This window comes from Tasmannia lanceolata, unplaced genomic scaffold (genome assembly GCF_043159265.1).
Source record: "Tasmannia lanceolata isolate RefF3 unplaced genomic scaffold, GAP_Taslan_0.1 ptg000016l, whole genome shotgun sequence".
Taxonomy (NCBI): domain Eukaryota; kingdom Viridiplantae; phylum Streptophyta; class Magnoliopsida; order Canellales; family Winteraceae; genus Tasmannia; species Tasmannia lanceolata.
This window is the reverse complement of record NW_027518693.1, coordinates 8,762,801-8,813,793: the sequence shown is the minus strand read 5'-3', so window position 1 is coordinate 8,813,793 and position 50,993 is coordinate 8,762,801. Positions and strand designations below refer to the sequence as shown.

The window sequence follows — 50,993 nt, the reverse complement described above, 5'->3', positions numbered from 1 at the left end:
ACACACTCGGATTGAGGGTTGTCATCCAACAGAGAGACTCATGTCACTCAAAAAAAGCTTTCAAATAGATGCATTGGGGTATCACCTCACCGCCTTGGAAGAGATTTTTCAGATGGACTGGCAGTGCTATCCCCGTTCAGTGGAATTGGAGGGGCAGAAATAGCCCTATACAAGCTTGGCCTTAGCCTCAAATGAGTTGTTTCAGCTGAAACTGTAGTTTTAAAACTCCCCTGCGTCATCATGGACTCCCCCGAGTTGACTCCCTTTTCCCTCGGCAGCATTCCACGGTTTTCCCCACAGAGTTAATAAAAACCCCTTTGACACTTCCTAGTTATTACCACGTGAACCGAGTACTCAGCCGCGTCAACCGGGTTATTGGCTGCATCAGTGTCGCTTTCTTGGCTGCATCTGTGCCGAGTCGACAAGGATTTTTCTTGGCCGCATTTTGACCCGCATCCATGTTTTTAAACACTGGTTGAAACATCCAAAACAAATCAGCTAATAATGCAACACCTTGCAAATCTATTGTTATAGATTAGGGACCTTTCTAAAAATTTAACAATCTCCTACTCATTTCCAGGTTGCAGCAATGAGATTGCAGATGACTTGGCTAGAAAGGGTGTCGATATGGAGGTGGTGATTGTTGGAGATACTCTCCCTTTAATTTAATGTAATGAAGTAACCTGTAGGTGTCACCTACCAAAAGAAAAATGCTTGTAGGAATTATTTTTTTTCTTTTTGTTCTATGGTCTTTATGGGTTAATCTCGTCCCCTTTCTGTTTTTCTTTATTTTTCAATAAAATCCTCTTTATCTTTCAAAATAAAACATATAATTTGCCTCCCAAAGCAAATAAAAGGTTGTGAAGCTTTGAAAATTGAAAGCCATGTTCACGCTTTCCTTTACTTTGTGAGAACTTTATCGTAAAGGAAACAAAAAAATTGCGAGTGGATGTTACTTAATGCACAACTCTGAATACTTTCCCTGAGAAGGGAACACTATCATGTCAGATATGACTAAATGAGACATGCATGCTGCACACTGCGCAATGTACAAACAGAACTCCAAAACCCATCACCTTCATTTCTTAAAGGCCAAAAACCCTCGCATTTCATTTTGACACGAATGAAATAGAACCCAACGAGTAATTTTCAAAAAAAACAAAATGAGACATGCATGCCGCTATACAGATCTAAAATCGTGTGAACAATGCAAGGTAATCGCAATGGTCAAGGACTCCTCTTCCAAGGCCAAAAACATGGGAATAAAAGAATTCACTTCAATTTTTGCTTACAACTAAGTTCTGCCAAAAGTGGTCTTGCCTTCACTTCATTTTATTCTAATCCCTCAATTCCAACATAAGTTAGCTCAACTCCATGCCTATAGTTTTTAAACTTGCCATGCATGCCTGCTAAGCTAGATTCCAACGAAGCTCTCACAGAAGTTTGAGTTTAACAAAATCCATCGGAAGTTCTTTCCATCTTTCACTATCATTTGTTTATTTCTAAGCACATCCTTCCATTTACAAGGCAACCATTGAAATTTAGTGTCTCCACAAGTCCCTTTTTCATGAAATGCTAAATTACTACACCCTTGATTCTCTCCAATAGCTTCCATTGATACAACTTTATCTCTAGATATCCTCTCATTCCTTTCTTCCACCTCCAATAACAAGATGCAAAGGATAATCTTCTTTAGGGTGGGTTTGCATGTACCAAATTGAGATCAGAAAAGGCCCAAACTGCAACCAAATTGCGATTTCAATAAACATTCAAATGCATGCTTTAAGAATGTGCCTCTCAGCACCAAGCACCCACCAACCATCCTCTGAAAACATTCGATAACCCTCCCAAAAATACCCCATTGCATCCCCAATAGGTTGAAGTGTTGAACTACTGAGCTATCTAGTTTGTGAACTCTACACCTGCTAAATACCTAGAAATAGAAAGAATTTTGAGAGAATTATACCAACTGGGCTTCTAGCAACCAAATTCGTCTTTGAGAAAAGCACACATTTAACAACACTACTGCTAGGGGAACATTTCAACACAGTCATATTTATACGTTGTAATTAACCCATAGACATATTGTAAAATATCATACAATAATCGTCTCTCTAGGCATTCATAGGACCTCCATAACATCAAACACTTGATCACATAAAAGTACAGAACACCCACTACATGATATTCAAAAAAAAAAAAAAAAAAAACCATGGGCAAAATATAAAACCAATAATTAGCTAAAAAAAAGTAGATGATCCCTTAATACACAGGCGAGGTGTAATAGAAAGAGAATGACGGTAGGAAAATCATTCAAAATTTGTCTTCAATAAGCATATCCACAACAAATTCTAAGCCTAAATGTCCTCAACTGCTCATAATCAGAATTCAAAACCTTTAAAATCCCTACAGCAAAAACAGTAATTCAATTCAAACAAACCCAATTCAAAACACAAAATACCAACTAAAAAAAAATCCAAGAACAAGGGCAATTCCAACTACAACATTTTTTCTCATAATCAAAATCAATATCTACCTCCAGGATCGCATGCTACTCCAGGGGAACTTGGTCTTCCCATCATCTCTCCCATCTTCCCCCTTGCCAACATGTCGCCTCCCAACTGATTTCTTATCTGCCCTAAACCTGCTAATAAGGCCACTACCCCCAGCAAAATCCGCATCATCGAGCCAGTGCGATTTGAGCTCGCCCTCATCAACAACAACACTCTTCTTAGACTGCTTGGGAGCAACGTTCTTCTTCTCCTCTTCAATTTGCGGGATTGGAAAGAGATTAGGGGAAATTGATAAAGGATTCCTTAGGGTTACATAAGCCTTTTTGTAATCAGGTTTCGCAATCAAAATGCCACCTCTCTTCTTCTTCTTCCCCTCCATGTTTAGGGTTCGAACCTTGTCCACCTCGAAACCGTACAGGGATTCCAAAACCCTCTTGATTTCGATCTTGGAAGCAGAAGGGATGGTTTTGAGGGCGATTTCTCTGATGTTTTGGAAAGAAGAGGGCATGAGGAGTTTGATGGGGAGATTCGCGAAATGGATGATTCTTCTTCCCAATCTGCTTCCCATCTTTTTCTTCTTTTTTCTCGTTGGGTTCACGTCAAAATTAAATGCGAGGGTTTTGGGCTTTTAGAAATGAAGGCGATGGGTTTTGGAGTTCTGTTTGCTCATAGCGCAGTGCGCACCCTATTATTGACTTACTATAAAAGCGCTATGATAAATTCGCACCTGCTGTAGGCTAATTCGCACCGCTTTAAAAATCCACTATCTTTATAAAATGACATGCATGTACCAAAAGGGAGAATTTATATGATGGGTGGCCGTGAAAACACGTGAAGTCTAAAAAAAAAGTAGGTACGGCCCACTTTTTTTTGACGATCCAAACCGTTCATCTGTTTGGGCACAACGTAAATAGGTTGTTCCCCAAAAATCAGTTCCATAGGATGATCCTAACCCTCCGATCTGAACTGATCTGAATATGGAGATTTTCAAAAATCATTTATGGAATCTTCTACAAATTCTCCCAAAAAGGTACACATGCCAGAATAAGGCAGCTTGTCCTAAATCATTTTCTTTCTTATTTTACGAGGTTCGCTAATATGTCTGCGGTGCGTTTGGATTGTTGGAAGCAGGCTTTGGAATCGGCATCCTATTCCAATTCGGCCTGATTCCAACATTTGTTTCAAAAAAAAATTATGAAATTAGCGGGTAGAAAAATACATCGGGGCGGAAATAAAATGGGGAGAAATGCCAAAATCTGTTTCCCGCTCCAAGAGGTGGTATTCTAATTCTGCCCCCTATTAGAATGAAATTTTTAGGGATAATTACAATTACACCCCCTCTAGTTTCTGACACATCCACTTCAACCCCCATAGTTTAAAAAGTGACAAAGAAATCCCCTCTAGTTTCGTTTTGTTTAAGGTTTGCCCCCTCAGCTGAAGGTACGTCCATAGATTGAAGGGTTAAGATGATCCGATAGAGCTGATTTTTTGGGCACACCCTTTCTATGTCAGGATCCATCAAATGAACGCTTTGGATCATCCAAATAATGTGGGCCCATACCCGAATCCAAAGCGTTTGGTAGTGTTTGGATTCGGGTATGGACCCACATTATTTGGATGATCCAAAGCGTCCATTTGATGGGTCCTAACATAGATAGGGTGTGCCTAAAAAACCTTCAGCTGAGGGGGCAAACCTTAAACAAAACGAAACTAGAGGGGATGTCTTTGTCACTTTTTAAACTATAGGGGTTGAAGTGGATGTGTCAGAAACTAGAAGGGGTGTAAATGTAATTATCCCAAAATTTTAAACTATAGGGTGTGCACAGGAATGCACTTAAGTGGCTTAAAAAGCCTCCCATTGGATCGTATAGCAGGTCCACAAAAAGTGACCAATGGGAGGCTTTTTAAGCCACTTGAGCGCAGTTGAGCTTTTCTCTTTAGTTTTACCTAAATTCTTTATTTAAATGTTTCCATTCTGTTTACAAGGGAATCAAAATATGATGCCGATTTCAATTCCTAATTTCGGAAATACTAACTCAAGGTTATTCATCGTGCGATAGTAAGCCAGGGTTTATTTGGTTTATGATATTATATGGATGATTACTATGGATGTTCACCGCAACCTTGGATGAAATATTACAAAAACAAAATTGGTGATCAACAAACTGCCATACACCCAAGATTTGAAAGAGTTATTAGTAATGATAATGATGTTAAAAGCTTTCTCTAGCCCAATTTTTGTCATGGAATCTAACTAGGCCGAGGTGCATATACTGTGGGTTGGTATTCAATTATTTATTGAGACAGTAGGTTGAAGGTGATTCAGCCAATGTTATATGGAAATTGCTAAAGGCATTTTGCGGCTGGTCTGTCACATGTCAGAGTAGCCACCTCGTGAAGAGTAGCCACCTCGTGAATGAAAACTACGACGCTGGCAGATCCCATATTATATTATGAGTGCTTCAGCTGAGGACCGTGGATAGAGGTGCAACTTGGGTTGGTCTCAACTTGAACTCGACAGGTTTTACCAAATCTTGGGTTGGCATTTCCCGAGGTTGGGATGGGTTAGGGTTGAGGCCTAGGACAACCTGACCCAACCCTACATCTGTCCTCTAATTTTATTGTGGCTTTTGAAATCTTAACATTGTTTTTTTTTTTCTTGTATTTTTTTCTGGTTTTGCCCTAGGGTAACCCGAACCCAACCCAACGCAATCCGATTTGGAAAACAAGGGTTAGACATCAAGTTTGCCTCTAAACAGAATTTTATCTACAAATTATCAAAGGATACCAAAACCAGGTCTGACTCTGATCTACTCATGGACATTAAGTATTGAATTTGAAAGAAGTTACCCTTCTAAATCGAGGAAATGTCTGATGTTATAAAAAATATTGGAGTCACTGCCAGGCATGTCAAAATATAAAAGGGATTTCTAATCTTGGAATTATTAGAAATGACAAACTCATCAAAATCAGGGAGCACCATGATTTGGTCACTTCATCTGGGATTTCTAATCTGCGTCATCTATAGGAAGAATTACAAAGCATTCCCTCTATCTCCAAGATTCCAACATGTAGTTACATCCTTTTCATAGCTTCCTCAAGACAGTATAGGGGCCAAGGAAGAATGATACACAAAACTACAAAGCAACACTCAATTAATAGAGTAAGTTTCAATGGTTTAGTGCATGCAAATGCCCAAACTAGTATGAAAATAAATAAAAAATCCAAGCAACCCTTTGTATGGACAGGCATTTTCTGTTTTGTCAGCCCTCAAAATCAACTAAGAAACTCACCATGCTTCCAGGCTCCGAAAAAGAGACCGATGGTCACCATCAATAGCCTTTCGAATCCGATAACCTGTTAATTTTGATGTCAAGCATAAAAAAAATCGCCTTGTTTTGGCCAGTAACTCAAACCTCAGACCATATAAGTCATGCCCACCTGCATCAAATTTGAGTGAGGCACGCTCAAAGTCGCAATCCCCCTTCTGCAATTCTTTCTCAGAAATGCGTAGAAGTAATTGATAACCAGTTTCTTAAAAAACCAAGAATCCTTCCTTGCCCGAATATCTCCGTGCCCAAGAAGATAAACAACCCCTGATTCTTTGGCCTTGCGTATAAACGAAAGCTCCCTCTCGAGACTCTGCTCGGCATCTGACAATGCAGATTCCGACACTGGAAGTGGTGGTGGCATCTCACCCGAGGTACTTGCTTCCATGATCGATTTGCCGGTGTTTCTGTAATCGGCCAAGAGTGGCTCCTCGAGGGAATAAATACTGCCATTAGGACCCACAACATATCTTGAACAAGAAGCCTCGTTTTCGGACTCCATGTCTTCGTCCTCATCACTCTCCAATGATCGTTCCTGGGCTTCCCGGCGAATAAACTTCTCAAGGCTCTCAATCAGCAGTTGCTCAAATGTCTGGTGGTTTTCTTTGCGAACGTCCTTGTAGCCGTACCTATTGTTGGAATAAAAAATATGCGATTATTGCAGTTGATAAAAGTAGCAAGCAAATTATTTCACAAGGTGATATTCTAAAATACAGAGCTAACCTACTCAAACAAACAGAAAAGACAGGTTACATTGGAGAGAAAAAAAAATTTGGAATGGTAATTAGCAATTACATTTGAGAGATTAAATGGACTATTTTCATTTCAAACAAGCATATTGTGTCCAACTTGTATTAGGGTCATCATCACTTATTTCCTGGAATAGTTAAAGCTTTTAAAAGCATTCCCAGTTTTTGGATCCAACCAAAACAACCAGCATAACAAACAGAATTTTGTTGTGATAGTATATGGTAAAACATATCAGCATCATCCTATTTTAAAGTAGAACAGAGAACTACCTCAGATTTTCTAAGTAAAATCATGAAATTCTTGATATGTGCTAAAAATTAGTAAAATTATTAACTTCCTAATTTTAAATATCCAGTATAAAAAATATATATAATCCAGTCTAGCAAGCCTCTGAACATAAATGAGTATATCTATTTCCAAACATCCTTCACATGGTCCAGAAACACCATATTTTTTAGAAGTACCAGACTACATCAACATTTCACAAAAGCTACCAGTGCAGATTGGATTCCTCCCTATACTCTCAAAAAACAAAATTTACATAACCAACTTTTAGGGGGGGGAAAAGAAAAAGAAAAAAACTTCGGAAGACCTACGCAAAGTGTAGTACGCGCACACATGCACACACTAAGAAAAGAGTAAAAAGAAATTGAAACCATAGACAAATAAGTAATGAAGGGATCTTGATATTTCCAGGATGATTCAACATTCTTACCTAGCAATGCAGCGGAATATGTGATAATTCTTTGGGCAGACCCGCCGAAAAAGAAACCTTTCATTCTGAGGCACTACAGGAACTGGTACATACTTTATGCAAACAAATATGATCATGGAATGGATTGCTGGAAGGGTGGTCAAAAAATGCCCAAAAATTGCCGGAACGCCTTTCACCAGCTCATTATAAACTAACCCAATGCCAGGGGCTCTGATTGTCCCAAGGTTGCAGCCCAGTTTCAACAACAAATCCATAGAAAGCTTTTGCTTGACTTCAGTTTCATACTTGAGCTTGCTCCCGTAGTTCCAAATAAACATTATCATAAACACCACCGCGGCAAAAGCCACTATGATCCAGCTCCCATCTCCCACACTCCATAAAACTGAAGAAAAGAAAGTTAATTCCAACCCCAGGAAGAAAACGAGGAAACTGAGCACGACAATGATGTTTATCTGCCATATTAGAAGCATGACGACGGTTACTAAGATTGTTGTCACCATCATTACTCCAAGCTCAGCAATTCCTGTACAATAGATCCGAAATCAGAAAAGAAAAGGAGGGGCGCAAATGTATGAATTAGGGAGCCACAAACTGAACAGGTTTATAAAAAAAGGAAAACCTCAATGATACTAGTTTTGTAAAGGGAGTGGGGCGTCGCCACCCACTTGATTTGGTACTTTCCACCCATTTTAAGTAAAAGAGATGGTTGGGAAGTACCAAAAGAAGCGAGTGATAATACCATCTCCCTTCTGAAAAAAAGTTATCAACAATCAGGTCAGGTGGGGTTTAGCGATGGGCCACAAAAAGATCTACATTTAAATGCCACCTGATTTACCTCTTTCCTAAGAGTAATGGCACTGCCCCGTTGTCCTCAATTTAAAAACAAGAAGAAAATGTGCATTTTAACAATTTTTTGGTTATTTTCTAACTTCTCTTCAACCCCTAGCTTCTACCCTCTTCCTAATTTTTTTGAGTGATGAAAACATTTGCTTTATTTTAATCTAAGAAGAATTTACAGCCAAACAGAATTCTGTGTGAGACGAGTTGTCCCTGCAAAGCAGTCATTTTACATAACAAGAAACCTATACAATATAAGACCTACTTGCTACATCCACGCTGGCTACCAAAACGGGCTGCATCTACTTTGTTAATGCAAAAAAAATCATGTAGCAGTCGCTAGATAGATGTAACTGCACCCAAAATCTACCATTCTATCTTCTATCACATCTCGTTGTCGGAACCGTATTGCTTATCAGTAATCCCTCACCCCTTCTGCCAAAATGTCCACTACCTCATTCGGTGATCTATGTTTATGACAGAATACTGGGTCGACTCTTCCGCTTAAGTCTAAGATCTCAAAGATAATCCTCGCCAATCTCCAAGGTCCCGATGATTATTTTTGCACTGAATTAATAAGACATTTGTGGAGTCCTCTTCTATGATTAGATTCCCATTGAAAGAATTTTGAAGGCCACATAAAAGAGCCATCGCCCCCATTTCATTTGAACCACATTATCCGCTCAGCTTTAAAAAAAGGTTTTTAAAAAAATACCAATAGAAGCTCTAAAAACACCACCACTCAGGCTCGCCCCGGTTTGCCTTTCAAGCTTCCATCAAAAGTTTAGTTTTATCCACTCTTGTAGCGGTGGCTCCCATTGCGGTTTTTGAGAAATTCTTGATCTCTTCTCCCACATGATATTCCTCCAAGTGTCAACTCCTTAATATTGGGTTGGGAATGCGGACAATATCATACTATTTCTTTCCCTATTGATTAGTTCAATTTTTGCCTCTGCTATCAAGCCATCCATTGGTTTTACTTATCACTAAATATTCTACTAAATCTCCTCCCAAAAGTTCCACACTATCATAAATGGCACAGGGCACCATAAGGCTTTTCCACCACTTCCAAAAGGCACTCCTTTCCAATTATGAGTCCAGGAACACCCACATGACACTAAACTTAATAATTGAGCACCAAAGATTCCATGATACAGAACAATGAATAATGGTGTGATCAAGGGCTTCCTCAGGTCCCTACAAAGTAGAGACCTACTTGCTAATCAGATCTCTCTCCTTTTTAGTCGATCCCAGGTATTTATCTTCTAGACATGACCATCCAAAAAAAAGGCAACTCTAGGTAGTGCAATCGATCACCAAATTTTAGCGAGGGAAAATTGGGAACCATCCTCCTCCACTATATTTTGGAAGAATGATCAAATGGAGAAGGCACCTTGCGAACCGGGGTTCCAAATTCTCTCCTCTGTTTGGTTGCCGGAATTTTTTTGGTTCTTGGGATTTTTGTGGAACAAAAAACTTCCTGGGAGATTGGTGGGAAAAAAAACTCCCTGGAAGTATCCCGGTAAAATAAAAATCCCATGTTTGGTTGACCGGACTATGGTGGGAAAAAAAAATGCTTTGTTTGGTTGCTTGAACTGTTGGGAAGAAAAAAATTCTTCTGCAAGCTTTTTTTTTTTCTTTTGAAAAGGGCAGAATATTATATATGAGAACCGAGGTGGTCCTGAAGAAACAAAGAGAAAAATTACAATAAATCATGGAGGAAGATAGTCAAAACACTCTAAAGCTGTCCTAAAGACACCTCCTTTGGCTAGGGAATCTGCTTCAGCATTGGCTGACCTCCTAACATGGCCGAACACAATGGAAGAGCCCTGAGTCAGGTCCTCGATTTCCTCAAAGAAAGGCAAAAATCTCCAGGGAGGAATCGCCTTGCCCGAAAGCCATCGAATTACATTTAAGGAATCCCCTTCGACTATAATTTTGTCGAAAGTCTGACTATCCAGTAACTTAATCCCGCTATGAACGGCTCTAACCTCAGCTTCATTCGAGTCTGCGACTCCGATAGGACCCGAGTAAGCCCAAAGGACTTCCCCCTTGTTATTTCTGCATAGACCCCCAATTCCTGCCTCGCCCGGGTTACCAAGAGACGAACCATCAAAATTAACCTTCAGTAGTCCCTGCGAAGGAGGATTCCAGGAGTGTGTGACTTTCACTTTGCTGACCCCTTCCATACAGATGATTGCCCATCCTTCCCAGAGGTCAAAAGCTGAAACAAAACGAAACAAATGAAGACTTCGAGCCCAAGATATAACCGCTGCGATCAGCTTTACGTAAATCCAATAGGGAGACCTAGCCTCTCCTTCAAAGACTCGCGCATTCCTTTCTTTCCACAAGAACCACCATGCAGCCAGAAGGCACATCTTCCAAAGGATCCTACCTTTCTTTCTCCAAGGGCTCCATTCCCAACTCCTAATGAAATCAGCCATAGATTTGGATGGTACCCAACAGATTCCAAAGCGAGCGAAAATGAGACCCCAAATAACTCTAACAACCTTGCAGTGGATGAAAAGGTGATTAATTGATTCGCCAGCGGATAAACAGAGAGGGCAATAATCGACCAACCACATTCCTCTATTCCTCAAAAAATCCATTGTTTGAATACGACCACAGCAAACTGACCACCCAAAGAAGGCAACTCTCAGCGGACAAGAGAACTTCCAAACTGAGGATGATAAAGGCTCCGCTAAACTAGGGATCATTTGATGATAAAAGGATTTAACTGAGAATAAGCCCGAAGGGCTCCACTTCCAAACTCGTCTATCTGTGCCCGATTTCTTGATATAGCAAGTTTCTAATAGGGACAGGAGTTCTTGGAGATGATTTAACTCTCTGTCAAAAAAGGGTCTTCGAAACTTAGGAGACCAAACCACTTTCGCGAGTACTCTTTCAAAGCAATCCATGACCCAAGCCTCTTTCTGAGATGACACCATAAATAAGTCAGGAAAAAGCTCCTTAAGAGGCTACGCCGAGCACCAAGGATCCAGCCAAAACCGAATTCTATCCCCCACATAGACCTTGAAACGAACTCCAGATGCGAAAAGGAACTTCAACTTCAAGATGTCTTTCCATACCGTGACACCTTTAAGTTTAAAATTATCGGCAGAGCACCAGTGACCTTTGGAGAACCCATACTTACTTCCAATAACTCTAACCCACAAAGAGGACCGTTCTTCGCCAAACCTCCATAGCCACTTTCCCAGTAGAGCCTGGTTAAAGCCTTAAACCCTCCTAAGGCCCAATCCTCCATTTTTAATAGGAAGACAAACCGCACTCCATTTAACCAGAGAAATCCCCTTTGAAGACCCCGATCCTCCCCACAAAAAAGGTCTCTGAATTTGCTCAATTCGCTGAGCTACACTCACAGGACATTTAAAAAAAGATAGAAAATATGTCGGCATATTGGATAAAACTGCCTTTATGAGAACCAGCCTACCACCTTTGGAAACCAAGCTGCGCTTCCAGGTGTCCAATCTCCGCTCAATTCTTTGAATAATGGGGATCCATAAGTTTTGGTTTGGTCTTCCCACTCCTAGAGGAAGACCCAGATAAGATGCTGGGAGAACATCTAAAGCGCACCCCAGAATGCCTGCAAAAGAGGATGCTTCGCAGTCGGGGACGTTGATCGCATACAGCCTAGATTTTGCAAAATTAGATCTTTGACCCGATACCATCTCATAACACCTTAAGGTTGCTTTAAGATTTAGAATCTGGGATACTACTGGAGGGCAAAACAAGAGAGTATCATCCGCGAATTGAAGGATCGATACTTCTACCTTGTTTTTGCCAATTAGAAACCCTTCAAAGAGACGTAACTCACTTCCTTTTTTCATCAATCTGCAAAAGGGATTCTGCTACAATCACAAAAAGAAAAGGAGACAAAGGGTCCCCCTGCCTTAAACCTCTAGTCGATTTGAAGAAACCTTTGGCTGAGCCATTGATGAGAACAGAGAACCAAGCAGACGCTAAGCAGTTTCGGATCCACCTTCTCCATCGGCCACCAAAGCCCATTCGACCCAGTAGATAATCTAAAGCTCCCCAATCCACCCTATCATAGGCCTTCTCCATGTCAAGCTTGCAGAGAATCCCTCCTACCCCATTCCGTCGATAATAATCAATAGCTTCATTGGCTATCAAAGAACAATCAAGAATTTGACGGTTATTTATGTAAGCACTTTGACAGTCCGAGATAATTAATGGTAAAACCGCTTTGAGACGATCCGCCAAAACCTTGGCAAGAACTTTGTAGAGGCTACCCACCAAACTAATCGGACGAAAATCCGAAACTTTTGACGCTCCTTCGATCTTTGGAATGAGGGAGATAAAAGTAGCACCTGTCCCTTTGTCAAGGACTGCTCCCTCAAAAAATTCATGGAAGAATTTTAGTAAGTCCGATTTAACAGCTTCCCAACATCTTTGAAAAAAAGCCAGACAGAAACCATCTGGACCAGGGGCTTTATCTTTCGCTAAGGAAAACAGTGCTTTCCTAATTTCCTCCTCAGAGAAAGGGGATTCCAACCAGGCTGATTCCTCTAAACTTAAACTTTCAAACGGAATCTCTTGAGGAATTGGGCGAAGCATCCTATCGGCAGAGTACAAGGACCTGTAGAAGTTAATAATTTATGCAATAATCTTCTCCTTTTCCGACACACACACCCCCTCCACTACTAAGGATTCAATTCTGTTCCTTCTTCTGCGAGCGCTGGCCATGGCATGGAAATAGGCTGTATTTTTATCGCCCTCAGACAACCACTTGACTCGGGATTTTTGACGCCAAGAAATTTCTTCGAGCAGTAACAGTTCTTTATGCTCTTGGCTTGACCTTCCGTGGAGCTCATAGTCCTTTTCCGAGGCCAGACCACACTCTTCGAGGACATTTAGCTCCATCATTCTATCTTCAAGCATCCGCTTCCTGCTGAGGACAAGCTCTTTCTTCTCTTTAGCCCACTCTTTCAATTGTGCCTTAAGGAATCATAATTTTTTGCCAATGATTACATCAGCTGGCCCTTCAAAGACGCTATTAGTCCACCATCTTACTAGGCGAGCCTCCAGAAGGGAGTCTTCCAACCATGCTAATTCAAATCTAAAAGGGGCCGGACCCCACGACTCCATTTTAGGAGATAAGAGAATAGGGCAGTGATCAGAAACTGAATGAGATAAAGCTTTTTGATAGACCTCCGAAATTATTGCCAACCAGTCTCCCGAAAGTAGAAATCTGTCAATCCTGCTCCTGATCGATCCTCTGGCCCAAGTAAAAGAGGCACCACCCAACGGTATGTCCACCAGCTCATTTGACGCGATGAAATCAGCAAAGTCTCTCATGCCCGCATTGACTCACTGGCACCCTATACGATCCCTTATTGCTAAAATTTCATTGAAGTCTCCCCCAATGCACCAAGGGAAGGAGCAGAGGCTTCTCAGCTTTGCTAATTCTTCCCAAAAAAGGCACTTCTCAGAGGATGATGAAGGACCATAGACTTCAGAGAATAACCAACCAGAATTGTCATTTGATTTTCGGAATGCTACTGAAAGAGAAAAAACTCCACGCCAGACATCCTTGATGGCCCATTTGACCGTGTCCCAAGCTACCAGAATGCCCCCCGAAGCGCCTTTTGAAGCTAAGAAAACAAAATCCCATTTATTTTTGAGCCCCATGCTTCTCATGTCTATTCTGCTAATATGCTCCCTCTTTGTTTCCTGAAGGCACACAACCTCAGGACGCCATAATTTTACTAATTCTTTAATTTGAATTCTTTTCTCCTGTAAGCCCAAACCATTGATATTCCAGGATAAGATCTTCATTAACAACCTTGATCAGATCAAATCTTCCCCGCCCTGACACCGAGAGTTCTTCCTTTTTTCTTGGATTTAAGGCCTTTACTGTGCGACCCTGAATCGTAATTGATATCAGATTTTAGTCTTATCAGCTCTCTTTCCTTTCTTTTCAAATTCGCTTCTAAAAGGGAATTTGAAGTGGTAACGCCACCAACCTCCCTGAGCTCAGCCTCCTTGATACTAGATCTGTATTCCTCTTCCGGTCCCGAAAAAACTAAAGCCAGGTGGGTACTAATATGTAGAGTATGATCCACCATCAAATCAACCACATCCTGAGGAGAGCCTGACCCAGAATCATGCCTCGACAAAACAGGAGAGAGCGCTGAGACGACAGGCGGTAAAAAAATCACCGCCTTGCTACATCATCTCATAGAAGAGAGATGAGAGAGATTTCCAAGCGATACCTTTACTAGAGAGCGAAGATAAAGCTCCCTGGCGCCACCAGAAAAACTATTCGCCCGCCCTCCAAAACCACTAAAATCAAGCATCGCCTTTTTGTAACCCACAGAGCACTGAAGGAAAGAACTACCAATCGGAAGAAAGTTAGGATGCCTAAGCGGGGAACTATTCTCCTCCTGGCTTTTTGGGCCCACGGGAGAAGGAACTTGAGGGCTCGCTGGGAAAAAATCTTCTCTTCCATAAGTATCTGGTGGACCCAATATTGGCATCTCGAAAAACAAAGCTCGAGAGACTTCGCGATTTGAAGGTGGAGATAATGCTGATATAATGTCTTCAAAGCTGTTGACCAGAAAAGAAGACCGTTCCCTTGCAGAGACATCCCTCACAGGACCATGCAGACTTCGCCATCTGTAGCCATCTGGGGAACCAGATTTTTGAATTTCAAAATTGTCGCCAGCTGGTGCATTGCTATCCTGCGCCCCATGCAGCGCACGATAGGCTGTGTTCGAGAACACCGCCGGATCCACCGCCTCTTCTTCCCCAACATTTATCTCCGACTCAACCAACGATGTAGAGACTCCTTTAGTAGCATTGAATATTTCCTTATCCAAATTTATGGGAGTTTCACCTACTTCCTCTGAGAGAACCCCTTCATTTTCTGGATTGAAAAAGGCCCTCATCGCGCCATTTCTATCCAGCCTCTCAGCCACAGAAGATGCAGTGATTTTTGCAAAAAGGTCATCTGCTTCGACTCTTTCTCTTGTAGCTAGAATCCATCGGAGAGCTCCATCAATAGAACTTTGAATAGATAGCTCACAACCAGGAATTCCTTTTGACAATATCAGCAACCTGCCCACTTCATAACCATACCCCGCATAACACGAAAAATCGACCTCCACCACCTTACCTATTTTTCTCCCTATTAGACGAAAGTTATCTGCGCATGTAATGACTGCGATTAACTTTTCTTTAATAACCCTAAGATTTAGGCTTTGGATCGATGGATCTAAATTTCAAGACTGAATTGTTAGAATTTTTAAACAAAATAATAAAAAGATTTGAAAAGATTTTGGAGGGAAGATTCAAATTATGTTTCCCTCTCTTGTTTTAAAGCAAAAGACTTGCATATGTGGGGACTTGAACCCAAGACCTTGGTGAATGTGCTTGTGGTGTGTTTTCAAAACCAAAAACGTTTATGTCTTTTAATGGTAATTAAGAGAGAAACGTTTTTGTCTTTTAATGGTAATTAAGAGAGAAACGTTTTTGTCTTTTAATGGTAATTAAGAGAGAAACGTTTATGTCTTTTAATGGTAATTAAGAGAAACATTTTTGTCTTTTAATGGTAATTAAGAGAGAAACATTTTTGTCTTTTAATGGTAATTAAGAGAGAAACGTTTTTGTCTTTTAATGGTAATTAAGAGAGAAACGTTTTTGTCTTTTAATGGTAATTAAGAGAGAAACGTTTATGTCTTTTAATGGTAATTAAGAGAGAAACGTTTTTGTCTTTTAATGGTAATTAAGAGAGAAACGTTTTTTTTTCTTTTAATGGTGATTAATTATCCTCCAACAGTCAAATTCTCATCTATAAAAAGAAGAGAACAGCACCATTGGAGATATAGTTTTTACAGAAAACATCAAAGTTTCTGCTTGTCTTCTTCCTTTCCTCCGTTCTGATCTGAGCACAGTTCTACGGTGATTCTGGGTGGACCAGTCAGCGAGTGCACGTGGACTGGAGCCAACTTTGGCTGTTTTATCTTGGAGCGTCACACAAAGTTGAATTATTTCATCAATTCAAAACCCTTGTGTGCGTTGAGACTTTTCAACCCCTTATCAATTCTTTACATCGACTTAAAAGAACATGGATATGATTTTATCTTCAGGCTGATTCCCCTCACACTTTCACTTAGAGGCCGTCCCAATATATACATCTGAGGTCTTTACAAGGCAGGTGATACCTAACTTTGCTCGTATGGCTTTCAATTTATCCAACAAGAATGGTGAAGTATGTGATTTACATTGTTTCTAAGTTATTCTATATTATATGTTGAAATGGATTCAGTTTAAATTGTATTTATTTATTTGATTCTGAAAAGCTCTAAGAAAGGTAGGAAAGGTTGCTGAGCTGTATATGGAAAATTTCTCCTCACTATGTAGACGTGTTTTAAAACTGGGGAGGGCATGGACCCAAAAGGGCAGTGACCCAAAAGGGCATGACCCAGAACCGGACAATAGCGGACAATATCTACATGGGTAGGATCGGGATTTCACATCATGGTATCAGGGCTGGACCTTCCATCATATTGGAAAAGTATTTGTTCAGTGTATTTGAATTGAATTCTGGTTTAGAAAATCTCTATAAATTATCATATTGGAAAAGTATTTGTTCAGTGTATTTGAATTGAATTCTGGTTTAGAAAATCTCTATGAATTATTATGTTGGAAAAGTATTTGAATGTTATTTGAATAAATATGGATCTTGATCGGCTGTTTAGATTGAACTATCATACCTGCTAGGTTACTATCACTCTGCTTGACGTTGTTTTCTCCCCAGGATTAGAGGATGCCCACGAGGGTGCGTTTGCGCACGAGGACGTTTAGGAGCATAGAGCGATGGGAGAAATAATTGAAATGAAGATGCCTTCGTCGACGTTTCGGTTTTATTTAAGAAATTTCTAGTTTGGATTTTATTTAGTAGAACACGTTATTGCAATGTTGATGTTATTGTAAGGAACATTTTAGTTATAGAATAAGAATGGCAGTCGTTTAAGTTTCATAGATGGTTTGTTAAGAAAAAAAAAATTATTGTGAGTATTTTGACAGGTGTTTGCTTGTAGCGATCCGGTCACGGGAATCGGGTCGTTACAGCGCACCAAGCTTCGGGCGGCACTCCTTCTATCTTCCACCAGAGTGGAGACCCTACCTTAGGGAATTTTGTATTCCACAACATAAGATCTTCCAGAGGAGATTGAGGTGGAAGGCACCAATCTCTGATTAATTGAGATCTTTTAGCACCTGCAGGTATAGAGATTTGAGTTTCGAGAGGTGCAATTTTATAAACCACTACCTCAACCCCATGACTACTATTGCGAGATAGCCAGGCCTCCATCGCCTCTAAATCACCATCCCAACCCTCCTTCATTTTTCCCCAAAAACGTAGATCTGCGTTGCTAATAGACTTCAAAGGGACCACTTCTAGACTAAAAGCTATACCTTTCGAGGTAGCAGGAAGTAATGTCGCCACTTTAGCTTTTTCTTCTTTGGGCTCTTGTGGATTAGGGTCATGCCACCTTCTCACCACCCGGTTCACCTTCGATTCTGGTTGCACTAGGAAGTTGAAATCCAAGCGAGACCAGAACTTATTACATTTCCAGCATCTGGCCCTCTTTCTAAAATTTCTGAAAGCACATTTGCAGCACCGCCAATCTCCCATATCCCTATCCTTTCTTCGTTTGGAAACACTTTCCATCCTTCTTTCAAATTTGCTTTTTACTGGTAACCAATCCCCCCCTCCCTCTCTGTGGGACCGGTTTCCCAGCCCAGCTTCAGATACAGGACCAAGCGGTATCATATTGGCTCCAGAAGCGACAGAGAGCCCTACTTCTGTAATACTCCGCCGGATCCCAAGAGGAATCAAGTTTGCCCCACTGGCCCATCTAGAGCGAGCTCCCACTTCGCCTCTTACACCATATGGGTCCCTCGGAGGGGTTCTTTTGGTTCCCCTCATAGGGAACAAACTTTACTAAGGCCTCCGCCTTTGAGAAGAATGTGCCGGCCTCAAGACAGGTTTAATCCACCAGACTCTGATTCCGAAACCCACGAGGACACTGAGATGGAAGGGGAGACCGAAACTGAGGAGACGGAAGAAGAAGAAGCAGAGGAAACGGAGGAGGAATACGATGAGCCCTACGTGTACAACGTAGAAACCTCTACTTCAGAAACTTCGGTGACAGGATCGGAGAGGGAAGAGTTTGAGGCTGAAATGGCAAGAAAAATTATCCGTGTTCACTTATTATAAACTATTTCCTCTGCACTTGAATAGAAGCATGGAAGAATTTTGTGTTTCAATCCCCCTCTTTAAGCCATTTCTACTTGGATTTCTACCTCTGTACAGTTCTCCTTTTTGGAGTAGAGAAAACAGAGAAACACCAAAAAGCTACATTAAAGACGATTGCAATCAGAAGAAATCAACAGATACGAAAATAAAGCAGAGTCAACAACCTACTAGCATGCTGTATCAATTAGTTTCTGCAAGCTTATTTTTGGTTCCTAGGAGTATTTTTTTATTCCTTCTTGGGGTTTCATGCGGGGTTATTTTGGTTCCTGGGATTATTTTGGGCCCACCAACCAAACGTGGGTCACAAAAGTCCCAAGAATAAAAAAAAATCCGGCAACCAAACGTAGCATAAGAGACTAGTCAAATTATCAATTTCACTTTGCCTATGATTTCTCCTAAGACCTAGACACCATACAATGGACCTATTCCCCCTTCCCTCCAAAAAAAAAGACCACAAACTCACCCCTCTATGACTTTATAACAAGTCAAAACCTCCGCACATGAGACAAGAGCAACCACGCAGAAATGAATAAGAGATCAAGCAATTGATTTCTCTTTCGTTGAATTATATATAATGAAAGTAAGTGTACAAGTTACAAAAGTAACCCTGGTACAATATAACAAATGAGGGGTATAAAAGTAACTAATGAGTGTCTATGACCGTATAACGGTCCTAAACACATATACACTAAAGTAACGGATACTAAGCATCTTATCATGTACCACAATCCCCCTCAAATGAACACACTAGGTCACAGAGCATCAATTTGCCAATCAAAAAATCACGTTTGTTTAAAGTCACCTTTCATGAAGACATCAGCCAGCAGGCTGTGTTGATGAAGGTATATAAGGCAATGGAATCCTCCCTCTGTCATAGCACTGGCGGACATAATGACAATCAATCTCGATATGCCTTGTATGTTCATGAAAAACATAAGTGGTAGCGATCTAAATGCACTCTTCATGCGAAAATCTAATTGTGTTACAATCACCCCCTACTGTCCACGACCCATCCCAATGGCTATGAATATCCATTAATTCTATCCAAACTTGCAACCACCACAATGAACTCCACTGAAGAGGCTGAAGAACATTTCCTATGTACCTAGATATAGTACGTACTTACATACAATTTGTACTTTGAATAGCGTTATTGTTCACCTGTATGTACTTTCAAGTTGAACAACATTTCCTTAGAAGGTACTCTCATATGTCTTATATCACTGTATTTTTTGTATTGAGTATTAGAAATAAGGGTATAAATTATCACTTATCAGCATTGGAACAATGGTAGTTCCTGGTCTGAGCAGTAAGATATAAGAGATTATAAACTTATGGAGCCTTAATTATTAGAACCCCAACTGTAAAGAGCCCATGACTTCAATCGTGGATTTTTCTCACGCATGCAAAGGATGCTGAAAATCAGATCCATATTGTTCTCGCTCTCGTTTTCATTGCAGAGTTCCAAGAGGCATGCACTTCCATCTTTTCACCTGGTGCTCGGTGTCCCATTCTCTTAGTTTTGGATGCTTGATCTTCATATTCCATCCGAAACAGAGCTTTGTTGCTTAGCTTTATTGGTTCACATAGCAGGGGAACGTTCTAGGTTTGGGATGCCCATATATGAATCTCTTCAACCTTCCAACTTTGCTCTTTAATCGTCCAAATCAAGCATGACTTCAAGATTCTCATTCTTTTCTCTACTTCCTCCCTTCCAACCTTTATTGAATGATACTCCGCAAACTCAGTGATTTCAACTTTACCTTCCTCCAGCCAAATCTTTTTTTTTTTTTTGAAATGGTCCTCCAGCCAAATCTTTTCTTGAACCACAAGAGCAAACGATCTTCTGCTTGATTATGATTGCCCCTCTTCGAAACCTGTTTTCCAACACTTTCATTTGATTTCCCCTCAATATTTGAATTTCCCATTTTTCGTCTTTTCCTTCATTCTCTCCCAATCTGAACCAAAACCGAAGCTTGTAAACTCTTCCCCTTTGGCTTTGATTTGCTCAGACGAGCAGCAAAAACATACTATTACTTCTTTTTTTAATTGTGAAGCTTTCATTAAAAGGGAGAAGACCGAGATGGTCGAAACTCCAAAGATTACAAGAAGAGAAAAACAAGAGAAACAAGAAGAGAGAAACAATTATGGAGGAAGAAAATAAAAAAATTCCAAATTCGCCTGTGCCACTCCTTGACGAGCAATGCCATCTGCCACATTATTTGCCGAGCTCCGGATATGCTTGAATGTGATAGATGAGCCCCCAATTTTGTCTTGGATCTCATCAAAAACATACTATTACTACTCCTGCTTCATCTCAGATGAGGATGAGCTCTGCCATCATCATAGACCAAAACCAACCTAAACTCGAAGTTAATTGAAGCTCCTCCTGTCCCATTTCACCATATCCCTAATTTAAGCATTTTAAGCCTTCTGGTATCTTTTCCTCTTACCCATCTCAAGGATTTACATTTTGTCAAGTTAAATCTTGAAAGCGACCCAAAGCTTGTGGTTGACTTAACCAGAAACCGAACCCCAGTTGCCCCGCATAAGCTTGGGTCTCAGAACAGATGTGGTAGATGTTCCCTCTTACTACAATTCTCTTTTAAAGGGACCTCCTTTATCATCTATCACCATTTTTATAGCCTCTATTAAGTATGCTAAAACCTCCCAACCTTAAACCTCTGGCCCATTTAAGCTCAACATCTTTCCGTGCAATTAGACACGCTCTTGATAGATCTTCAGCCTCACTCATTAAGTTGTATTGTTGAATCCATTCCAACCTACCTGAAAGGACGACAACACTTTATAGATTGCACATGATAAATTAGAAGTTATTACAAATTCACGTCAGCCAAGATTATAATAAACTAGAAGGTTTGACAAATTCACCTCTACTCCTATTCTTCAAGGGATGACACAAGAATTTGAAAAGTCACTACCCCATTGTACATCCCAGGAATTATACAAATCCTAGATCAACCCTTCATCAATATATTAATATTTACATTGGAAGTTTGGTCCTCAAGTATGAGTAAACACAATGGGCATGTTTAATGTATTTGCACAAATTAAAAGAATAGATAATACTCATTATAACAGTGGAAGAAAAGATTATAATAAACTAGAAGGTTTGACAAATTCACCTCTACTCCTATTCTTCAAGGGATGACACAAGAATTTGAAAAGTCACTACCCCATTGTACATCCCAGGAATTATACAAATCCTAGATCAACCCTTCATCAATATATTAATATTTACATTGGAAGTTTGGTCCTCAAGTATGAGTAAACAAAATGGGCATGTTTAATGTATTTGCACAAATTAAAAGAAAAGATAATACTCATTATAACAGTGGAAGAAAAGAATACAAGCTAAAGTTAATTTTGTGTTACCATATGCATTTCCAATCTCGCTTATGCCATCAATGGAGGTGACAAACACCAGGCAAAAAAACAGCAGAAACCAGTTTATGACTGGGATGTAGATCTGACCCATGAATTTCCGAGATGTATGAATTATTTTAAGGCGTGGAAAACAACCAAGTGCTGTCGATTGCTTTATGCATGCGAATGTTGCTGTCGTCATTGCTCGACTCGCAATCAATGCAGCAACAATGGCTATGAAAAAAACGGGCCAGAAAGCTACACCTGCAGACAACAACAATAAATTATGCATTAAAAAACAATAAATTATGCATTTTCATTTTTTAATAAAATTATATACATGGAAGATGGACCAAAAAACAGAAACCCTGATCGAGAAGAGTCAAAACTAGGAATGTCGCATAAAGGCACAACAGCTTTTACCACTATGCTAATGACTGAATTTGCTCTATTGACAATTGATAGCTCTCTATTTATAAATAAGAACTCAGCTGATAAATGTAAGGTGTTCAAGCTTACTTGGAACTGAATAAAAGAAAACCTGCTCAGATTTTGTTTGATTTTCCATAAGGAATGCAGCTTGACCAAGGTATCCCAATAAAAGGCAAGGCAGAACCAGAAATACAAAGGTGAGCTGCAACAACAATAGCCACACAACAATCAGAAAACAAGATTGATTTAAATCATGAAGTAATCAAGAGAGCAAAGGCAGGCACCACGGAGGAGTTGTATATAACATTTATTTATTAAATAAATGCCACAATTAGCTGTATCCCAAACAAAATTGTGGAATAGCCAATATGTTATCATTATTTGGAGCTTTTTTTACCTGAACTGATCTCACCGAGAAGTAGCAAAGGTCTGCAAACATCGCTTCAGAACCTAAAATGTAATAATAACTCATCAGTTATCTTAGGTAACATTTTAGAATCATGCATACATTTACTAAACTCCTTCAGAAGAATGAAATCTGGCAAACTCTATACTCACAAGAAATCACCAAAATGTACCAAATTTATGGATACAAATGGTATACAACATTAATCTTTTTATTTTGATCAAATTATCTTGATTAATTCAGAGTCAGACAACAATGGACTTTCGGTTTTTACTTCAAAATCTATAACTTGTAGATTGGTATAATGGTATGGTTACCTGTTGCACATAAAAGACAACCCCCAAGGGACAACCAAGCCTGAGTTGAATTTCTCTTGAAATAGTAATAGATGTGTACAGGATTGAATGCTCTCAACACACTTGTGTCATGATTTATGAGGTTGTAGATCCCTAAGCCCCCAAGGGAACAAAACCATATGAATAAAGCAGGGCCCACTGCAAGCCCCACTTTGCTTGTTCCAAACCTCTGTACACTGAACAAAATTACAAGAAATATAACCGAAATAATCACCACTGCATCTGCAGAAATTTAAAGGAAAAGATCTAATAAATATGGATTCATCGTAGTTGATCATATTTAAAACAATAAGAACACATGCAGATCAAATGAGCAGTTAGGAGAACAATGAATAATATAGGGGTCCTTCAAACGAGTGTACATCATGGATCTGATGTATGGAACATTGTTTGGATGGATTATATTCTTTAATAGTGAACAAACTCAATAACATTGTTTGTATGGAACAATTTTTATAAATACTCTAGTTGTGAGTGATTACCAAGTTATGCTTAAACTGTTTGGGAACATATGTTTGCTGCCCTATTGTAGTAACCTGTTTATTGCACCAAAAGTTCCCAGATCAGATTTGCAAGCCCTAGGTTTGTATCATATATCTAATCAACTAAGGATATGGGACCTCATACCTAATGATTAGACTGAAGTTTAAATAGCATGTGAGAATTCTTGTTTTTGTTCTTCCTTGGGTATTCAGGTTTCTGGCTTTGTGTGCTAGTTGGACTGCTTTGGGCCACTATGCAGTGTCCTCTCCTGTATGTTGCTTTGAGTTTTTAATTAAGTTTTTGATCTGTTAAGAAACGTAAAAATGTTAAAGATTTGATATATCTTCTTCCATCAAAATTTAAATTGAATGTAATGACCACTCGTTTCTGGATATTTCATGAAAATGCAATGGCAAGTATCCATTAACTATCACAATGAGTACTAAGGCCTTATTAAATAATAAATGCATGATCATCTTTAATTCTTTAAGAAGCATATTTAACTTGGTAATCCACAGTTATGGCAGAAAGAAATAACAAGAATCATTGCACAATTTTACTGGCTGTTTGTTTTAGGCCCTGTTTGTTTAAGATTGTGACAACCAATTGTGAGCACAAAACCGATTAATGGACTCAAATTTAAACATAATGTCAGGTCCAATAATCAGTTTGGCGCTCACAATCGGTTGTCATAATCTAAAACAAACAGGGCCTTAGAGTTAATTTAGCAACAGATTATAGAATCACCTCGCTGAACTCCAGATATTCCAACCTTCAGACCACTCACAGCTGAAGTGACTGCAATTTCACAAAGGAAAAATAAATGGCAATGGAGAAAAAGACTGTACAGAATAGGTTATTCATTTTGAAAAAAAAACAGAGTAGGTAAGCCTATTATTCACAGAAAGAATAATATACATAGCTATGTCACAACCATAAACCCCAAATATAACATATTCATAACGGAAAATACTACAAACCTGACATTACTGGGGTCACCACTCCATCTGCGATCACCATAGAAGTACCAAGGAGTACTAACGTCAGCAGCATTCTTTTTAGTGTCAGAGAAGTCTCCAGCAGCTCCTTCATCTTTAAAGACCTCTCAAGTTCTGGTGATGGCACCTTAAGTCTGAAACTTGATATGCGGGCATCAGAAGGCAATTGGTTTGGGAGAAGACTGACCTTCGCATGCCGACAAATCAACGAGTATAAAGCAAATGTCCCACCTATGATAGTCATAACACAATAAAAAAAGTCCTCAGCGAGATTCATAATAAAGGAGAAAGAAGGACAGCAAAGAGAATTGATACCAAAAGGCTTTGTTTACAACCTGTACCATACCTTCACCATCATCATTTGCCCAAAGAACAACAAGGATGTATTTGATTAGTGGTATCAGAATTAAGGTATATAAAACCAGTGACAGTGCTCCAAGAATGTCCTCCTCCCCATGAATAGGAGATTTGTTAAACATAACACTGAAGGTATATAATGGACTTGTTCCAACATCACCAAAGACAACTCCAAGTGTCTGAAAGGTAAGTATAATTTTCTTGCCCAAAGTAAAGTCCTGCAATCGAACCAAAATAATTCAGACACAAGTTTTAAATAATAATTTCAGCTTATGAGCACTGCAGCTTTTACACAACAAAACTTAAAGAATATGATCAGTTCATTATCACTAATTTCACAAATGTTTCTTGTGCAGTCACAACACATGAAACAATAGTTTCATTGCTTCAAAGGTCTCATACCATTAAGAACTTGTACTGTAGTGAATAAGTAATAAGTTAATAACAACGTTAGTCTTCTCTAAAGCCAAGGAATTAAAAAAATAGAAAATGACTGTTCTTGAGAAGTTTTAGGGCCTGAACGTATGCATGATCTCTTGACATGTTTTATGAATTCATGAAGAGTTGGTCTAGCAGCAATGTGAATCACACTTATAACTATAACAATACATAATCGGAGATGTTTGAGCAAGCAACAATATGAATCTTACTTTATTACCATAGTAAACCAATGCCTCAAAACATCAATTCCAATTTCTGGAAGGAGAGCCTAAATACATACGAGTTCAGTGACAGTTGCAGATGTTGCTTGATTCTTATCTTCTGCAATTGACTTGACACAACATGTTTTTTTGTTTTACAAGACACCAAGTTATTTCCAAAAATACAGAGCAACCCATTGTCAATCTTCCATCACCGTTTCTTTTTCTGGGAGATGACAATGACTATGATAAGGAGGAAAAAAAAAGTACAAATACAAAGAGGGCTGATGGAGTCCCACAAAATAAAATAAAAATATATAATTAAAGTGAAAACTAGCAGCCAACACAAAGAATCTTTTTCAAGTCATTCTTTAGCCAGCCCAAGTGGCACCTTGTTAACACTCTTAGGAACAGACTTGCAAGATGGACCTAAATCTCTAATAGTGAGGACACTCTTTTCAAACTTCCAAGGACCTAGATACTCCATTAAAGCACAGGAAATGATATTAGCAGAGTCACCTCCGATTGAAAGAGCACTAGAGAGATACCAATCAGACGAGAGAATTCTTTTACACCACAAATGTGAGTGAGCCTCGGATTATCTTGTGAACAACTAAAAAAAATCTAGCTTTATGCAACTAGGAGGTGGAGGGGCCCATCTTGCCACCATTTTGACTTTACTCATGTGACTCCATCACTCCAATCAATAACTTTCCAATGATGGTAAATACCCCTCCAAAAATCCCCAAACCTTCTTCCTATTGTCCAATGAATGATGGGAAGTTTCATATCATGAGCAACCTGCCACAGACAGATCTTCTCAACAAAGATCCTCTCATTCCATTAACCCCATACAATCACGCATGTCCTCTCATTCCATTAACCCCATACAATCACGCATGGAGTGATCTTCCTAAAGTTTCACCTCTCGCCATATAATCATGCATGGAGTCAGGGGCGGAGGCACATATACGCCCCCCCCCCCCCCCCCCCCCCACACCCCCCCAACCCACGCCCAAGTGTAAATTCCTGGCTCTGTCCCTGCATGGAGTGATCTTCCAACAGGTTTCACCTCTCGCCCAGAAGGTGTCGGAGTACCACCAACATGAAAAGAGCTCCAATGTTGATGTCGGAAGCACACAAGATGCCAAAATACTTGAGAACATGAGACCACTCTCTGCTACCCACTCGCAATGGATGAAGAGGATATTGCCTGATGCCTCTGCTTCCCTGCAAAGGCAACACATCCATACAAGACTGAATATTTTCCTCTTTAGCACATAATATGTGCTAATGGTCTCTTCTATCATTGTCCAAAAAAAGAACTCTACAAATAGGGAACAAGGCACCCCAAATAATATAAGACTTGGAACTCCACCCAGTTTCAATGATAAGCAAAGAGGTGAAGGAATAGATTAAGATCATACCATTAGGATCGCACAACTACACTCCTATCACATGCACAACAAGAAATATGTACAGACTCCATTTCAAGAAGCGAAGACATAACTTTAAATGGGCTAGTAGAAGATAGCATAATGCCTTAGCCTGGACTGGATTTTATGTATCTCCGCATTCTATAAATTGTTAACTGCTCATTCGTGGGATTGTCCATAAAGTGACAGTTAGATCACATGTGATATGAGGTCAAATATGTGCATTGTAGCGTTAACTAGCCCCACTTCCATGAATCTGTTCAATCAGACATTCAAATGCTCTGAAAATCATCATCCCATTCTTTAACAAGATTACGCTTCTATGACATGGCACTTGGATATCCAAAAATATTTCAACTTCATATGACCCTTTTGTCAAAAAATTTCCTTATTTTTCATCCAAGTCCCAACCCAATTATTCTTTATGTTAAAGTATTAAAGATTAAATAACGCCTTCTCCAACAGCTTAAGCTTTTGGAGTGACTGGTTGTTTCAAATGGTATGGGTTCAAACTTCCTCGACAGCAAAAATCCACATGCAATGGCCAAACCCAAAAGAGGGATCAAATGTGCTACGTGTAGGCCAATCCTAAAAGAGGTGCCACACGTGAGGGGGAGTGTTAAAGTATAAAAGATTAAATAATGCCTTCTCCAACAGCTTAAGTCATTTCACACTTTATTAATTCCACTAACCATCTAGACACAGAACGATAGCAGCTATTTTTTATCAGAATATTCAGTGCATAGAGAGGAATCAGATGCAATGCACTAGAAGCTAATTGACGCCAAATAGCTATCACAGACCAATCAGCCAGGAAATGTTATGCCAGCGTGGACGTTGCGACCTAAGCGGGGTGGGCAGTAAGATCCCACATCGGAAAGGGAGAGAAAGCTCCTAGGCTACATATGTGAACCCTCTTTCTCTCTGTATAGACGCGTTTTCAGCATCTCCAAGGGATGGGCCCCACTTGGCCCCACATAGTGGGTCGGGCACAGTTAGTGCTGCTGGAAAACAAAACTGGGGAGGGTGGGAAAACCAGAACCGAACAATATTTACAAAAGCTTCTGAAGGCACCGGGAGCTAATTCAGACCAAATAGCCCATAAATCTCATGGAGGTTAAGCTTGCATCCGAACCAAGAAACCAGCACATAAGGAAAGGAAAAACAAGTCCTTTTTTCACTGGAAGATTGATTATTAATTGATTGGCAATAACCACAGGATTACTAGTAATATGTGTAATTCTCACTATTGTCTATATCTATGTAGATATCAGTATATAACCCGTGTTTCTACAGCTTCAACACCCAATTAAGAATCTATCAAGATCACAAAAAACAAAACAAAAAAGATAGATTTCCATATGATATCTTGTAATCAATCACATAAAGAAACCCTTTTTTCATGTAGGTAAGGTGGCTTGGACTTGCAGCCGCTCATGAGAAAAGTGATATTCAAAAGGATTTGGCAATTGTCTGAAGTTGTGAACTTGTCCAAGCACACCTACAGAGCTAGTTCCCAATTTCAACAATATTAACAAATCCACTATATGATGATCTCAGTAGAATTTCAAATTCATTTCTACGAAAAAATAAAGAGGATTGCATTTCCAATACAATTCACGAAACCATAGATTCACTTTGCTTAATGAGAGATCCACGATTCAAATGCGCTACTCTAACATATAAATTAAAATCTATAGATTGATCAGATAGAACACAAGATGGACATTATAAAAGTTTCTGATCCAAGTAAAAGCCTAACTCCACATATACCTCATAGTCATTTCTCTGAGCACCAGGAACCTCGAGCGCCTCGACATCGAAGGAATCAACGCGGGGGCCAGTTCTAACCAGTCGCTGCTCCCCGCTCTCGTCATCTTCGGAATCAAAACTCGTCCGACCAGGCGAATCCTCCATGTCTTCTTCACCAGAAGCATCTTCATCCTGAAAAACCCATCTTGATTCCATTGAATCCATCTTCACCAATCCACCATTCTCCCTATCTAACCCTTCCTCTGCCATTAGTTTGGGATACAGAAAACCCCCAAATAGAAACAAAACCTCAAAACATCTGAGAAATTAGGAAACCCCAGCAAACTTGCATCAAGGATAGAAAAAAAAAAAAAAAAACCCAGAAAACCCTTATCAGAAAACCATCAAAAGAGATGAGAAATGGATGGAGGACAAAAATTACAAAAAACCCACCTCAATAGAACATCAAAAGACAAAATTACTGCGAAATATCCAAAAATTCAGAAAACCCATCTCAGCAAAAGAACCAAACGAAATGGGTAACTGACAAAATCAAAAAAATAAAATAAAACAGATAATAATAATAAAAACAATCAAAATTTCTATGCAACAGAGTTCAATAAAATCTTAAATCCCAAATGGAAGAAACTAAATCAGATAGAGATAAACGGAAGAGAAAACAAAATGGGACTTCTTTAAATCGGAATTAAACAGATCTCGTCTGAAGTTCAGTTAAATGAAGAGTCTAAACAAAGAAAGGCAAACGAAGCAGGATTTATCACCCCCCATGAAAATTTTCTTTTTTCCTAGTTTTTCTGCAGTTCGTTGGAATAGAAAAGGAAAACCGGTTTTTTTCTAGATCAACTTTCCTTTGCCCACCGTAACAAAACGGGCAGGTAAAAGAGACAATCAGTATAGATTTTCTAACTCCCGCAGGAAGCATATTACGCACTCTTTCGAGGTGGCATCACGTTGCTCGTTCGTAAAAAGCAAGGGGTGCGTACTGCGCTCTCTGGTACAGATTAGAATTATTGGTTCAACATGGGACTAATCGCACTGGGGAAATTTTGTATTCGGCCCCCTGTTTCTTCCCAGGCCCACCTCTTTTAGCCTTAAAAAGTGAAAATAGTAGTCGTAAAGGTTGTAACTTGGGTCGGGTTTTACCCGCCCGGATCTACCTGACCTGAAAATAACGGGTTTAGAAATCCTGGGTTCTTTGGTTGGAAATGGTTTTCACGTTGAAGAACCCAACTCAATATCTCGGGCCCGCAAAGTTTAAAGATTGAAAAAAAATATTCAAAACCCGACCCGACTCTCGCGGTGAGATTTTATATGGTGTAAGCTCCTATGGTCTAGTTTTTTTTTTTTTAAATATTGTACAGGCCACACAGTAGGATGACTCAAACCGTCCATTTAATGGGCCAAAACATAAATAGGTTGTGGCCCAAAAATCATTTTCATAGGATTATTCCAACCCTCAGGTCTATAGAGGAACTGCATATTTTGAAAACCTCTATACCAAGGGTTGGGATCATCTTATGGAAATGATTTTTGGGCCAGAACCTATTTGACGGGATCATCGTAGTATCGGATGTGGTACGGACAATAAGTTTTGAAAAGTTTTGGACTATACGGGATTACACCCATATAAAATAGGGATTTGCTAGCATACATCGCAAAAGGCATTTCATAAATGGTCTGTTGCATGTCAGAGCAACCGCCTCATGAATGAAGACAAAATCTGCTGAAAAGTGAGCCCATGTGGCTGCTTTGACATGCAACAGACTATCAGCGAAATGCCTTTTGCGATGGACGGCAACAAATCCCATAAAAATAAGATATCTTTGGAATAACATAATAAGATATTTTCTAGTACATTGATTTAATTGTTTACATTGAGGTGATTAGGTTTGTGATGTGAAAAATTAATTCCTTTTTTCTACAAAGAAATTATTTTATGGTATATTGATATAATTGTTTTCATTCAAGTGATTATGTTTGTGATGTAAAAAAATTAATTTTCTTTTTCTATTATCTTTGAAATTAATCATTATCTTAAGCTAGACATTAAAACCCAACCCGAGAAACTACGCCGTGTAGGCCGGGTTGGATTTATGAATCTTGGGTTTTCACATAAAAATGCCTTCTAATCACTATCATAAGCTAGAAAATGCCTTTTAATATTTAACTACAATTTAAGCTTCACATTCAATTAGCTTAATTGGATGGTTATTAACTTATTATTGCTTGATGACTAGACCCTATTTGATAGACAATTTCGGTTGTTCTAACACCATGGGTGGGTCCAAGTAAAGTGCTTCTTGCCGTATCCTAGGGCTTATAGTCCAGAAATTGGGGCCACGAGCAATCCTATGCATTGTTGGTTTCCTCAAACTGATCCAACGATGTCATTTATCTCTTAAACTCTTTTTATGCGTCGATTTTGCAAGCTAGAGTTTGGATGGTTAAGATTGTCCGATCTTCTAGTTGTTAGAGAGAAACGGTCATCTATTAATTGACAAATTCAGGTTTTAAAAATATGCATCCTGAGATTTGTAAAACCTAGAAATATGGGAGGATATGCTACTCTCTAGCTAGTGAAAAGAAGGGAGAGAAGTAAAAAATGACGGCCGGTCCGCTTCTTCTCTTATCTCTTAGCTACAATTTTGAAGAAATCTCGGATTCTAAAATCCGCATATCCAACCGGCCCCTAAAGATCTTTAGCAATGGGTGATCCACTCCAGCTCGAGCAAGCTTGTATGCCTCTCCATTAAATTTAAGGAAAAATATCCATAAAAGAATTTTTAGGAAAAGACTATTTTTCAAGAAAAAAAACCTTTATAAACAAAGCGTCTAGATTGCCAAAATAAGGAATCAGAATCAGCATCGTGTTAGAATATGTGAGATCTCACAGTCAGATTATGTTAAATTCACACCGTTGGATCACCATGGTGCTAGATTAGGCAAGTGGGTTGAATGGGGTAACCTAGCTAGATTAGGTAGCTAGCTTAAATTAGCAATTAGGCTAATCTTAGTAGGTAGGATTTCTAGAATTCCTTAACTTTTTTTCTCATGGTTACTGTTAGGCCAAAAATCGGTAACAGGTTATGGTAGGGCTGGGTGGTCCGAACTAACGAGCCACGACTGAGGGGCTGGTTGAGTCCTGCGCTGCACAAGAGTACAGACAAGAAAGAAAAGGGTCAGAGGACCAACCCGGAGTGATACTCCGGACGGGCGCTTCGACACTCAAGTCAGTATGAGCAGGAGTGCAGAGCAATGTCAAAGCAAAAAGCTTAGAGTTTTGGTTCTCAGTTTTTCAGGACCCTCACCTTAGCACAAGTGAAGGCTATTTATAGTGATTCTGAGCCACCTGTCTAGGACAGGTGGTAGTTCTGAGCCAGGTGGTGGCCTCTGTATGGACCAGGTTTCATACCTAAGGAGGGCAGGTGGAGGTCCCTGATTGGTCCAGGTGCCACACCTAGTGGGGACAGGTGTTGGCCTTCCAACGGTCCTTGTGAGGGTCACGTGCCAGCAGCTAATTGGATGCTGAGTTCGGACCCCTCAGTGGTGAGTCCGGATTCCCTCAGTGCTGAGTCCGGACCCTATCAGTTGCCCCCTGGTTCTTCAAGCCATGAAAGTGGCTAGAAGAAGCAAAGAGAAGGTAAAGACAGCGTCGGGCCGGCCTTAAGACCTCCAGGCAGCTTAGGCCGGGCTCAGACTCAGCTAGGAGAAATAGTGGCCGGACAGGAGACTCCGGGCGCCCTGGCCTGGCCTTGGCGTCTGGCCAGAAGGAGTACGGCCGGGCAGAAGGCATTCGGCTATCCAGTACGGCTAAATTTTTGACCAGAGGTCTGGGCGGCCAGGGGTCCTGGACGTCCTTGGTTCAGGAGGTTATATGGTCCTGTTCGGCTAAGGCTGTGAACGGCCAGCCGGGCAGGTTTTTGCTGGTAAAGCTTTTTGTCGCCTAGCGCTTTTGTCGTCTAGCGAACGCGTCATATCCTGTCCGGACAGCCGGACAGGTCTTTTGTCTTTTAAATTATCCTGTCCGGACAGCCGGACAGGTCTTTTGTCGCCTAGCGCTTTTGTCGTTTAGCGAACGCGCCATATCCTGTCCGGACAACCGGACAGGTCTTTTGAATTATCCTGTCCGGACAGCCGGACAGGTCTTTTGTCGCCTAGCGCTTTTGTCGTCTAGCGAACGCGCCATATCCTGTCCGGACAGCCGGACAGGTCTTTTGTCGTCTAGCGCTTTTGTCGTCTAGCGAACGCGCGCATATCCTGTCCGGACAACCGGACAGGTCTTTTGTCTTCTGAATTATCCTGTCCGGACAGCCGGACAGGTCTTTTGTCGCCTAGCGCTTTTGTCGTCTAGCGAACGCGCCATATCCTGTCCGGACAGCCGGACAGGTCTTTTGAATTATCCTGTCCGGACAGCCGGACAGGTCTTTTGTCTAGCGAACGCGCCATATCCTGTCCGGACAGCCGGACAGGTCTTTTGTCGTCTAGCGCTTTTGTCGTCTAGCGAACGCGCCATATCCTGTCCGGACAGCCGGACAGGTCTTTTGTCGTCTAGCGCTTTTGTCGTCTAGCGAACGCGCCATATCCTGTCCGGACAGCCGGACAGGTCTTTTGTCGTCTAGCGCTTTTGTCGTCTAGCGCTTTTTTCGTCTAACGAACGCGCCATATCCTGTCCGGACAGCCGGGCAGGTCTTTTGTCGTCTAGCGCTTTTGTCGTCTAGCGAACGCGCCATATCCTGTCCGGACAGCCGGACAGGTCTTTTGTCTTTTGAATGCGCCATATCCTGTCCGGACAGCCGGACAGGTCTTTTGTCTCCTGGCGCTTTGGGACCTGTGCCTTGTATTTAATGCAGGCGGCGCATTTAATGCGGACGGCGCATTTAATGCGAGCGGCGCATTTAATGCGGAAGGCGACGTGGCGCACTCCGGCTGGCGGAAATGGGCGGGATTTTTCCCGCTCTTCCCAGCCTCTCTATAAATACTGAAGTTTACTCTTCATTTCTTACTTTTCATCTTTTACTCTCCTCCTCTTCTGTTCGGCTACTCAAGTTTTCTGCCCGCTTCGGATCAGTGAGCCCGGAGGTCCTCGTCCAACACTTCAGTTCGGTAATCTTTTTTAGCTTTTAGCTTTTCTTTTCTTCCTTTTTATGTCTAGCACTAGTTCGGAGACGGACTCTAGTTCAAAGGAGTCCGGTTCGACCAGTACCGCCACGGGGTCCGGGGCGTCGGAGAGGGCGGTTCCGGCCTCACCTATAGTGGAGGCCGGTGTTGAGGGCGAAGAGCTAGTGATCATAATAGACGAGGAGAGCGGTGAGGAAATGAGTGTGGACTTAGACACAATCCCGGCCTGTGGGGACGGACCGGACCGGGTAGAAACCAGCGACGATGATGAGGACGTCAAAGCGGCAGTTCCTCAATCGTCGCGTATGCCAGTCGAGGTGATAGCGGAGGCACAGATGGAAGCCAACCCGCAGTATAACATCGGGGCCCTATACGAGGTGAACCATCTGTGGCCGAACAGGCTTCAGATCGTCAGGGACAAATACTGTATTCCTAGCCGGTACATTCTGAGGGCGGCTGTCGAAGGGGATCGGGCCAGCAACGATAGCGCAGACCTCTGCGTGTATGAAGAGGCCTTACGGGCCGGGCTTAGGCTCCCCTTCCACCCCTTCTTTACGGACGCACTGAATTATTACGGGCTGGCAGTTACACAGGTCGTCCCAAACTCTTGGAGAACGCTGATCGGCTTCTTGTACCTTCTTGAAGTCCGGCTCCGTAGGAACCCCACCGTGCCCGTCTTCAGGATGTGCGCGCACCTGAAGAGGCATAAGGACGGCGGCTGGATCTACATTAGCCAGAGGCCTGAAATGAAAATGATCACTGGGATACCTTCTTCCATTCACACATGGAAGAACAGGTTCTTCTATGTAAAGGACACCGTGCCGGGCTCGCACTGGCCGTTCTCATTACAATGGAGAACGCCGGACACTCGCCGTCTTAGTAAGAAACCAGCCCTCGAGGACTATGACCATATGACCTTCGCTCTGATCAAAGAAGAGCTCAAGCGAGGTCCAATACACTGCTCAGAGTTCGAGGAAGAGGCCGAGCTGGTCGCACTCGGGGTCAGTCGTGCGACGCCGGCACGTACGTAGATCTTTTAGGATAACATTTTGTTTTTCTGAAGTGTTCTTCAATTTTCATATTTCTGACTGCGCTCCGTTCTCTTTTGCAGAAATGGTGAAGCAGATGTCCCTTTTGGACAGAATCAAGCAGTCCTCGGGCGCGTCCCCAGCGCAGGAGCAGCCCCAAACAAAGGGCAAGAAGAGGAAGGTGCCGGAGTCGACTCCGCCGATGGTCGCGCTGGCTAAACCACTGAAGAGCAGCCGGGCGACGCATAAGCTTGCCCTATCGAGCCGGGCAGAAACCACGGGTCAGAGCTCCAAGTCCGGAGCGGCGACAGGGTCAAAGCACGGCGGGGCAGTACTGGGTATGCCGGCTACTGCAGCGGTTGGAGGCGACAACGTCTTCCGCCCGAACTGGGCCGTGCAGAAAACGGACACCGGCCTGGGGGATACCCGGGTGGCCACAGAGTTGATGTACAAGGGCGTCCTCCCACGCGACCGGTTAGAAGTCGAAAAAGAGGTGCCGGAGACCTGCGAAGCGGCAATCAGCTCCGCCCTCTATCAACTCCAGGTCTACTCAAGGGATATGGCCAAGAAGCGATATCTCTTCTCTGAGACGATCACAAGGATCGAGTCCGAAAAGGCCCAGCTCCAGAAGGAGAACGGCGAGCTCACTGAAGCCGTCCAGATCAAAGAGGCCGAACTCAACAGCTTACAGGACGAACTGCAGAGGGTCAAAAACCAGGCCGTGCAGGATCTCCTAAGTTCGGCAGAGAGGGCCGGAAGGAAGGAGAAGGCGGCCGTGGAGAAGGCCGTGAAGGAAACTGAGGAGAGGAAGGAGGCCCAGCACTTCGACTTAGGCCTCCAAGCTTACAGGGCAGGTTTCCTTCTCTGCTCCGAGCAGGTGAAGAGACTTCACCCCGGCATCTCCCTGGACGGGCTAACCGTCCCGTATGCACCCCCAGAGGATGAGGAAGATGAGGAGGAAGACGAACCGGACTCCTCCCGGCCTATTGAGGTAGATGCGGAGGTGACTGTGGCTGCCGTCTCCTCGGCGGAGGGTGGCGAGCTTGCAGCCCTCACTCCCGCAGAGGCCGTCACCGAGGTGGTGGCCGACGAGGAGGCTTGAGTAGCAGCCTTCTTTCTTTTTGGTGATATGTTTTTTTTTTGCACAGTTTGTAATGCCCATTCTTTGTAAGCCAGCTCGGCGAGAAGAGCAATTTTGTAATATGAATACTGAATACAAATACATTTTTGTTCAACTGTCTGTACATCATTCTTATTTTTTGTACGCATTATTTATGTGCTGCATCGAGAACCGAGCTGGAAATATTTGAAGGTGGTCTCCACTGCGGGCGTCCTGGCTGGAACCGTTCTCCAAGCCACTAGGATGAGCCGGAGTGCACCACTACTGCTCGTCCTAAGTCTGCTAGAACCGAGCTGGAAGCTTGGTACTCAAACACTAAGGAAATATTTGAGGGTGGTTTCCACTGCGGGCGTCCTGGCTGGAACTGATCTCCAAGCCACTAGGATGAGCCGGAGTGCACCACTGCTGCTCGTCGTCCTAAGTCTGCGAGAACCGAGCTGGAAGCTTGGTACTCAAACACTTAGGAAATATTTGAGGGTGGTTTCCACTGCGGGCGTCCTGGCTGGAACTGATCTCCAAGCCACTAGGATGAGCCGGAGTGCACCACTGCTGCTCGTCGTCCTAAGTCTACGAGAACCGAGCTGGAAGCTTGGTACTCAAACACTTAGGAAATATTTGAGGGTGGTTTCCACTGCGGGCGTCCTGGCTGGAACTGATCTCCAAGCCACTAGGATGAGCCGGAGTGCACCACTGCTGCTCGTCGTCCTAAGTCTGCGAGAACCGAGCTGGAAGCTTGGTACTCAAACACTTAGGAAATATTTGAGGGTGGTTTCCACTGCGGGCGTCCTGGCTGGAACTGATCTCCAAGCCACTAGGATGAGCCGGAGTGCACCACTGCTGCTCGTCGTCCTAAGTCTGCGAGAACCGAGCTGGAAGCTTGGTACTCAAACACTTAGGAAATATTTGAGGGTGGTTTCCACTGCGGGCGTCCTGGCTGGAACTGATCTCCAAGCCACTAGGATGAGCCTGAGTGCACCACTGCTGCTCGTCGTCCTAAGTCTGCGAGAACCGAGCTGGAAGCTTGGTACTCAAACACTTAGGAAATATTTGAGGGTGGTTTCCACTGCGGGCGTCCTGGCTGGAACTGATCTCCAAGCCACTAGGATGAGCCGGAGTGCACCACTGCTGCTCGTCGTCCTAAGTCTGCGAGAACCGAGCTGGAAGCTTGGTACTCAAACACTTAGGAAATATTTGAGGGTGGTTTCCACTGCGGGCGTCCTGGCTGGAACTGATCTCCAAGCCACTAGGATGAGCCGGAGTGCACCACTGCTGCTCGTCGACCTAAGTCTGCGAGAACCGAGCTGGAAGCTTGGTACTCAAACACTTAGGAAATATTTGAGGGTGGTTTCCACTGCGGGCGTCCTGGCTGGAACTGATCTCCAAGCCACTAGGATGAGCCGGAGTGCACCACTGCTGCTCGTCGTCCTAAGTCTGCGAGAACCGAGCTGGAAGCTTGGTACTCAAACACTTAGGAAATATTTGAGGGTGGTTTCCACTGCGGGCGTCCTGGCTGGAACTGATCTCCAAGCCACTAGGATGAGCCGGAGTGCACCACTGCTGCTCGTCGTCCTAAGTCTGCGAGAACCGAGCTGGAAGCTTGGTACTCAAACACTAAGGAAATATTTGAGGGTGGTTTCCACTGCGGGCGTCCTGGCTGGAACTGATCTCCAAGCCACTAGGATGAGCCGGAGTGCACCACTGCTGCTCGTCGTCCTAAGTCTGCGAGAACCGAGCTGGAAGCTTGGTACTCAAACACTTAGGAAATATTTGAGGGTGGTTTTCACTGCGGGCGTTCTGGCTGGAACTGATCTCCAAGCCACTAGGATGAGCCGGAGTGCACCACTGCTGCTCGTCGTCCTAAGTCTGCGAGAACCGAGCTGGAAGCTTGGTACTCAAACACTTAGGAAATATTTGAGGGTGGTTTCCACTGCGGGCGTCCTGGCTGGAACTGATCTCCAAGCCACTAGGATGAGCCGGAGTGCACCACTGCTGCTCGTCGTCCTAAGTCTGCGAGAACCGAGCTGGAAGCTTGGTACTCAAACACTAAGGAAATATTTGAGGGTGGTTTCCACTGCGGGCGTCCTGGCTGGAACTGATCTCCAAGCCACTAGGATGAGCCGGAGTGCACCACTGCTGCTCGTCGTCCTAAGTCTGCGAGAACCGAGCTGGAAGCTTGGTACTCAAACACTTAGGAAATATTTGAGGGTGGTTTCCACTGCGGGCGTCCTGGCTGGAACTGATCTCCAAGCCACTAGGATGAGCCGGAGTGCACCACTGCTGCTCGTCGTCCTAAGTCTGCGAGAACCGAGCTGGAAGCTTGGTACTCAAACACTTAGGAAATATTTGAGGGTGGTTTCCACTGCGGGCGTCCTGGCTGGAACTGATCTCCAAGCCACTAGGATGAGCCTGAGTGCACCACTGCTGCTCGTCGTCCTAAGTCTGCGAGAACCGAGCTGGAAGCTTGGTACTCAAACACTTAGGAAATATTTGAGGGTGGTTTCCACTGCGGGCGTCCTGGCTGGAACTGATCTCCAAGCCACTAGGATGAGCCGGAGTGCACCACTGCTGCTCGTCGTCCTAAGTCTGCGAGAACCGAGCTGGAAGCTTGGTACTCAAACACTTAGGAAATATTTGAGGGTGGTTTCCACTGCGGGCGTCCTGGCTGGAACTGATCTCCAAGCCACTAGGATGAGCCGGAGTGCACCACTGCTGCTCGTCGACCTAAGTCTGCGAGAACCGAGCTGGAAGCTTGGTACTCAAACACTTAGGAAATATTTGAGGGTGGTTTCCACTGCGGGCGTCCTGGCTGGAACTGATCTCCAAGCCACTAGGATGAGCCGGAGTGCACCACTGCTGCTCGTCGTCCTAAGTCTGCGAGAACCGAGCTGGAAGCTTGGTACTCAAACACTTAGGAAATATTTGAGGGTGGTTTCCACTGCGGGCGTCCTGGCTGGAACTGATCTCCAAGCCACTAGGATGAGCCGGAGTGCACCACTGCTGCTCGTCGTCCTAAGTCTGCGAGAACCGAGCTGGAAGCTTGGTACTCAAACACTAAGGAAATATTTGAGGGTGGTTTCCACTGCGGGCGTCCTGGCTGGAACTGATCTCCAAGCCACTAGGATGAGCCGGAGTGCACCACTGCTGCTCGTCGTCCTAAGTCTGCGAGAACCGAGCTGGAAGCTTGGTACTCAAACACTTAGGAAATATTTGAGGGTGGTTTTCACTGCGGGCGTTCTGGCTGGAACTGATCTCCAAGCCACTAGGATGAGCCGGAGTGCACCACTGCTGCTCGTCGTCCTAAGTCTGCGAGAACCGAGCTGGAAGCTTGGTACTCAAACACTTAGGAAATATTTGAGGGTGGTTTCCACTGCGGGCGTCCTGGCTGGAACTGATCTCCAAGCCACTAGGATGAGCCGGAGTGCACCACTGCTGCTCGTCGTCCTAAGTCTGCGAGAACCGAGCTGGAAGCTTGGTACTCAAACACTAAGGAAATATTTGAGGGTGGTTTCCACTGCGGGCGTCCTGGCTGGAACTGATCTCCAAGCCACTAGGATGAGCCGGAGTGCACCACTGCTGCTCGTCGTCCTAAGTCTGCGAGAACCGAGCTGGAAGCTTGGTACTCAAACACTTAGGAAATATTTGAGGGTGGTTTCCACTGCGGGCGTCCTGGCTGGAACTGATCTCCAAGCCACTAGGATGAGCCGGAGTGCACCACTGCTGCTCGTCGTCCTAAGTCTGCGAGAACCGAGCTGGAAGCTTGGTACTCAAACACTTAGGAAATATTTGAGGGTGGTTTCCACTGCGGGCGTCCTGGCTGGAACTGATCTCCAAGCCACTAGGATGAGCCGGAGTGCACCACTGCTGCTCGTCGTCCTAAGTCTGCGAGAACCGAGCTGGAAGCTTGGTACTCAAACACTTAGGAAATATTTGAGGGTGGTTTCCACTGCGGGCGTCCTGGCTGGAACTGATCTCCAAGCCACTAGGATGAGCCGGAGTGCACCACTGCTGCTCGTCGATGAGCTGGTCTATTTTTTGGAGTGGGTAGCTGTCCTTTGGGCAGGCCTTGTTCAGGTCTGTGAAGTCTATACAGGTCCTCCACTTCCCGTTGGACTTTTTCACCATCACCACATTCGCGAGCCAGTCCGGATACTGGATCTCACGGATGAAATCGGCCTTCAAAAGCCTCTCCACCTCTTCTCTGATGGCTCTCCGCCTTTCCGGTGCAAAGTGTCTCCGCTTCTGCTTTACGGGCTTGCAGGTCTGATCGACACCGAGCTCGTGGGTGCTAATCGACGGGTCAATGCCGGGCATGTCTGAAGGAGTCCAGGCAAAGACATCTGCATTGGCCCTGAGGAACTGAGCGAGATCCTGCTGCGCGACCTCTGGCAGGGCAGAGCCGATCTGGACAACCCTCTGTTCGTCATCGATGTTCAATTGAATAGAGATGAGGTCCTCTGCGGGCTCGTTGACTGTGACCTGCGCTTCGTCTCTCAGATCGTACAGCTGGATTGGAAGAGACTCAGACGCATTCTTGCCTCTCAGCGCTGCCGCATAGCATTGTCTTGATTGAGGCTGATCCCCTCTGACTTCACCTACGCCTCCTGGCGTAATGAACTTCATCTTCTGATGATAAGCGGAGGGAATAGCTCGAAGGAGGTTCTGGCCAGGGCGTCCTAGAATGGCATTGTAGGCCGACTTGGCCTTAACCACCAGGAAGGTCACCATTGCGAAGGACTGGCGGGGCGGCTCCCCGATAAGAACTGGAAGCTCAATCTGCCCTTCGACCTTGACAACTTCTCCTGAGAACCCGAACAGATCTGAGTTGGCCGGTTTCAGACGGTCAGCTCCGATCATCATCTGTTCGAAGGCGTGATAGTAGAGGATGTCGGCGGAGCTCCCGTTGTCGACCAGGATCTTCTTCATTTCCCAGTTCGCCACTAGCATTGTGACGACCAGGGCATCATCATGCGGGAGGATCAGACCGTCAAGATCTGCCTCCGAAAAGGATATCTCATTTTCTGGCTCGGCCCTCTTGCTGCAGGCATGGACGGCGTTGACCTGCCGGGCATAGGTTCTGCGGGCCGATGAAGAGGTCCCTCCCACGGTCGGCCCTCTTGAAATGGTACCAATAACACCATGAGGTTGAAGTTGAGGTTGAGGTACCTGAGGAGGGAGAACGGCCGGGGCAGGAGCCTGGATGCGGTCGCCCAGGGGTTGGGCGTCTTGAGGGCTTCTGTCTCTGGGCCTCGAGTTGTCCTGGTGCTCCCTTCTGTTGTCATTATTTTTTAAGTACCTCCCAAGGTACCCTCTGCTTATCAGCTGCTCGATCTCCTCCTTGAGATGAATGCAGGCGTTGGTGTCGTGGCCGTGGCTCTTATGGAACCGGCAATACCTGGACATGTCTTGGGTGCCTGCCTCTGGCGTCTGCTTCTTCGGCCACCGGATGAAGTCTTCTTTCCGAATGGCTGCCAAAATTTGAGCCCTAGATGCGGTGAGCGGCGTGTAGCGCTCCCTCGTCGGGGGGCTCCTCTCCTTTCGAGGCCGGGGGGAGCTCCTTTCCTTCCGGGACGGACTGCTCTCCTTCCTCTGGGGCCTGTCATCCCTACGCTGCTTGGTGGGGTTCTTTTCCTCTGGTCTTCTCTTGCTGACGGAATCCAGGGCAGCGAGAGTCTCCTCGACGGAGATGTACTCCTCCGCCCCGGTCATCAGATCTGCCAAGGACTGCGGATTGCGCCGGGCGACTGCTCTTCGGAAGTCAGTGGACCGGGCTCCGGCCAGAAGAGCATTCGTTGCCGCGGAGGGATCCAGGTTGGGTACCTGAAGGGCCTCCCTGTTAAACCGGCCAACGAACGCTTTTAAGGCCTCACCGTCTTCCTGCCTCAGGGCCATCAGCGAAGCCGTCGTCTTTCGAGGCCTTCTGCTGCTCATGAAATGCCAGGCCAGGTCGTCCCCGAAGTCGTCGAAATTGTCCACAGACTTGGGCTTCAGCCGTGAATACCAGTCTCTCGCGGCTCCAGTTAATGTGGTGGGGAGTGCCCTGCAAAGGAACCCGTCCGACGCCCCGTGGAGAAGCATCGTCGTCCTGAAGGTCTGCAGATGATCCACGGGATCGGTGGTCCCATCATATTGCGGGATCTGCGGCATCTTGAAGCCCAAGGGGACTGCCGCACCGAGTACCCTGTCTGTGGAAGGGGGATTGCTACTGAAGATCCTTGAAGCAGGGCGGCCATGATCTCTAGCCAGCTCCTCGATTCTATTATCGATCTTCTGGATTCTCAGTAACATCGGATCATCCCTCTGTTCGGCCAGACGGGCAGGTCTACTCCTTACGGCTGATGGGCTCCTTGCGGATCCGGACTGGCTGAGGGGACTCCTTCGCCGGTGCCGCGATCCCTCTCCGTGCATAGGGTCTCTCTTGCTGCCCCGTTTCTGCACGGAGGGGGATCGTGACCGGTGATGCTGACGACGAGGCTCAGGGCACACGTTCCTGTCACGCGAGCGGTGGTCTCTTCTTGTGGAGTGACGAGTTTGATCCCGAGGTGGAGACGCGCGTTCTCTGCGGGAGCTTTCTCCCCTCTGAACGGGTCGAGAAACCTCGACTGGGTGTTGCTGGAGTGCGGGGGCCGCATTCCTGAACTGCACAACTACAGCAGTCATTTCCTGAAAAAGGGCCCGCATCTCCCTCGGGGTCGGGGTGGGGTCTGAACGGTCCGAGTGGGGCGAAGTCCGCTCCACGGCCGCCCCGACCTCCACCTGCGAGGCCAGCCGCTCACTTCGTCCTTCCCGGGGGGCTGTAGCCCGGGTAGCCCGAGAAGTCGGAGGTGCTCGCTTGCCGGTCTGTCCTACCATTTTTATCTGGGTGAGATTTCGAACAGCTTTTTGTTGCGTGGTCCCACGGATGGCGCCAAATCTGTTAGGCCAAAAATCGGTAACAGGTTATGGTAGGGCTGGGTGGTCCGAACTAACGAGCCACGACTGAGGGGCTGGTTGAGTCCTGCGCTGCACAAGAGTACAGACAAGAAAGAAAAGGGTCAGAGGACCAACCCGGAGTGATACTCCGGACGGGCGCTTCGACACTCAAGTCAGTATGAGCAGGAGTGCAGAGCAATGTCAGAGCAAAAAGCTTAGAGTTTTGGTTCTCAGTTTTTCAGGACCCTCACCTTAGCACAAGTGAAGGCTATTTATAGTGTTTCTGAGCCACCTGTCTAGGACAGGTGGTAGTTCTGAGCCAGGTGGTGGCCTCTGTATGGACCAGGTTTCATACCTAAGGAGGGCAGGTGGAGGTCCCTGATTGGTCCAGGTGCCACACCTAGTGGGGACAGGTGTTGGCCTTCCAACGGTCCTTGTGAGGGCCACGTGCCAGCAGCTAATTGGATGCTGAGTTCGGACCCCTCAGTGCTGAGTCCGGATTCCCTCAGTGGTGAGTCCGGATTCCCTCAGTGCTGAGTCCGGACCCTATCAGTTACTATGTTTGGATTACCGAAACTGGGTGCTGGAATCGGCATCCTATTTCAATTCCACCTGACCTGCTTAGCAAGAAAACCCGTTTCAATCCGAACACTCATAACCGTTTGATCAAAGAAATTAAGTACCACTGTTATATTATTCACAACTGTTCATTTAGAAGCCACTAATCAATTAGTTTAGGATCAGTCGATAAATATGACTTTAGCCGTGTAATCTCCTATGATGGGTTCACTAAGTGGGCGTGGGACCCATTATAATACAATGGGGTGTCCTTAACATTTTACGAGGTCCCGGTTTGTTCCCACGCATGGCAGCAGGAGCATTAGGCACTGCTGTATTTGTTGGATTGAAGGGGACAAAGGCTGAAAAGCCATCTCAATTGGGTTGGCCCACTCAAATCTCACCATACATGGAATCAAACTATTCATCTCTACCATTGAAAGAGAACCACAGTCTAGTCAGACCTACCAATTGGACCAATCATTTTGTGGCTCAATTGAGGTTGTTTCCGTGACTCGAATCCGTTTCTTACTCTGGACATGACATGAACAGTGAATAGCAACCAAATAACACTAGGAAAACGAATGGGAAATGACATATTCACCCCCCTTTTGCTTACTTTGGACAGCCCCCCTCTAGTGTAGGGGCTGTCCCAAGTAAGAAAAGGGGGCCAATATGTCACTTCCTAATGCCTATTAAAAAAATACTTCGTTTTTTGTGCCACCAATTGTTCCCTTACTGCATTAGAATATGCTCAAACAACCTGGCCCCACCAAAAGAACACAAAACAAAGAATCCACATGTAAATCAGGTCAAAGCCAACTTAGATCTTTTTCTCCAAATGGGTCTGTAAGTCTCTAGGGGTCTATTCACATGCATTCTTGAGAAAGGAAAGGAGAAGAAAGTAACTCAAATTTTTCCGTGATTAGACATGATTTGACATTTTCCGCCGTTCACTTGTTTTCTCAGGAAAGCGGAATTACACAGGTGGAAAATATAAATAATGACGTGGAAAACTAACTTTCTTGCACTTTCCTTCTAAATTTTCTCACCAAAAGCATGAGAAAAGCACTTTCCTGAGAAAACCACTTTGCCTGCATACTTTATTTTCCTTTCTCGGCTAAGTGAACAACGAAATTTTCTCACAAAAGAAAATTTTCTCACAGTTTCTTTTCCTTTATTTTCCAGTTTTCCACGTCAGATTCATTTCCTTTCTTTTCTTTTCCTGCAGCTAGAAAACAAGAGAACTGAGCCTAGAGGAAAAGCTAAAAAAAAGTATAAAGATGGCGGTTTGCCATTGAAAACAAATTGAAGCTAGACTGTCACCAGTAACGCAAAGATGATGACGTTACCATACATTTATATGAGAGCAGGGGCGGAGCTAGGAATTGGATTTGGCTCCAAGAGGGGTAGAGAATGGTTGATATCCATATTATATATATACTCTCTTTTTAATTCAAAATTTATCCCTGAATCAGGGCCGTTGGGTCAACACCTTAAATTTTATTGATATAAGAAGAAGGTACAAGAAGACATCATGGTTATTACATAATAATCAATAAATTATTATTAAATCAAAATTTTTTCAAAATGTCACAAATTTCGTAATGAATACAAACGGTTTCCTTTTTATTCTCTAATTGGAGTTTTTATACCCTGTCTGCACATATATGCATGTATTTTAAAAATAATGGGGCCCTCATTATTTGATGATCCTAGCCATTCATAAGTTGGGCCCAATGTAAATAAGCTTTGCCTCTAAAATTATCTATATAGAATGATCCTAACCATTCGATCTATATTGGACGACATATTATAGAAACTTTTGAAGATTGGAGGGTTAGGATCATATGTGATTTTTATTAGTGTATTTGGAGTTTTCCAATGGTGACAAAAACTAACTTATTTTTAACTTTTTAATTGGAGTGAAATGAGATGGGTTTGAGGGAATGAGGAAGATGATAGAGCAAGGAGTGGTTTTGGAGAAATCCTAAAAAATCTGGAGGCGAATTTATCATCAACTATAAAATCCCTAAAAATCTAGATGATTGCGGGCTATGGTTTTGGAGAAAACCGAGTAGACCATTTTGAAATTAAAGCGGGCAAGGGAAAATTTTGGTAATTTTAAAAGCTTGGAAAAAATTTCTTGAGATTTTTCAGGGGATCAATTGCCCCCCCGGGTCCACCACTGTATGGGAGCATCGGATTAGTAAGTAGAGACAGTGAACAAGAATCAGATTGTGTGACAGATTTTATATGGTGTGTGGCCTTATATGTCATATGTAAGGTTTTTAGTAGACTTGCATAGTATTTTGGCTTTGTGAATACCAGATTGTAGAGAATGTTTGATTAGTAAAGAGTAGTCCGGACCGGCTCATAGACGGTCAGTGATCAATAAGGTTTGAGCTGGGAACACCTTGTCCACATGTGTTCACATTAGAAATGGTATAGCGTTTGATGAACAAGAGTCGATAATGGGCAGACTCTAGTGTTTCTCTTTACTTAATATAAATATGGGGTTGGTCTCTACTCTCACATATACAAAGTGTTATTTTCTTCCCATTAGAATACACATAAGGAAATGTGGAGAGAGTAGAAGACCACCATCAATTGTTCTTCATTTTGCAAACGCTTGAAAGACATACAAGGATCAAGCATTGTTAATTGCAAAAGCATTAAAGAGGTATTTATGTTTGATCCTTTTATCATGTTTCAGTTCATGAAAATCGCATGCTTATGGTTTGAATACGCAACTAGTTTTGCATCATGTGGTATCAGAGCCAAACGTGCTCAAATCATAGGCTGTGATAATTTCCTAGAATTTTCGTGATAAAAAATCAATGTTTTTCTTTAACTACTCGGATCTCGTTTTCTATATGTTACGGCTGTCTTGCAGTTTCACCAAAATTGATTACTAGATTGATGTTTCATCACTGATCTAGAGGGCGCGTGGAAGAAGGCAATGATCCAACTGTTTTTTATTATTATTCAAAAAAAGAATAGTAATAACACTCACTTTCCCAAAAGTCACGCTTCACAAAAGCTAACCTTCCCAAATTTTGATATAATATTCTTTAAAGCATCCAGGGAAAGAAGCCTTGTAAAGGTTTAATGGTCAAACTCTTTCTAATTATTTAAGTAGAAAGTATGCCTTTGCAATAAATGCCTTGAATTGAATAATCCAAACTCAAAAGGCTTTTTTGGAAAGAAGTCGTGCAAAAGATAACAAGCCAATTTCGTTCCTTCTATGTAATTAGAAATAATGCTTTTTACACTAAATGCCTTTTTTCAGTTAAATGAAACATGCCTTTTGCATTACATTTAAATAATACTAATCATTTCAGAGATGCTTGTTTAAAAATTTTAAAAGCTTTGTTATTTGGAAGGTTGACTTCCGTTTGCTTGCCGGTATTTTTTTTGGGATCTTGGGACTTTTGTGGAACAAAAAACTTCCTAGGAGATTGGTGGGGAAAAAAACTCCCTACAAGTATCCTGGTAAAATAAAAACCCCAATTTTGGTTGACCGGACTATGGTGGGAAAAAAAATCTCGGTAAAATAAAAATCGCTTTGTTATGTTGCTTGAAAAAAAAACTTCTTTTGGTTATTTTGGTTCCTCGGATTTCGTGCGGGATTTTTTTGGTTTCTGGGATTTTTTTTTCCAGCTTTGAGTTTCACGCGGTTATTTTGGTTTGTGGGATTCTTTTGGGCCCACTATATATCCAGCAACCAAACGTTGGTTTCCTACGGAAATCCCAAGAACCAAAAAATGGTGGACAACATTTATTTTGGTATTACCACTCAACCACGCACAAAAAATGTATTCAAATGTACATTGTTTTATGAGAAAACGGTTCCTACACATATGTGTAGAGAGTTCTCTACACACTAGCTTAAAATACAGTGGGGGCCCACATTGTTTGGGTGATCCAAGCCATCCATTTTAAAGGCCCTCACATAGATAGGGTGTCTACAAAAAATCAGATCCATAGGATCATCCCAACCCTACGATTTTTGGAGGTAAAATGGATGTCTTTAAACCTTCACAAATTAGTCCATTTTTTGCCTCCACAGTTCGAATGGTTAGGATGATCCTATGGATCTGATTTTTTGTGGACACCCTATCTATGTGAGGGCCTTAAAAATGAATGGTTTGGATCACCCAAATAATGTGGCCCCAACTGTATTTTAAGCTAGTGTGTAGATAACTTATCTACACATATGTGTAGGAACCGTTCTCTCTTGTTATATATATATATATATAAGCCTCCTTATTAAGGATTAAATAAATTGTTGTCTTTTAAAAGGATTGTTTGAGAGTCTATTAAGGATATAAGCACTTGGTGATAATAATTGGACGGACAAATATATAGCTTTTTCTTTTTGAAATATTGGGCATAATGTTTAGCGATCCAGACCTTTTTTATTTCATAAATTTGAATGATTGATCATTGCCCTTAGGCTGTCGATCAGGATGGTTTATAGAAAACTAAACGGTCATGTTTTTTCCAGAAATTAAGGATTGCGATTGCACCAAATATTAATACGGGTGCGTTTGGATTACCGACGGAATGGCAATTCCAATTCTAGTGTTTGGGTAAGCATTCGAGTTCATGATGGGAATCAGTCTTAATTCCGATTCTAGCATTCGGTACAGTCTCAAAATAGAATCAAATTTCTAAGTTTTGATTCAAAGTTTCTAAGTCACTGACATGAAATCAAAGTTTCATAGCTAATAGAAGAGCCCACACTCAAGTTATCAACAAGCCCATGAAACATTCACACAGACGAATTATTTTTATTCTACGAGTCACAAAAGCAGAATACACAAAAGCTGCGAAACTATTCAGAGAATGCATCCAAAATTTCAACAGATATTAAAGCCTTTTCTACATTAGTAGTAGTTTTTGCACTTGTCTCCATGACTAGGATCACAATTTCATCAGCAAATGCCTTATAGTTGTCTCATAAGAAACTTTTGAGATCTGAAAGGGTTTGTGCAGGGTTTTGGGTGGTACTCAGATATTACATTTAAGTGAGCTTTTAGCCCAAATGATCAAAGTCTTTGTTCTACAATCTGGAGGTGGGAGGTTCAATCCCAGCTTACTTACGAAAAAAAAGTTTTAAGAATACAGCATAGAGGAGTTTGGGACGAGAAAGGCCAGGGATCCGATGGCAGAGGTGGTGTCATTTTGACGCTTTATTTTCCGCTAGAAATTCTGTCCAGGGTTTCCGATTACATTCACTAATCACTCCCAAGCGAAATTCAGAATAGGATATCCATTCTTATTTCCGATTCCAGCAATCCAAACGCACCCATAAGGAAACGTGGAGAGAGTAGAAGACCGCCATCAATTATTATTCATTTTGCAGACGCTTAAAAGACATACAAGGATCAAGCATCGTTAATTGCAAAAGCATCAAAGAGGTAATTTATATTTGATCTTTTTATCATGTTTCAGTTCGTCAAAATCGCATGCTTATGGTTTGAACACGCAATTAGTTTTTCATCATTATAATCTAGTATTTTTCGAGAAGTACTCTACGGCCCCCTCACCATAGGATGATCCAAACCGTCCATTTGATAAATCGACCCCCTATGTGTCTTTCTCTCTCTAACCCAGAGGAGAGAGAAAGACAAATAGGGGATCGATTTAAGAGGAGAGAGAAAGACACATAGGGGGTTGATTTAAGATATTTGGGGGTCGATTTATCACTGCCCTATTCAGTTCCACTGTAAAACAAATAGGAAAAGTTTACCTAAATACCCAAGACTATACAAAAAAATCTCTTAATGAAGAAATATTCCCGATCCAATAGGGTACTTTATAGGGCACAAAAAGCATTTCTTAGAATTAGATACAAAAAGTATTAGGCTCACCTTCAAAGAATCAAAAGGCAAGAAAACCATAACAGGAACCCAGCAAATAGGGAAGAAACACACTATATACAGGCACCAAGTGAAATTTTACAATTTGGATAGGAATGTGAAGCTCAGTGTCTTATGCACGAATCTAAAGCATAGAACCTCCCTTGTCAGCCTAGCAAAAAAAAAAATGTTTACTCAGAAGAAAAAACAAAAGGGGCAAGAACCATGTTCCATCAACCCTTAAAACTACCGAGATAAAGTTGTCCTATGATAGAAAGTGAATGGCATATCCTTGCAATAACTCGGAACCATGTCATGCTCATGGAAACAACCAGTCAATGTCACAACCATGGTTTTAAAATTTTGCCGAAACACAGAAATTTCGGATTTCGCCGAAACCAAAATTTAAAAATTTAGGCTATAAATATATGATTTTCATCAAAACCGAAATGGTAACCTAAAGTCGTTTTTTTGCTGAGACTGAAACCAAAACCGAAATTCCAATCCTTGGCCACAGCATATATTCATTAGTCAAGCATTTGCAACAAAATATTGTTGAGGTTAGAGCAACATTGCAATAGGTGAAATATATAATGTTGTATAAAGAAAATGAAAGAATAAGGTCCAAGCAATCCACACGAAATAATGACATACCAATGGAGAGCATTGGAGCAGACCGCATTCCACTACAAAACCAGGCATCCCTTAACTGGCACCAAAATCAATACCAAACTCAACCCAGCTAGGAAAGACAGCAACAATCTGCCAAGGCCACAGGTATCCACTAGCCCTTTTCACCCTTTTTACTTCACGACTTTAGTCAGGACCCCGCATGTGATCACATTCCAGTACATGATGCAACAAGTCAAAATCCTATTAGCTCAGGCATGTATGACGACACTAAAAAGTTGAATGTAACCAAAGACCCAAACGGAAATAAGCAGCCATTCATTTGTTAGCCTTTCCCAACCTCGCAGATACATGGAAAGGTCAGCTCAGCAAACTAGGTTTCATCTTTTGCAATCAGCATCACTAGGTGTGAAAGGCATCAGCATCACTATGTGTGAAAGGCAGATCTGTTTAATTGGCAGCATCAGCTACAGGTGACCCCCACATATGTGTCCCCCTTCCAACCATCTTTTGGGCCATCACAGCTACAACTACTCCTTTCAGGGCCAGATTAAAAACCACCGAAAATGAGGGGAGCATAATCGGGGTAAAATTCAGAATCCCAGTGATATAAGTGCATTAGAAAATGGTAAAATCTGAACCTTACCAACAATGAGATCACAGTAGATATTTTAATATATTTTTGGTCCAGCAGTCAAGATCGTCTGTGGTATCTAGGTTGTGGGAACAGCATAGTGTAGTTTGTTACCAGCATCAAAACGAACATCTACTAGGAAGAACTAAGAGCATCAGCAACAACATCATCAGCAAGGACATTCTTTGCGATCATCTCGCCAATCAGCTACAATCACTCCCGAACAGATAACTATAAAATCCCATGATATCATCTATTGTGAGTCATAATCTAACCAAGTAAATAAAAAAACAGAAAGAAAAAGCTTTCACAAGTCAATCAAAGGATGCTATAAAGTATAAACATCATAATCCCTTCAGTTCACTCGGTATGTCATACACCTCCCCTACTGAATACTTCAACCTACAGAGAGA

General features: G+C 42.8%; 2 protein-coding genes and 1 long non-coding RNA gene across 3 annotated transcripts; all 3 read right to left on the bottom strand.

The window, feature by feature from the left end:
* Window positions 1-2,215: 2,215 nt before the first annotated feature.
* On the bottom strand, window positions 2,216-3,180 carry LOC143848338 (Ribosomal protein L23/L15e family protein). Its single transcript, XM_077357257.1, has one exon. The coding sequence runs from the start codon at window positions 3,079-3,081 to the stop codon at window positions 2,533-2,535; it is 549 nt and encodes a 182-aa protein (XP_077213372.1). The 5' UTR covers window positions 3,082-3,180; the 3' UTR covers window positions 2,216-2,532.
* Window positions 3,181-5,421: 2,241 nt separating this feature from the next.
* On the bottom strand, window positions 5,422-29,667 carry KUP7 (K+ uptake permease 7). Its single transcript, XM_077356626.1, has 10 exons — window positions 28,717-29,667; window positions 24,856-25,084; window positions 24,492-24,740; window positions 24,259-24,309; window positions 22,990-23,250; window positions 22,664-22,716; window positions 22,354-22,468; window positions 21,844-22,098; window positions 7,308-7,830; window positions 5,422-6,471 (listed from the first exon to the last, which is right to left on the bottom strand). Exons 1-10 carry the CDS (start codon window positions 28,963-28,965, stop codon window positions 5,931-5,933), a joined length of 2,526 nt encoding a protein of 841 aa, XP_077212741.1. The 5' UTR covers window positions 28,966-29,667; the 3' UTR covers window positions 5,422-5,930.
* A 19,711-nt stretch (window positions 29,668-49,378) lies between these two features.
* LOC143847786 (uncharacterized) lies at window positions 49,379-50,976 on the bottom strand. Its single transcript, XR_013235229.1, has 4 exons — window positions 50,593-50,976; window positions 50,287-50,476; window positions 49,971-50,130; window positions 49,379-49,488 (listed from the first exon to the last, which is right to left on the bottom strand). It is a non-coding gene; the product is annotated as an uncharacterized LOC143847786 (long non-coding RNA).
* Between the last annotated feature and the right edge of the window lie 17 nt (window positions 50,977-50,993).

Excerpts from the sequence above, each read along its gene's own strand:
- LOC143848338 (XM_077357257.1), bottom strand. The coding sequence starts at position 3,081 with ATGGGAAGCAGATTGGGAAGAAGAATCATCCATTTCGCGAATCTCCCC.
- KUP7 (XM_077356626.1), bottom strand. The coding sequence starts at position 28,965 with ATGGCAGAGGAAGGGTTAGATAGGGAGAATGGTGGATTGGTGAAGATG. Across the intron at positions 22,469-22,663 it reads TCTCGGTGAGATCAGTTCAG|CTCACCTTTGTATTTCTGGT; the intron begins GTAAAAAAAGCT and ends TTGTTGTTGCAG. Across the intron at positions 7,831-21,843 it reads CGAGATTGGAAATGCATATG|GAATTGCTGAGCTTGGAGTA; the intron begins GTAACACAAAAT and ends TCTATTGTACAG.